General features: G+C 40.7%; 2 long non-coding RNA genes across 3 annotated transcripts; both read right to left on the bottom strand.

Annotated features, from left to right (window-relative positions):
- Positions 1-35,741: 35,741 nt before the first annotated feature.
- LOC149917094 (uncharacterized) lies at positions 35,742-53,256 on the bottom strand. 2 transcript variants are annotated; one of them, XR_016468848.1, is made up of 10 exons: positions 53,170-53,256; positions 46,963-47,118; positions 45,391-45,886; positions 44,494-45,081; positions 44,180-44,396; positions 41,385-41,498; positions 40,823-40,970; positions 36,698-36,770; positions 36,193-36,234; positions 35,742-35,923 (listed from the first exon to the last, which is right to left on the bottom strand). It is a non-coding gene; the product is annotated as an uncharacterized LOC149917094 (long non-coding RNA). The 2 variants fall into 2 exon arrangements; XR_016468847.1 differs by lacking the exon at positions 35,742-35,923 and having other exon boundaries at positions 36,069-36,234.
- Positions 53,257-53,974: 718 nt separating this feature from the next.
- LOC149917093 (uncharacterized) lies at positions 53,975-56,359 on the bottom strand. Its single transcript, XR_016468849.1, has 3 exons — positions 55,998-56,359; positions 55,642-55,908; positions 53,975-55,546 (listed from the first exon to the last, which is right to left on the bottom strand). It is a non-coding gene; the product is annotated as an uncharacterized LOC149917093 (long non-coding RNA).
- Positions 56,360-72,089: the final 15,730 nt, after the last annotated feature.

Genomic DNA, 72,089 nt, shown 5'->3' with positions numbered 1-72,089 from the left:
AACACCACTGCTTCCTGCTCCAGATCTGTTCTTTCTGAGTTCATTTTTTCCTCCCTTAAGTTGCAAATGATACCCACTGAGCTCTGCGAAGAAAAGCATAATGGACCGCTGTTAGGCTTCGTTCTAGAGATAAACAGAAATGGAGAATATGCCAAAAGGAACAACCTTGAATTGGCTGAATTGGCCACATTACGAAAGAGTCATTTTCAGGAAAGTCTGTCCTTCAGGGCCTGGCTGAGTTCACACGCTGCAATTCACAGAACTAGTGCCATTAAGGGAAAGCATTCCTGCTCTGCCTGCACTCAGGAGTCAGCAGCAGATTGCTGTCCTCACAAGGCTCCCAGGGGATAGGCTTCAAGCCTCTACTTCGGGTGGTTTATCAGACTTCTGCTCTGAGATAAAATGACAGAGTGAAAAAGAGCGTGCTGTTATTTCATGTTCCTTCTGGATCACTGGAATCATTTCTTTTCCTGTACCTTACACACAATTAAATGCTATTTCCAAAATCTGTTGTAGTTGCCATAGGACACTAACAATAACGCAAACTTAATTTGTTCAAAGAAAAAATAAATTCCAGTATGTGACCTCCAGAAATACTGTATAAAGATTTCCCTTCCAGCTTTTATGGCTTCTATTTAACTCTAGATTTCAGGGTGTTCATTTATAATTCACAATCATTTCTTATCTGATTAGTTTAGCCCCACCAAGCAAAACTGCAATTTTAGAGGACACAAACAAAAGTAAAGAGTTGGAATTTTTAAAACTCCTTTTCTTTCTCTATCAGAATTCATACTTTTAAGATGTAAGGAGTTGGTTTTCCTTTTTTTTTTCCTCTTTTTTCTTTTTCTTTCTTTTTTTTTTTTTTCTCTTTTTTTTTTGTTTGTTAAAGGACTTAGTCGTGATTTTGTAAAACTCCAAATTCAGGGAATAATTCAGGTTAGATCTTTGACGACACATGGCATGTTAGAAAACAAATGCTCACTGAAGCTCAGTCTTCTGCCAAAATGCTGCCGCATGACAAATGCACCGTCTTCCAACATCATTAATCTCGCTTGTATAAAAATATTCTATAACACTTCTTTACAGGCTCAGACACTCACTTCAGTGTTATTTTGTGGGAGAACGTTTAGAAACTGCAAGGAAGCCATAAAAGAATGCAACCAGGATCCAACTTCTGAAAGCTAGAAAAATGACTAGATTGTTTTCAAGACTAGAAAGCTTCTAAAGTAATGGAGAAAAAGTGGCTAAGAGAAAGTGCTCCGGGGGCAAAAAGGCAAAGGATGAAAAAGTAGGGGCTCCTTCACCATGATCTGCTCACTCTTCTTGGTCTCCTGAAGGGATATCACTTGAATGAGGCCAAGGGACAGATTGGGATCCATTGCTGCCACAGAGCTGGGGTGAGGATGGCCACCCAGTAAGCCCAGTTGCTGTTCTCCTGCTGCTGAGCCTGGTGAGATCACACCCTGTAGCTGAAGGAGGCATAAACCACTGTATTTTACTTCCTATTTGCTGTGAAAATTTTCCTGCCACAGGTTTACTGAAGGCAGTAACTCACTAAGCCACAGACTCAGTCACGCGTTTAATTCTGAAGTGTGGTCGGATTTGATCTCAGTCCATATGAAGACATTAAACAACACCCACTGGCAAACCCATCATCTGCAACCTGGAACAGGTCCTGCACAGCAGCTTCCTCCTCATGCGTGGAGGTGATTCCTCCATCCAGCACATGCTTGGAGGCACATCTTAAGTATGATGTACGGTTTCCATGCTAACAGTCCTGTCTCTGAAAGAAAGTTGCTTTGGAAAAGGTATCTCTGAGGGAATTGTGAGGAGATGGTGATCCTAAGCTGTGCCTTAGCAAAATACAAATGCTAGAGCACAGCCCTGATCAGACCTCATCTTGCAAACATATGACTTTGAGCAGCTTTGCAAATGACTCGGCTACCCTGAGCAAGTCTATTTTAATGTCAAGAGGAGACTAGCCATGCACTCACTCATGCTACACCTCCAGGTACGTGACTTCAAGAACTTCATCTTCCAGATAAAATAAAAGTGTCTGCTCTGAATCAGACACTATCCTCTACATCACTGCTAATAGTGGATTGCTCATTTAATCTACCTCTGATTTCCCCACCACTGATAGCAATAGATCCCAGAAAATTAGGTGTGATTTAGGCAGTCAGCCAGCTCTAGAAATTGCAGATCTTCAATTGCTTCAGCTGCTGAGCCTTTTGGAACAGCTCGAGCTGTAAATAAGCGTTCAATGCTTTTGCATTTTTTATGATATGCTGATGCAGTTTTTCTGTGTCCTCGCTAATTTGCCAATAAAACATTGCACACAGAATTCATGTGTTGTGCTGGGGACAAAGTGTTTAGAAGACAGTATCAGAAAACTACAGATTAAAATGTTTCCAGGTGGAAAAAGCGTAACAATTGGAAGCAAGATGACTCGATAATCTGTTGTCCTGAGGGGCTCTTCTGATTTAAAAACAAAACAAAACAAAACAAAAACAAAACAAAAAAAAAGTTTGCTTTTATCGTTTCCAAAGCCATTTAAAGGAAAACTGTTCATTACTTTATAATCTCATGTTTAAGGGTAATTTGCATATTTCAGAAAGAAACTTGACTCTCCATAAATTCAGATTGTTGGATTGGGGCTTCAACAATAGAACAGCAAATTGGTCATTGCTTTTGGTACACCATCTGTTAGTATGGATTTTTTTCAAAAACAGCTTGTCCTGGATTTCACCCTTCATCTGTTCTTCTTTAGTGCTGCTCACCTTCAGTCCAAGAACTTCAGAGCACTGAATACACACTACTTAAGCTTCCCCATTAGCAGTACTCAAGAAAGAATGCAACAGGCATATGAGGAGCAGTTAACCCGCCCAGGTCTGCCCTGGCTGACCTTTAGAGTTCCTCCCAGTTGTTATCTCAACCAGCTCCATCTTTTCTTCTCAGTCACAGTACAAAATGCCATTCTTGCCAGGCAGTGGAAGTGCATGGTCAATACTCCTCTTTCCCCACTCCAATGAAGAAATTTTACTTGTAACAAATGAAAAACTTTTTGTGTCTTTTTTTCTTTTCCCTGACACGATATGATGTAACTGCGTTCAGACAACCGCTGTTGGTTCTTGTTGGACATTTCCCCAGCAGCCCCATGTCAGGTCCCTAAGTGCCTCAGAGCAGGCATTAATATTCTCCCATTTCTTCGACAAACAGCAGTCACAAGTCATTGAACAAATCTTCCCGGACAGTTGACCAAACTGAGGGAACAGAAAACAACTCATTCCTTGACTCCACAGAGTCAAGAACTTTTCCTGAAAGGGTTTTGATTTTGGCTTTAAAAATGTAACAAGAAATCTTTGTTTTTACTTTTTCCAGGGCAAGGATATTCACTCTAATAAAAATAGACAGGAAAGTAGAACACAGCTGATGTCCTTAAGAAATCAACAGTCACATCAAAACGTATGGCTATCTCTGCTCTTGATTAATGCCATGTGAAACGCTTCATACCTATGAGCTCTGGGCAAAAGCTGAAAACTTTCTTGAGGTGTTGCCTGTTGTTTTGTAAAAGCCAGAAAGAGTGCTTTTCACAGAGGAGGCTGCAGTATGTTTGCTAGTCACACAAGTGCTTACGATTCAGCAGCATCTATTTATGCTGCCTTGTGACTAACTGTGTTATATGTACCTTACAGGGACCAGGCAGCAGCTCCAAGCCATCATCTCTCTGGTAAATCACAATGATCAGAAATGAACAGCCCTATTCCTACCATTTCTTTCTTTAACTGAAGTTGTTTTTTTGATGCAAGAACAAAATACAAAGTGAGAGAGAGCTGAAGTAAAGATGTAAAGGTCTGGAGACACAGATTCAGCCAAGCTTACAGCAAAACCGAGCTGCTGACTCTAGAGGAAAAAATGCCAGTCTGCTCAGGCTAAAGAGTCTGTTTCACTAAGGCCACCCAAGCCAGGTGATGTTCCAGTACCATCAAGTATCCTTGTGCTAACGGCAATGAAAGCCCCCACTCAAAGTCGAGGTTTAGAACACCCATTCTGGCACTCTCTCTGCATCACCTGCACCTGCTGGAGGCTTCAGCCACTGCACTTTTACAAACTACTACAATTTTAGAAAAGGACCAGAAAGACAATAAGGATAACTGTAGAAGAGGGAGAAAAACAAAGAAAAAAAAGAAGAAAACAAAAAAAAAAGTAGAATTTCCTTTTTTCTTTTTTTTTGCAGGCTATCCATTTGCAGAACTATGACAGGGTTGTGGGATTACACAGGGCTCCATGTGTGAATGCCTTCTGTGGGCTCTGTCCTAGAAGCCTCTTTTTTCCTGAAAATGGGCCAATGGGCCTCTTTCTGCTTTGCACAGCACGGGGAGGATTGTGACCAGGCCACACCAGCCCCCAGGTGAGTCTGTGAGCATTTCCCTCAAGGAGAACTGATGTAGTTCAGCTGCAGCAGTGAGCTCTGTGAGCACACTTCCACCAGCACCTAACTATTTCAATTGATTCACAACCTGACACCTCTGACCCCAGCTTGCAGGCACTGCGAGTGCTTCAGATAACAGATGAAAAATTATCAGAGTACAGGGAGAGACTGCTGCATTATTTCTTATACTGAAAACCCATGGCTAGATTTGGCATGAAGAAAAAGTGGCTGCTTCCTCCCAGATGTCCTACCCCATTTTTCTGTGTTTGTGGTCCTTCATTTTTTCCCCCTATGGGTAAAAAGGACCTTATTTCTTTGCACTAAACATTAATGATTCATGTCTCCAAGGGCTGAACTGGAAAATTTCCTAGATTATACACCTGCCTGTTCTAGGAGTACTAAATGTACCAGCAGTGGGTGGACTTACTCAGGCTCCTATTAAGCAACATCTGTGGGTGGATTTTTAGTCCAGCTGTTAACACGTGATTTATTCTGCAGTCAGATCAACCATGCCAATGGAAAAAGTAGGCTTCAAGCCTGCTACTGAAGGGACTGATTACAGTAATTACTGTCACCATGAAACATCTTGTAAATGTTGGCAGATAGGCTCATAGTCTCACATGCCAGCTGAATAAATGAGATCTTGCTACTTGTAGGTTGTCAAGTCAAATGATGCAAAGCAGTTTAGGGCAGGCATTCACAGCCTGGAGATACCTACCAAGATACTGGTCACAGTCACAGTGACCACATCCTGCTACTTCTCTGGAGTGTCACCACTCTACAGAACCAGAATCATAGAATCATAGAATGATTACAGTTCAAAAAGGTCTCTAGGATCATCTAGTCTAACCGTCCACCTACCACCAATATTGCCCACTAAAGCACATCCCTAAATACCACATCTCCACATTTCTTGAACACCTCCAGGGACAGCAGCCCATTTTGGTGCATGACCACTCTTTCTGAGAAGTAAGTATGCAGCCAGGAGTCCATGTTACCTGTCCATGTTACAGGAGGATCTAGGAAAGTCATGCTCTGTGGCTGGAGATTGGTCTGTACCATAGGATACAAAACTTGTTTCCATTTTATGATAGAATCATAGACTATCCCAAGTTGGAAGGGTCCCATAAGGAACATCAAGTCCAACTCCTGGCTCCACACAGGGCATGGAATTGGAATGCATAAATTAAAGAGTCCAGGGCTAATTTGTCACTGACAAAACAGGTTGGGGGGATGTAGGCAGTACTGACCTCCATGATAAGAGGTAGCAGCACTGTGCTTCTGGTTTCATTCTGACCCCAGCACCCCACGAGGGCAGGGGCAGGCAGATGGCTGTGGTCACCTCTGCACTTGGAGGTCACACAGCACAGCTGGCAGAGCCATCACACACTGAGTCAGGCTGAGCACATGCTCCTCTCTAGACAGGAACAAGAACAAATCAGATAAGTATGGCCATGAATCAATTTAGCCAGAATTTTAGGAAAGTTTGCAGTTATCAGGCAAAAGAGAGGAACCAGAAAAATACATAAATCAGTGAGACTGAACTCACCAACCAGACCTAAAGTTTAATACATTTTAATAGGTACTACTTCTAATTAATCAATTAATGTAATTAAAGTGATTATAAATTATGTAACCAATTCTTAATCAATTAATCTTTAATTAACTTGCTTTTAAGTACTCCCATTTTAATTAATTGATCTGTACTTTGTTTGTGTATCTCAGCACTGTACTCCATGATCCGGGAGATCCCTTTTATCACTCTCTTCCAATCTCGTTTTTCCTGCCCTGCTTGCCATTAATTTCCCATTAACTTCTTTCCTACCCCTCCTCACCTCCTCCCCACAGCATGGAGTAGCCAAGGATGAGGATGTCATGCTTCCTTCGAGGCAGGGAGATGATGGACTGAGGTGATGGGCCCAGTCTACTCAGGGCCAACTTCAGAGCAGAAGAACTGCTACTCAAAAATGCACTCAGAAATGCTAATTCTCCCTCTCAGACCTCTCAAATGCAGAGCAAACAAGGCTCAGATTGGCACAGCCAAAGCAAAACCTTTCCTCTTCTCTTTGCTTTCTCTCAGCCCCTTGAGCTGAAGCCATTCTGATTCTCACACTGATGCTGTGCTAACTGCTTTCCTGTGGCTTCCCTGCTCATCAGCCACAGAACTTACCTGCTGCTCAGGAGGCAGCTGCAGCTTTGGGGACAGCTCTTGTCACACTCGCTGATTTTTGCTTTTTCAAAACAAAGTATTGTGCTCTGAAAGGATGTTGCCCTCACTCCCCAGACTCCTGGCTGGTTTTTGTGTGAAAAGACCAGCATAAAGGCTTGACTAGCAAGAAAAAGCAGTTGAAAAAATTGATTTGCTAGGAAGCAAGTCTGAAGATGAGTCCTTGAGATGCAACACCTTGTATTCAAGGATCATAGAATCATAGAATCATTAAGGGTGGAAAAAGCCTCTAAGACCAATCTAGGCCAACCATCCACCCACCACCAATACTGCCCACTAACCATAGATGCCTCAAAAAGTCACATTGTTCTAGAAAGTAGAAGTATTTTCCAAACTATACAAATTCTATTCTATCTATATGTTACTTTTGCAATCAATACTCTTACTTTTGTATTTTAATTGCAGACATTGCAATGTATGGACAGTCAGAAGCACCAATTTGAATAACTATTTTAAGTTATGTTAGTACAATGCCAACTGGATACTGCTACTAAGAAACAATCATTGAATTTCATTTTAACCTACTTTACATAAAAAGTATTTTGTTTGGGGGAGCGGAGCTGTTCCACTGCACATGCTCCAAAAAGGAGTCATAGTGTTAATACTTGGATTTGTTCACTGTATCTGAGTATCACAGTTTACCTCTGAGTAAAAATTAATTGGAGCCTAGTCTAGGAAAGGGAGAAGTGATGATCTGTTCCTATGTCCAGCACAATAGATGAGGGCTCACATTTGTCCTGCCAGGCAAAGCTACAGGCACTTCTTGTCCTCAGTGACAGGTTTTCTCCTCAAATCCCACTAGGATAAATGAATTTAACCTCTTTGCTGTTGAGTGGCAAGAGAGAAACAGCTCACTGCCATATGGCCCAGAGGGTGACAGTGTTATAGCCAAAGACATACCAAGATTTCCATGAATGCATTTTTTTCTGAATGGAGGAATTCAATTCCACACCTTTTCCTCATCCACACACTTCCATGCCAGATGCCATTCTGCCAGATCGCTCCTCTGCTGCCATCTGTCACACAATAACAAAAAGTAACGGAATATTGGTGGGAAGGTTCAACCTCTGCTGCCATTGCACCGACATCAGCCTCTGTTGTTGTCAGTCAACATAACACGACAGGAGGCATTACTTTTGGAGCAGCTGTAGTTTTATTTGGATTTAAAAATTCCTGACAGAAACTGAATATGTAATAACAGTCTTGCTATAGTCATTCTTGTTCTCATAACAATCACTCCTTCCAGAAGCACTAAAGAAAATTAAGTACTGCAGCAAATGAACCATGCAAAATTATTTTACTACCATCAGTGATGACGGAAAGCATTTACAATGGTTTTAAATGGTTTATTGCATGGGTGTAATTGTACATGGGGCAGTAGTTCCAGACTGAGTGCACATTGTGGCACTATTATTTATTATTATTTAAAGATTTGGGGAGTATCTCTTGCTGCAGCAGTTAGTTGCTTATTTACTCATTAAAGTTGGTAAATTACATGCACACAGAAATACCTACCCACAATGACTGCAATTATGAACACTGTAATTTCGTCAAATTGGATAGAAAAGCGCAGAAAGGCAATTATCAGACAAAGCCTAAACCTCAGCGTCTTATCCACAGCTTAAAACCCTGATGGCCTCAGACAGTGGCAGAGAACTCCAGTGACCTCAGTTCACTGGAAGCTGCACTCAGCTACCAGCCTTGGAGCTGAACAGGTAGAAATTTCAGTGTCCTAAATAACAAGAGGTCCAGTCACAGAGGCTTTTCCTTACACTACAACTTGCTAGTGATTACAGGGAACTCTACTGGGTCTAACACGGTTATGGGCAGAAAGCCAGCTGTTCTCCCACCGCCCAGTGAAGCTCATAGTTCGATATGGTTTACATAAACTCATAGGACACCCATAACTTCTGCTATCTCCAGCCCTAAAGGTCTCAGTGAGGATGCTGGGACCCTTCTGAGAACACTTTGAGCCATTCTACCCACGCACCAGAAATGCAGATTTAAGACATAGGGAACACTGGGTCAAGTATAGAGTTGCTCGGTCACTTCCATGAGACAGATAAAGGCTCCTTTGAGAACATCATAAAGAAGAACATATATTCAAAGTATTTCACTGTGGAAAAGCAACTGAGCAGCTCCAGAACCAACCCAGAAGGCCACACAGCAGACAGGTGATGAATTTGGCCTCAAGCCACACAGCCACCCTTACATGACAGGCTGTGCAGAAATGTTACCTCTTCCTTTCCTTTCGAACTGGATCCACTCAGAAGAAAATCTCTTAAAGATTCATTAAGCTACAAAGTACACAGAAGAGACAGGCTAATGATCAGGAAGCTCACCTGGGACTGAAAAATCCTTGGTAGCACACCATTCTTCACGGTCTTTGGAAAGCAATGTGTCCTTAAGCAACTCAGTCCGAAGCTATCCAGGATCTTGGGTCTACAAAAGATTTATTAATGCTAAAGCTGTCAAAACATGATGATGAAAATGAACACTAAGTAAATAATTCAGTGCATATATTTTACGGCTAATTAAAGATTATAATCAAAAGTGGTAATGATTTTTGCAATCATGAGTTAAGTGTGTGGAAGGGAAAAGAAGCCGCAAAGGGATTTTTTTAGAATCAGTTCTGGGTTGTTGAAACAAGCCTGAAAGAACCAGCATATAAACAAGTGTTAATTAATCAGGCATGCTGATATGCTCGGTATCTGCATTTTCATAAACTTCCAGACAACTCTGTCATACTCTGTATAAGGCCTCCCTCACACACTTTGCCCCCCACCAGTAAACACTGTCTCATTTAATGAAAATTTCTTAAGCTGGGTAAGGTTCTGTTCATAAATAAGATGTTCAAAGCCAGTGATTTTTTTCCACAGCAATGCAGTTGAACATCAAGATAAATAAAAGATTTCTTTGATTGCCTGGACTGGTTGTCTAGCTATAAAAGCAAAGCGCTTCTCTTTTGTTTTAGTTAGACATACCACCACCCTTCAAATGGCTTTGTAAAGGAGGGGTGGGTTCGGAGGAAGTCTGAAAAGAAAAAAACATGTCAAAGGAATCCTGGTGCACTTTACAGGTTATGATCCTTAGTAATTTTTGGTTTCAAAAAATGAGTGAAAAGTATTTTATCTACCCATACTTCTAGACTCCATCCAACGTAAAAAGGTCGTAGAAGAGAATATGTACACAGGGATATCAGAATTCTCCCAAGGGATACAAACTCCTCTCGCTCAAGCTTTTTGGTTCCTTAATCTACCCACGTAATAAAACGTCCCAGAGTCCTGCACATTCAACCACTGCACAGAATTCCTTACACATGTAGATACCAACCAGTGAAAGGCAATTTGCAAATGATAGTTCTCCAAAATACCTATACCTACAGATGAGAGGAAATTATACATATCCAGAGTGCTACCCAATTGATCTTTGGAGTACAATCCCAAACAGTGGTTTCAACTACCTGTACCTGCACCTTCACACTTCAGATAATAAATCCATATGTCTCTATACAGTTGCACCAGTCTCCATTCTCAACAGTAGAGTTTCATATACACAGACCCAGACCTACAGCTCAATTAATCCATTCTTGGGAAACTCTTTCCTGTTATTTAATTCTTCTTCAAAAATCTAGCAGCTTGTCTTCAGGTCACTGATCCCATTTACAAAAACACTTTCTAACAAATCTGAAGAACACTTCTTACTCCACATGAGTGTTATGAACAGTTCTAGGGTCATACCACTTATTCCATCTTGGCTGCATTATGAATTTTTGTAGTCAAGGCTCATGATAGAAATGCCAAGAGCCTGCAAACAAAGAAGAAAAATGCCACATAAAGAAAAACAAAAACTAGATAGTTTGCTTGTTCTGAGTCATTACTGCTGTTTGATATCATTCTGTACTAATTTTTTCTACTTCTCACAAGTGGAAATGTTTTAAAGAATTTTTAAGGTCAGCTCGTTAACAGATTAACAGCTTATGAGGAATTTGTATACAATTTGATCTTTTTTCTGTTTATGTAAAATGCTAATGAAAGTTAATCCTAAAATATCACTTGGTCAGACAGAATATGGGAAAAGATATCACAGATCTTCAGTGGATTTTGCTGGGTTTGTGTTTGTTTAAGAGAAAAATCACTTTACACAAAGGAACTGATGATTTGCTCTTCTGCAAAAGTATTTCTTCTTAGTTATTCAAGATTAACTTTAATTGAAATGCTATGAAAAATGGAGGAAGAAAGAATTTAAATGGGAAGAATAAAAATAACATTGAGCTATATGAAGAATATTTTAGTGAATGTTTTCAGCTTACTCATCAACTAGTTTCTAGATCCAGAATATATTAAATATGAGGTTTACTCATTAAAAATCTGCAAAGCAGTATGCATAACATCAAAGTCAGATGATTTCAGGTATTTGAATATCTTGAGTCCTAGTAGCTAAAAATGAGACTGATCTGAATCCAACATGGTCTGACTTCTATTGCAAGAAGATGGTGTATTCATTTCCACCCGTGCAAAAGGAATGCAAATTACTGCTGATCCAAGAGAACAGCTTTTCAGAGTGTTTTAGGAGAAAAGTTATTTTGGAAGGGATCTCAAGACATCACCTGGTCTTTCTTTCTACCCTAAGACAAGATCAACTCTACTGGAATTGCTTCTTGCTGGCGTTTGCCCCATTTAAAAAAGCTTCTTAATAACACTGCTGTGAGGGAGTCACGCAGTCATAATGGCAAAAGAATACAGAAAGGTTAAAAATGATAACTTATTTGTTTTGAAATGTTAACAATTTCGTCTTTTCCTCCTTTTTTTTCAGTCTACACATACAGCACTTTGTCAACAAGTTAACAACCTGTAATTGTGAAGAATAAGATGCACCTGGAGAATTTCTAGAGGACATTAACTGTGTTTTCATTGCACTGTTGCACTGGCCTGCAGTCCCACATCTACAACACTGAAAACTCAATATATTTTGTCCTTACTCGTGATCCTCCTGCTGATATTAAAGGCACAGCATTGTGGTTGACCAAGGAACAGTCACTCTTGCAATCAGTCTCAATTCAAAGTAGAGACAGGGGAACCACTATCACCCACAAAAGCTTGAGACATAAGAACCTGTAACCATGACAGCTGCATCCTACAAATGCTACAGAAGACAGTAACACGAATTCCTCCCTGCAAAGCCTGTGTTGACTCAGTTTCTTTTGTATGCACTGGCAGCCCCATTTAAGTACAGTATCAGTACCACCACAGAACAGTTTCTAAGGTATCCTGTCATCACAACAACATTGTTGTCCCTTCCCTCTTTCTATGGGTAATACAGCAAGTATTTTCATTGATGTGGATCCCTGAGGCACTGAATGTGTGTACTTTCCATTACTGGGTTATTTTATCTCAACTAAGGGTCAGTATTTGCAAGTAAAAAAGGGTATGATTTAGTGTCAGCTAGTAAGAATGGAGGATTGAAAAAGATTGACATGGAAGATGGTTGTCCTGGTTTAGTTGACAATTACACACTGCTGTAGTGGAAATGTCATGGCCTGAAACAGTGATTGAGCACCTGGTGGGAAGGCAGGGCCAATCCAGGGGAGCTCAGGTGCAAGCAGTGTACCTAAGTGACCAGAAGGTGTGGAGCCAGGATCCACCCCTTCCCAGACCTTATTTAAGAGTTGGCAATGGGGGTAAGGGTATCTCTTGTTGGAGGTCCCTCTCTACTGAAGATCTTCTACAGGTAAGCAGTTTTTCTTCCTTTGTTTCTGTATATATGGCCATTGCTTTTGAGCTTGTTTTGATTTGCTCTAGCTTAGGATTGTGCTATCCTGCTATTATTGCTGTACTTTCCATTACATCATAGTATTGATTGCGTACAAAGATCTACTATGATGTTTGCTTCTTCTGGGGTTTCATGAGTTCCTTATGCTTCATATGCAACTAACAAAGCATACGGTGAAGACAAATAATTACTGGTGGTAGAGTGAAATGATACGTTTCAAAGTCACTCATCTAGTTAAGATGTGCTATAGGATGGTAAAGAATCTGTAGTATAAAACTAACTGCAAGGGTCAAAGCTGAATGCTGTAAATGAAGTTAGTACTGGTAATGTTCACTTCAACTGAATTATAAACCCACTGTTTATGGACAAATGTTGGGTGAGCAAGACGTACTCAGAATTTCTATAGGGAGTTTAGTTAGACACTCCCCATGTGCTTTAATAATACTATGGTGGTTGGGTTGTTGCTCTGATGTGTGCACAGATACAGTTATGCTACTATTTATCTTCACTTTGGTAAATATACTTAAAGTGGTTTTGGATATTTTAAATTGCTTTTTTTCTGAGAAATTGCTTTTAGGATCTTATAAAAGGCACATTTCCTTGACTGAATAGCAGATGTTGCTCTCACTTCAATTCAGAGAAGAAATTTACTACCTGCTCTGTTGCTATCACAGAAGCACTGTCCATTAAATTGTTAGGACATATTCTTTGAAGCTGGTAATATTTCTGTTTTCTCAAAAGCAAGGTGCTAATCAAATTCTTTATCAAAGGCACTCCTGGTTGAATCTTGTTCACACTCTCTGTGTCAGACCTTTTAGCCAGGGTAATCCACTTTCTTCAGACATAAGTCATTATCTGTAGAACATAGTTTTAGATTTTTTTCCCCACTGTTCTGCTAGAAGAAAATTCAGGGCAGGTGTTTCAGGACAGCATGGAAGGATTGGGTGAGGAAAAACTGTAGCTTCCAATCAGTAATTTTGTTGGAGAGGACAGTGCAGGGAAATCTTATTGTTGGAAACATCCAAATAATTTTTGTCAGGACGGTATCTCTGATAAAGCAGATTTTATTCGCGATTGCAATGGCGGGTGTCCCGCAAGCAGGAGCGCACCTATGGACACAAGATGACAGTCTTTATACCCTGTTTTTCCCTTTATCCATCCCCCTGCCCTGTTTCCCCATTGGCTGGGTACTCCAGGTTCACAATCTTATCAGTTGACGTTTGTTGATTCGTGTGTTATCTGGTGTAGCCATCCTGTTGTTTCCAAGATGTCTCGGTGCTCTTCTTGTATTGATATGGTGATTGTCTCCGAAGTCTTCGTTAAACAAAGAGCACCGGGGGGGGGGGGGGGATGATGCCAGGCCTTCAGATGTCTCTTCAGGGCTTCCTCGGCATACCATGCTTTGTTCTCTGGTTTGATCTCGTGCAGGATCTTCTTGCAATGTGTGTGACAAAATATACATATATACACCTATATACAGAGCGTGCATTCCTGGGAAGGTTTGTCTAGAAGATAAGCGATGTAAACTATCAGAGTTCTTCCCCAAGTTAAGTAGAAGGACTCCCAAAAGGAACTATGACAACAGAGTTCATGAAATAAAAATATTATCCAATTCTAATGCAGAAACAACATTTGATTCCCACAATTCCCCCCTTTTTCTTTTTTTCATACACTGTTGATTTCTGCAAAATTTTTTTTTTTTTAAGTTTCACTTTTATAGACATCTCCCTCTTCTCCACTTTATCTTAGGAGATCCTATTTTTCCAGGCCATCCTACTTATGGCATCTAACTGTTCTGCAATTCCCTTTATTGCACTCTTTTGTATAATTTGTAAATCTCCACTGGTTATAACAAATGTAGTTAATCCAATCTACATTCTTGTTGATCATCACCCATCAGGACAGTGACTCAAACCCTGCAACAATTTGATTTCTCGCCTTAAAATCATCAGGACAACAAAAAGTGAAAAGTTTAAATCCTTAGCTTGCCCACATACCAAACAATTACTGATATAAGTATACTTTGCAATGATGTTTTTCACAAGAGATATAAAAGCATTTATATCAAATGCTGCACTTAATCAAATTAACATTTCTAACAATTATAAGAGCCCATATTACTGTCTTTGGATTCACAATTTTAAGGGTCCAGCTGACTTCAGTTCCCATTGTATTTGACGGACCTTTTTAACTCTAGTATGATGTATACACAATGCTTGTTCTTTAATTTTTACTGCTGTGCGGGATGTTAGCAGCACCTGGAACAGACTTATCCACCTTGATTCCAGGGGCGAATGTGAAAGACATCTGCTATATACATATAATCTCTTGTTAAAATATTATGTATCAAGCCGTCAAGGCCTTGGGCTCTAGTTCCTGGAACCAGTTTCTCTATTTCCTGAAGCTGTTCTTGTAAACTTACCACATTCAGTATTTCATCCCTACCTGGGTAGAGGTCCTGTTTGTACAACATAAGGCCTTTTGTACAATATTTTGAAAGACTTAACCCCACTTTGGCTCTAGGTTTCATTCTGCTCCTAAGGAGAGCCAAAGGCCACAACTTTGGCCAGGACAGTCCAGCTTCCTGGCCCAGTTTTACAACCTGTGATTTAATTAGATAGTTCATCTTTTTCACTTGACCACTTGCCTGTGGTCTGTGTGATATGTGCAATTGCCAATTTATTCCCAATACTTACTGATCTGTTGGACAATCTCTGCAATAAAGTGAGTTCCCTTGTTGAAGGGTATTGCTGCAGGACCCCCAAACCTTGGTATAATCTCCTGCAGCAATACCGTGGTTATTTCTTTGGCTTGATTGGTCCTGCAAGGGAATGCTTCTGGCCACCCTGAAAAGGGTATTTGTTAGAACTAGCATATACCAAAACCCTCCTTTTTCCAGGCAGTTCTGAAAAAAAATCAATTTGCAATTGTTGTCCTAAAAGATTCCCTTTCCCAACAAGCCCCACTTGTACCCTGTTCCTGGTACTAGGATTGTACAGTTACTTTCTGATGTCTGTACCCCCATATGTTTTATTATGTTCTCTTAGAACCAATTTCTGTAAAGTAATAAAGGGCACAACAATGTGTCCATCTGGGTATGTACCCACCTGTCAGCTTGCTCTCTTCCCTTTTAAATCACCAAATTCCTATCCTCCCTACAATATCTTAGGTTCTGATTAAGGTTCAGATATTTTAAGTTTACCATCTGGAATTAAAGCCAGTTCACCAATATCTTTTCCTTCAGCTGCCTGTTTTGCCACCTGATCCACCATCATATTCCCAGTTTCCTGTACAGTGTCACTCTTCTGATGTCTTTTACAATGTACAACAGCCATGCTGCTCTTTGGTAGATTTACATCATGTGAATTTGTTCTCCATGTGTGTAAGAAAACCTCGCTCTTTCCAGATGGTACCATGAGTGGGTACCACCCCAAAAGCATATTTAGCATCTGTCCATATATTTAAGGTTCTTGTCAAGGCAGTTCTTTCAGCCTTCTGAGCAGAAGTCCCCACAGGTAATGGTTTGGCTTCATTTACCTTGTCAGTAGCAGTTACTGCATATCCTGCCTTACAGTTTCCTTGTCTCACAAAGCTGCTTCTGTCAGTGAATCCAGGAATCCTCAGCGTTGTCCAATGGTTCCTCCTGTAGGTCCGACCAACTGGCACAAACAGTCTCCATGCAGTGCACACTGCTGACTTGGAGGTAGCTCTGCGTTGGTGTTCTGGGTGTTCAGCAAACTGCTTCCTTCTCTTTGATCAGTTCTGCTTTCTGTTGAGAAACTTGATAGCCATTTAAATCAAGAAATTCAGCAAACTCACAGTCCACTGTACACAGTCCTCCTTGGTTACTGTAGTATCCATATACTGCAGTAAAGTTGCACTGTGAGATGGAGGAACCCAAATCTCAGGCTCACAAGTTGACCAGTTCTCAAAAATCACTGGGCTGTTCTCACAACCCTGTGTAACACTGTCCGGGTTAGCTGAGGTTTTGTTTTGTTTTTTTTTTTTTTTTTTCCTTATTTATTTACTATTATTTTGTTTTAATTATTATTATTTTTTTTTTCCTTCTTCCCTTATTGGAGTTTTCCTATTCAAAGGCAAATAATTTTAGACTTTCTTTGGCAAAACCAGGCAGAAAAAAAAAAGAGGTGTACTTCAAATCCAGAACGGTAAACCCCACCTACTTATTCCTTAACTTGGTTAATAAAGATATACACCATGGGCTGTATATATTCAACATTTCTAACAATTGCCCTCAAATCTTGTACCAAACTATAGTTCTTGCCATCCAATTTTTCATTTTCAAGATCAGGGTGTTCTATTTAGGTTTCTATCCAATTAATAATCCAAAATTCAAAAAGTTATTTATTTCTTTTATCCTCCTACAGTCTTGTGTCCTTAAAGGGCACTGCTTTACCCTGGTTGGGCTGGCTCCCATCTTTAACTTAACTTTTATAGGGCTGCATTTTTGGCTCTGCCAGGCATTCCCAATGCCTGCAATCCTGTGTATACCTGATTTAGGATTTATCTAACTGCTGGGGGTACAACATTGCTTTTCCCAGTTTGTGTTAAAGCCAGACTTAAAATTTTCTGTCAATTGGTCTTGCTTGACACTTAGCTCCAATTTTCTCTACTGAATTTAATCTCTACATTCAACTGTTCTAATACATCATGCCCGAGTAACGGTTTTGGAGAACCTGGCATGTACAAGAGTTTATATATTCCTACTTGTTCTCCTAACTTGTATTTAATTGGTCCCCAAAAAGTAAACTTCTCTTGCCAGAGTTCCTACAACTATTACAAAAATCATCTACAGGTAATAATTCTTGATGTAGCACAGAGTAAGAGGCACCCGTATCAGAAAATAAACCCTTTACCCTGCTTCCCCAGCTGCTTTCGGTCCAGCGGAGGTGGAACTCTTCCCGAGCCCTTCCAGGCTCCCCCTTACCTCTTCTTCTAGGTAAGGACATCCCTGTTACACCTTGCTCAACTTTGCCTTCCTCAGCCTGTGTTTTCCAAACCCTTTCCACTTTTCATACTTTCATCATTACTGAAATATAATGTTAGTAATTTCTGTTTCACATCCTCCCCTCCCCAGGCTTACAGTGCTTACACTGGGATATCGGGTTTCCCGAGATCTCTGCAGATGACGGCTATTCTCACATTCAATGTCCCGTCCCATCCCCACTCACAAGTCACACACCCTGCAGTTACAGCGGGAGGCTCCGGCCCCCAGCTCTCTCTCTCTCACTCCGAGGTGTTCTTACAAGCCGCGGTGGGGGGAGTAGTGCGGGGGATGTGTTCTCAACGACCCAAACTCTAATATCTCAAACTCACTGTTTTTCCTTAACCTTTTTGCCGTTGTTTTTTTTTGTTTGTTTGCTTGCTTTTCCACAATTCCACTATTTGTACACCCTCAATTGCATATCCATATACCATTACCAATTGCATATCCATATACCATTACCAATTGCACCATTAACAATTGCACTTCCATATATCATCAAGACAGTTTCTCCCACTGCCTTCCAAATCCACAAATCGAACAATACAGTTCTTCAACTTCCACAAACACCCAGCACTTGGTCTTGTGATTAGGGCACTCAATTATAAAATTGGTCCCATTACTCCATTTATGTTCCTGATTTCTTATTCAATATTCCCCCTGGCTCACCAGCAGTGTTTCTCCAGTGAGCAAAAAATACAACCCAGGGGGTCTTCCCAGTATCACTTTAGACACCCTTTGTTCCACAACAGCCTCGTATATGACATAGCATAGCACAGCACAACACAACACTTTCACAACATAAACATTTAACAATCACAAAGACAATGACAATAATCAGTACAATTTATCCTCAGGATCCTTCCTCTCTCCGCCTCCTTCCAGGGCCCAACCTGCCCTCTGTATTCATTTTCCACACTTGCATAGGTGCCCACCCAATCATAACTCTTTCCTTTCCAGTAAACAACATACCCAATAATAGACATCATTTCCATCCATGAGTAGAAATTTGGCTCCAGAAATTGATCTAATTGCTCTGCTACTCCTATAAGATCCTCAGTTAAGAATTTCTTTTCCTTCTTAAAAATTCCTTACTTCTCCGCTAGTGAGTGGGGAATTTACATAGCCTATTTCCCCTTGTCCCAGTGGAACCTCCCGTAAAGGATACATGAGGGCATTAGTATGGTTAGTTTTAGGGAAGGGGAAATTTTCAGTATCTCTTTTACATTGTTCTAATTCTTTCCTGAGCCCAGCATGCCTTCCTTCCTGTAGAGTAACCCCATTTGCTTCCCCACTTTCTCCTTCTGAGCCTACAACTATTGCCCCTGGTGCTACATTGGGGTTATATGGGGGAGGTAGATACTTTAAAGGATCCCATTGATTAGTTCTCTTTTCTAGTTCCTCCCCTCCCTGGTCCGGACCTTTCCTTACTAGTAACAGACTGGCTTCTTGAATCCAGCAAGCAGCGTAGTCTGACTCCTCCTTTGAAAAGGGGGTTTTATTCTTTACATATGAATTCAGAATCTGACACACCAAATCTTCGTCAGATCCATATTCTGGCCAGAATATTGATTTTCCCTGTATTGGCTCTCTAGGCTATGTTTGTATACGATATTTAAGCATTTTTATTTATTTATTTATTTATTTTCTCTTATCCATGTCCCTGGTCTTGGGATCATTTTCCAATTCTGAAACATTTTCCCCAAGGGGCTATCTTTAGGCACGACTTTGGAAACCTTTTTCCCCTGTCCTTGGGAGCTCCTATTCCCCATCCCTCCGGAATGCTACTGTGAACTACCCAGCCCACAGGTTACCACACTCCGATTCTCGGATTTAGGGCCAATCCCTCCGGAGCACCTCGCTCCGATTCTCGGATTAATAGGGGTGTACTGCTGCCACTTCGTCAAGTGTCCAGGGTATCGCACACCAACAGCTCCCTCCCGAGACTCTTCCTTTTACCAACACAGCCGCTTCGTCCGTCTCTGGCCCTGCCCCTCGCGGGACAACAGAACCGCAAATCGGGACTCAGCACTCGCTTCGCACTAAAAGTGCGTCTCAGTCACACACACTCACTCGAGTCTCCACCGACCCCCCAAGGTAAGAATCAAACTCCCTTACCTTGGTCCGTGCACGAAGTTACCGGGTCCCCAGGGGTCAATACCCGTGCCTACCTGCCCCTTGGCTTTCACAGAGCCTGTCCTGTATGTAACAGTCTCGGTTTCTTATCGGCCATCCCAAGGAGTCACCTCACTACCCAGACAGGACCGCTGAAATCAGCGGGGTGCACCTATCCTGTCCAGGGCAGTAGGGAGACCTCCAAAGAGGCGATAATAATCCCGGACGAGCCCCCAAATTGTTGGAAACATCCAAATAATTTTTGTCAGGACGGTATCTCTGATAAAGCAGATTTTATTCGCGATTGCAATGGCGGGCGTCCCGCAAGCAGGAGCGCACCTATGGACACAAGATGACAGTCTTTATACCCTGTTTTTCCCTTTATCCATCCCCCTGCCCTGTTTCCCCATTGGCTGGGTACTCCAGGTTCACAATCTTATCAGTTTACGTTTGTTGATTCGTGTGTTATCTGGTGTAGCCATCCTGTTGTTTCCAAGATGTCTCGGTGCTCTTCTTGTATTGATATGGTGATTGTCTCCGAAGTCTTCGTTAAACAAAGAGCACCGGGGGGGGGGGGGGGATGATGCCAGGCCTTCAGATGTCTCTTCAGGGCTTCCTCGGCATACCATGCTTTGTTCTCTGGTTTGATCTCGTGCAGGATCTTCTTGCAATGTGTGTGACAAAATATACATATATACACCTATATACAGAGCGTGCATTCCTGGGAAGGTTTGTCTAGAAGATAAGCGATGTAAACTATCAGAGTTCTTCCCCAAGTTAAGTAGAAGGACTCCCAAAAGGAACTATGACAACAGAGTTCATGAAATAAAAATATTATCCAATTCTAATGCAGAAACAACATTTGATTCCCACATTATCACTTGATCTTTCTACAGCATGTGTGGAAACGTTGTAGTGGGACCTACAGGAAGATGCTGTGCTCCCCACTCAGGAAATGGGCAGCCACAGTGATGCATGCAGTTGGCTTTCATGGCTTCATAATAGTTTCTCTGAAATGCTTTTGCTCTAATGAATAATGTTTTACTTAAGGTAGTTGTCCAGTCTTTAATTACCTCTTTCATTACTTTCAAGGGAACTAAGTACAAGCCAAATCGCGTTCATTGCATTTAAATTGCTTAGGTCTGAGAGGCTTTCTCTCTGGGCTTTTTTGAGGTCTGTTGCTTGCAGTGGAAGGGATCCTGTAAGAACAGAATGGGCTTGCTTCCCAGACAGTGTGTCTTCTGATTAGTGCAGCTCTTCTCCACTTGATGCTTCTGTGAAGAAAACAGAACTGAATTTTGCTTGACTGTGTGTGTAAACAAGGTCTACTTCACTGAGTACAATTTATAGCTTGTAACTAGATGTTCTCTTCTGCTTCTATGAAAACATCTGAATCTTCATTCTCTCCTCAACTACAGTTTCTACTTAAGTTGCTGTTGACTTAAAATGACACTAGTGTGAGCATTCCTCCCCTTCTGAATGGCAAGTGCTTGATCAGCGCTTGGATCTTGGCTTTGTATTCAGTGACTCCCAAAAGTAGAGAGAGCAGAGTTCAAACCCAGGTGCAGAAGCTTGGAAGGCAGATCAATCTCATGGTTCTGAAATGCTGAAACTGAGAATATAGAAATGCATCAGCTCTTTAACCCTTCCAGCACCTTGTGTTAAATGCAGACTACAAGCTCTCTCCAGCAAGGGCTTTTTTAAAACTACTTATCTGTAAAGCAACTAACATGATGGGCCCCTGATGGGGCACCATGATAATCAGCTGGGCTTTTAGCTAAGTAAGCTCTGTGTAGTAATGCTGGTCCCACTACAGTTGTAGGTACTGAGCGTGGCTCAGGGAGAAGGCCCAGCTTCATTCCTTTCTGTTTTGCTCCAATTTCCTTGTACGTGAGTCAAGTATGACCAACTTGTCTTGCTTGGCTGAACAGAACAATTCAGACCTAGCATTGAAGCCAATTAGGCAGCAAACTCTACAAACACAACATTACTGACAGAAATGCATGCTTTCTCAGATGGCAGCTATTGCAATGCACTGCTGGAGGCAGTACTTAGCCAGCCAAAAACTCCAGAGGAGAATGAAATAAAAGATCCAATTCCTTTGTGCAACTTCACCTCTCCTGGACACATTTACATAGGTAATAACACATACATACACAAGCAAACATTCTTCACCTACAAGATGAAGAGATACTTGTAGTAGGCCAACCTCTTCAATTCTATATATTAGATGTATTCTCAAATATTTTTCTACTTCTGCTTTTTGGAGACTAGTTTAGGGCTAACACTGCCCTTACAGAAGGAATAGCATGGTAGGTTCCCACTGCTTTGGTAACAGGTTTTCCTTCTCTGAACTGGGAGAAATGGTGCCTCATTTCAGTGGAAGTTCAGTTCTGGCAAGGAGAAGGACACTGAAGCTGTGTCCCTTCTCTCTTTACTGTGCAGGTGGTGGGAAAAAGTGCCTGAAAAAGGCTTGACTTGGCCTTCAGTGATGTGACTTCAGTATGGGGTGGAGGATTCAGTGGGAGGTACTGACTCTTTCAATAAGTAAAACAAAGCTATGGCTCTTGAGACCTGTGAAAACATCCTTGATGATCTTATTTATTTTTTCACATGCTTTTGTTATAAGTAGAAGTGTTGTGCCTGAGAACCTTTCAGACACTAGCCCCAGCTGCTTAGTCTCATGCCAGGCCATTATCATGGAAAGACTGCAATGTACCCTGTGGCATTCCTCTAGCAGAAAGCAGCTTTCCAGCAGTGGAACTCGTGCAGCCATGGAACACCTCTGTGATGTTGGTGAGCAAGCAAACATCACCAACCCAGCAGGACTCCTTTCTGAAGGAAGGGAGAGCAGCAGGGACTCCAAATTGCAGCAAGGCTAGCATCATATGGAACACTTAATCAGTGGAAGGCTCGTGATCTGTCTGTCGGTGGGCTGAGATGCCTGCTGTTTAGTTTTCTCTATGTCAGTGAACCAGCAGTGGATTCTGGAGCAGAGCTGATCCTCCTTGCATGAGGTACACAGGTCACCTTTGGTTTGATTTAATTTTTGGAGGTACTTTTCTCACTAGCAGAACTTGCGTGTTAAATCCAGTTCTTGCTCATTTCAGGACTGTATTTCTGGGTGCAGGCAAGGAATAAAAAGAACTTTGGCACATTAACACTGCCACTGATCAGTGGTAAATCATTATAAGAAGCTGACGTGAACCTTGTTCACTGGGTCTGAAACAATGCATTAAACACTACAGTAATCTGCTCCCTTGCTTTAACAACAGCAAATGAGAATGGAGAGGCTGGAAGTTAACAACAGCTTTAATTTTTATTAAGTGATAAAATGTATAGATCCAAATCTGCAGTGAATTAGTCACTTAACGGTGAAAATCCTGTGATAAAAGCACTGATCTGTAGAGTCATGTTAGCATCTCTAACACAGAACCTCACATCTTTCCATGTGTAAACTGAGTGCCATGTTAGGGAACAAGTGGTGAGATTATAGGGTAAAATGGTAGTAAAGGAGATCAGTCCCAAGGCAACCCACGTCCAAATGATTGCTCACTTAAAGTGTGACCTTGTGTAGAAACTGCAGGTCAGAACTTATCTTGAAAGGACTTCAGACTGAATTAGGGCTTATTTTAAAAGTTGAGTTGTGAAATATATTTATTTCCTGTAACCTAAGACTACAGAGATTGCAAACACTGTCACACACTTTCTTAAGAGGACACCGATCTCAAAATCTTCAGGTCTGGTTCCCAAAAGCATGATTTGGTTAGTTTCCCTGAACATAAACCAGGACAGAAATCTGAACTGCCACTGAGAGAAGAAATTTTCAGAGGAATTAGAAGTGTTAGGAGATCTCTTTCTGGCCTTCAAGAACTGTAATGGGAAGCAAAGACAGGAGAGAGAACAGAGCATAGATGTTCCCTGCCACCAAAAGGAAAGTGTCTGACTTCTGGATAATATGCTACCATTGACCCCTAAATAAGGCAAAGGGAAAAGGTGCTACCTACCTGCAGAAAGTTACAGGCAGGTGGTGCTGTGAATATACCTGCCCCCAGATCTCAAGATCTGATCATACCAGTGAGAACCAACCCTGGAGGACACATCCCAAATCAGTAAAGCAATCAACTCTATCTGCAGAGGACACCTACAGCTTTAACATCACACCACTGGAGATAGCAGGGATTTGATTTTTTTTTATTTAAATCTGTTTCAGAGGGAAGACTGCCAACTCTGTGGCCAACTAGATTGTGTTTTCTGACAAACTGAAGTTGTCATTTTTGTTTTTAGCCTCTGAAATGTCAGAGAGAGAGTTAAGGGGAAGGCTGGTTTGTTTACAGACATCTTTAACACAATTCTGGAGAGCAGCCAGTGTAAGAAAGTTCATCTTTTCCATTCATTGTCACATTCTGTGATCAAAATTGGAGTAAACTAGATTCACCTTCAGGTGGATATGCAAAGCTTTCTAAAATAAGAACAGTGTTATTCCATTGCTCATGACAGCAAAAATCATGAAAAGTGTATGTGCTTTGAGCACATCCAACAGAGATGTTGCTTTCAATCTTCATGTCATCTGCGTGCTGTACCCCAATCTTAGATAAAGTAACTGAATAAATATCACATCACCCATCCTGCACTCAGGAAGGATGGCCTGTCCCAGCTCCTAGGGAAAAATAATGAAGTAGGACTCTAACCCAAACTATGCTGTTCTTGAGAAGCAGGAGTGGGAGAGGAGACTGGCAAACAGATTGAGAGCCTCATTAACTCCCTTTTTAGAAATGCACTCCATCTGAACCACTTGGAGGGATAAAAACACCCTCAGAAGTTGCTTTAAGTCACTTAAAGGAAGAAGCTGCAAGGAAAAACCAAGACTGCAAGTGCTGTATTGTTCTGAAGGAATACTGGTTGGTTTTGATGAAAGCGCTTGGTTCATTAGTGCCTTTTATTTTGAAGCACTACTAATCTCTTTAAAAGTGTAACTATCATCTGTGAGCAAGGATCCTTTCACCTGCCAACCAGACACAGAAGTTTAATTGCGCTCTTCTACTGCAAATAAGGCTTCGGGACTGAAAGCAGGGAAAAACTATTAGGCATGATGAAAACTGGAGAAAAAATAGAGGGTATATTGTCACATGTTTCAGATTTAGGAACTGAACTGATCCATCAGAGGAAATTTACTAATTAGCAAGTGTTTTTGACCATTAATTGACATTAGCCACTCAAACACTTTTGCTCCAGGGAAGAGGGGGAGTGCAAATACATCTCCTATGAGCTGCTCTCTGCTGACATCTCCTGAACCGAAACAGATTCCTATATATCTGATATAACAAATACCAGGAAAAAATGTCTGGTACCCATGGACTTCACCCCTCCCTTCCATCCCCCCTCCGTTTGATGTTACAACAAATCGGGGTACCTAGCTGTGAGATATTACTGTTATGTGTTCCAAAATTATTAAGATACTGCTACCAGACAAAAGAGGTGTTGTTTGTTGAACCATAACAGCTCAGGCTGTTTAACTACCATTCTGAACTCCTCCTGGAGGTCTGCCAGCAGCTCTTTATATCACAGTTGCTCAAAACATTTGCACAGAGAAAAAGATACTGGAGCCTGATACAGGAATTTCTTGCTTACAATACTAAATACGTATGTTTTGTAAGCAAGAATGGTTTCCTCATGATGTTTAAACAGTGAGATGTTGCAAATACAAACATTACGTATTTTACAGACTAAGACATTCTGGATTCACTCTATCTCATACGCTCATTTCTGTGACAAGGGTTTCTCTCTGCAACACTCTGATGCACACATTCCTAGCTATAGGTTGAAGTAGCAGTTACCATAGTTCAGGGGTAGTAGATCAGTAGCTGCAGATTACTGCATCATTTCAAACAAAGAGAATCAAAAAACAGACTTTCATGTGGTCTCTCTATCTGGACTGGACTGGACCGGTAGCTACTGAGTTAGGGAAGCTGGAGTAATTTCTCTCAATATATGATATTGTCCTTGTCCTACCTTCCAGCAACACCTCTAGGTGCTATGGTAACTTGATTGTCCTGATACTTACAGTCAGTTTTGTGTGCAACATATTTTTCATTTTTGTAGTTCTACACGTCTGAAAAAAGTTAGGCATTCAAAATCCTTATTGGGCATATTTGCTTGCATCAACTGCATCTTGGGTATTTTGCTATATATCTCAAATATATACACTGGTACCTTTGCAGTCTCAGTCCAGTGAGGTTATTCCCTGGTTCTACTCAATAAGCCTGTCATGGAACAAAATGTACAGCATGGTAAAGCAGCTCTCTGTTCTGCAAGGAGTGCTTAAAAAAAAAAAAAAAGAAGGGTAAATCTGTGTTACCAAGAGTGACATCTTAAATTTGCAGTCTTTCAGCTTTTGACCATTGATACAGTACAGTACCAACCCCTCACATTATCTTGTGCAGACCACAAAGCTAGCTCTGCAACAGACCCATCACAACACAGGCAGAAGGAAGCTTATTTCCTTGATAACTAGCAGTCTGCTTCCAGCACCAAGACAAAGAGTACTGATCTCTGCACAAGAAAACAAGAAACATAGGATTTTGAGGTATTATGGTTTGCTTGATTTTTCTGATTGCACTTTCATTTAAAAAAGAAAAGGGCAAAGTCTGGGACAGCCACAAAACAAGGGCTTGGTTGGTGTTCAGCTTTCTCTCACCCATGTCCACCATGCAAGTTTTTTGAGCATTGCTCAAAAAAAGAGAACCAACTATGAAACCTAAACTAACAGGTCCTCTGGTTAGTGATGTTGTTCACACAGAACCCAGTGGCCTGTTGTCTTGCTGGGTTTGGAATCTGGCCTTAGTAAATCTACCAAGATTCATTGGCAACTCAGTTTATAGAAGGAATGCAGAGCAGCAGCCCCCTTCCCTGGCTCTAGATCCCCTGGGAGGACTTTGGAAACAATGCTGCTGACGTCTGTTGGAGTGGGATCGTGTCTTCTGACCTTACCAAGTTTCACTTGCTCCTCATTCTCTTGACTCGCTTAAAAGCTGCTTATGAGAGTTTATTCAAACTTTCCAAATAATTTTAATTTTGAATGTAGCCAGTCCTGGGAAATTTTCTTTATAATGCAAAGTTTGGGGAAGTTGAATGTGTGTGAAACAAAAATACAAGAGGGCATAATACAAGATCTTATAAGCCTGCACTGTAGTGGTTTCCATTAGCAACTGTTACAAAGACAAAACCAAAACCAAGGATATATTGGAAGGAGTTACTTGGAAGTTTGGAACCAGAACATAATGAGGATGTCATTCACATGGCTTCTTTGAGTTTGTGATTCGCATAGCATGGACTTGTTAGACTACGGTGAAACACTGTGACTGGCTGCAAGAAAAATAGGTATGTACAGAGAATGGCTCGCTGGTAAGAGGTGGAACTGAAGTCAATGGCAAGAGAGGTATCTTGCCTGAATAGGCAGTGCTAGGGCCTGGGGTAACTCATCATTGGTTAGACATGAGTTAAAACTAAGGCCTCACATCTGATTTTAAAATGCAAAGATGCTTAGGTTCTTTGGGTCAACTCTTTTGGATCAACACTGACTAATACAAATAGTCTTGGTGAGAAGAGTCTCGGTGTTTCATCTCTACATGGGGAAGTTCAGTTGTTACTTGAAAAGCCCTTTTTATTTCCCTTTTCTTTAGGGGGAAAGACTTAATCCTGCTGTAGCATTTGTTTAATATAATTCCGAGTAGCTTCTTGCAGTTTTGGGGTTTGCTTGAGACTTTAAAATGATAAAGAAAACAGAGTAGAGTTCTTTATTTTCTTTATTATCACAAGAAAATAATTCATTTTAGAATTCTAAATGAGAAGAAAGGAGAAAACAGGCCCTGAGCACAAAGAAAAGAAATGCTTGTTCTTGGAAGGACTGGAAAAAACTGAAATCATTCTTCATACACAAATGTTTAGGGCATTAGGAACTGCTCTTTAGAAGTTCATCTGAGTTGAATCCAAGCTTTCAAATTCCAACCCAGGGTCACTTGAATTTCTTAGCTAACTGTATCTAAACAAAAAAAAGAACTTTTTTATATACTCTTAAACTAATGAGAATGTGCAATTGCAAATTCTTTTGACCCTGAAGGTCTTCAACTGTTTTTACAAATAATCTAGCAAATCCTTTTCCCCAGAAAGAGGTACAATATGCAGTGAAGAGAATGACAGGATCTCCAGCAACAATAGTTTTAAATAAATAGCAAGAGAAAACTCATAACATCTAACTCAAACTTTATTTTCCACTATGGCTAAATAGAATGAAAGAAACTGGGGTTGTTATTCTGACCCTGCAAGCCTACTTTCTCTATGGTGTCTGTAGAGAAACATGCACACTGACTGCAGAGCACAGCAAATGGAAGGGGACTCGAGGACCCTTCTTGGACTCTCCTGCTCCCCCACTGCAACTGCAGTAAAGCTGAGGTGTGGGGCAGCAAGTACTAATGCCTGCTTTCACATAACATATGTAGGTAGTGCTACTCTGTTGGCAAACAATCCAATTAGGTCCTTTATAGTGGTCTCCTCCATCTGTGCCCTCAAAGCTTCTCCTCTTTACATCTCCAAATAGCTAACACACTTTCACATATTGAAGCATTGTGTCAAACATCTGGAGGCCAGAAAGGGCTTGTTCTCATCTCACTGTGATTGATTCAGTCTAAAATCAGCCTGAACAATTCTCTGCAGGAGGAAAGGTTTAGGATGGGGTTTCCAGAGATGCTATGCTGACTGAATATTGATTACCAGTATCTTCACTGCTTCAGTCCTATAGTTCTTCATAATGCCACTGCCAAAATCAACTACTTGGAAGTCAAGTACGGGGAAAGACAGTGTCTGAAGGAGGTATTCTTGAGTGATGCAGAGCTTCATCTACTGGTGAAAAGCAGAAAACATACAAGCAAAATAATGTTTTGCTGCCACTTTCCTGTACCATTCAGAGCAGTTACATGAATAGACAACTTTTCCCATGGAAGATGCCAACTAAAGCAATGAATTGGGAGTCTGTATTGAGAACATTTCCAGAGGGAGCTGCAAATCAGCACCAGCTGGTTTGGACTCAGAAGGAATGGTGATTTTGATGGGGTTATAGCTGGATTCAATTAAAATGTTTTCTTTGTTATATATATCTGATATTTTCCTAAATACCAAGAGGTCCACTGACTCCCACTAGTCCTAGACCTTTTCAATATGCTTTTGCTCAGATATAGGAAGTGTCAGGCGGTACAAATGCAAGGGAGCTTTTTCAGTACTTTTTCTAGTATGTTGCAACACACAAGACCAGCTGACAAATGAATTATATATAAATGTACAACCTGACATATTCCCTTTTGTTTCAGTAGATGGTATCAATTTTGCATTTATTACCATTGTAATATGCGGTTGCTTAGAGGCTTCTTTGTAGTCCTTTTGTATCTTGTTTCTTAAAAGCTTTCAAAGTACATTTCCAAGAGATGCCTTGAAACAAATTTCATTTTCTCCTTCAAAATATATGAAAAAAGCTTTAAGGATATAACAGATACTTGATCCTTCTTATAGATTTAACTGTATTCTTGTTTGTTTTGTTGATTAAAATTAAATGTTTTCAAAAACAGATATTAATAGTCATACAGGTGTGCTTTAGTTCCATGGAGGTAGAACACTAAAAACTAGCAAACCTGAACTTATTTTAGCTGCTATTTTGTATGTGAATACAAAACATCCTCAGTGAAAGGGTGTGATAAAGTAGACATACCTACTATGATTGTGTCTCTGGCATTTCATCCCCAGAGTTTGGATTGCAGCTCCCTATGGGAATATATGCCAGAGAGATGCATGAATCTCCACTTTAATCTGTCATCCACTGGGAAAGCTTTTCATTAATTTATATTCTCTAAAGGGTTCAGAGAACTGAAAGGAAGGCAACATCCTTGGAGGGATTTTCTCAAAGGCAATGCATAAGTTGCTTCTTCACACCAGGGTCTGCATGCTGACTTATGTTTGAATTGGTATCACTAGGTATCTCTCAGATTGCAGGTTTCATCACACTGATGAATCATAGGCTTTTTGTTGTGTAGTTGTTTGGTTTTTTTTTTTTTTTGCAACTTCATCAACCTTCTGTCAAGTAGAGACCTTTTGCCTCAGTCCTATAAAGGCTGTGATACTACTGTTTCTTCTTAACACAAGACAGTTTTAAAAGAAAATGTAGATGTGCTTGGTTTACAGAAAAATTGATTTTCTTTAAAGCATAAAGCACAAATTGAAATGCAAGTGTTTCAAAACTTAAAAATTCCAAAAATACTACTGAAGAAGTAAGAGCTTCTAGGCAATTAGGAAGAAGCCATACTTTAAAAATACATATTATACGTGAAAGTTCCAGGCAAAACATTAGTCAACAAAATATTAATTCAAGATAGCAAAGCAGTTGCTGTTTAGGTACAAGCTAATATAGTAAGGATTACTGTGACATTTCTTCAGTATAGGGTGGCATAGTTTGATCTGATCTGTATTTATGGATGGCCTAATTAAAGGCACTGAAAGAAACACCTGACATCTAAATAGGAAATAAGAAAGTAGAGCAAGAAAAGTGCCTAAGCACAGGAGATGCTGAATAATTAACTGTCCTGAGATTAACCCAAAATCCTTCTTATTCTGTCAGCTTTATTATTTTTAGCACTTACCATTCAAATTTTCTTAAATCCGCACACAAAGTGTTATGAGGGGAAGTCCACTTCAGGATGGAATGAACAAATTCATGGGGTTGTTATTGTTGAGAGCACAGACAACTAGCTAGAGCCTTTGATACATCCAGTTCCCTATGTCTCCAACTCTAACAGGACTGTAGGTCTTTGCTACTTTGTCAGCTACACCTGGAAAAGCCCAATAATAGCAGATACACATCCTGCACATGCAGGAAATAGGCACAGTAACTGCGAGCAAAGCTGACATCTGGGCAACTCTTGCTGTGCAGGCTTGAGGATGTTACTCATTTGGGTAAGTGTGATGAGGAAGCGCAGGTGCACTTCATGTGCGTGATGCAGATACTTGCAGCACCAGGGATATTATCTCATTACAGTGATGTAGTTACTGCATTTGAGAACAGCTGTTGAATGAAGTGCATGATGTCAGAGGCATGTAAGCACTCAGGACTCTCAAGACATCTCTGAGATGCTGCTAACCGAAAGGTCTCTTTTTCCTGTGTGTTCAAAGGGGTCTCTACTTACACATCTCTCACTGATTTCGCACTTGCAATGTTTTAGAAGAACCAGAAATTATCTGCCTTAGATGGCTTTGGGACAAGAGCTCTGGATTTCATCCAAACCCTGCCTCTAATCACAGCACTTTCCTGTGTTGTTTCTGAGCTAATCGCTGGAGCCAAAAATCTGTGCTTGTCAAGGTCCCCAGGCTGCCTTGTTAAGCCAAGATCCTTGCAAGACATTCAGAGAGAGTTCAAGCAGTGGCCTCAGAATCACATTTTGAGAGCTTTAATTTGTCCTTCATAAAACAGCAGTGCTCAATAACACTTAATGTCCAAGGAAGTTCTCCATGTTGATTTGCACTTTGAAAATCAAGTGTCCTTCAATGGAATTATATTTGAAAATGGAAGCACAGCAAGACCATTTGCCTTAGGAACTAATTTCTTATGTTCATAACTTAGAAGCACCACTACTTCAGTGGCCACTGGGTTAGATAATTGGAAATGAGAATGATTCTTTATTAGAAAACTGATAAAAAGGCTGACTCAGCTTGGATTTCCACTCTGTGCGTTCATTTTCAAACTGGAAAAGAGACTTGAAGCATTTTCAACCCATTAATCAGAGGAAGTAATTCATTGCTGTGTCCAGCCTGAGGAAAAGAAATCTACTCAAAGAGTACAAAGAAGTAGAGGACCATATTTAGTTTGAGTAGCCCTGTTCATAGGCTCCCTTTATGTACTGGAAGGCTGCAATGAGGTCACCCCACAGTCGCCTTTTCTCCAGGCTGAACAAGCCCAGCTCCCTCAGCCTGTCTTTGTAGGGGAGGTGTTCTAGCCTCCATCTTTGTCCCTCTCCTCTGGATCTGCTACAGCAGCTCTCTGTCTTGTACTGGGGTCTCCAGACCTGGACACAGTACTCCAGATGGGGCCTCACAAGAGCAGAGTAGAGAGGGACAATCACCTCCTTGTCCCTGCTGGCCAACCCTCTTCTGGTGGAGCCCAGGATATCATTTGTTTTCTGAGCTGTGAGAACATACTGCTGGCTCATGTTAAGCTTTTCATCTATCAGGACCTCGAGGTCCTTCTCTGCAGGGCTGCTCTCAAGGGCTGTTCATTCCTCTCTGTATGGATGCCTGGGATTCTTCCAGCCCAAGTGCAAAATCTTGCACTTTGCTGTGTTGAACCTCATCAGGTTCATCTGGGGCCACCTTTCTAGCCTCTCAAGGTCCCTCTGAATAGCATCACTTCCTTCCACCAAGTTGACCACACCACTCAGCTTGGTGTCATCAGCAAACTTGCTGAGGGTGCACTCAATTCCATCATCGATGTCATTGATAAAGATGTTAAAGAGCACCAGTCCCAAGACAGACCCCTGGGGGATGCTGCTTGTTACTGTCCTCCACCTGGACATAAAACCATTAATTACTACCTTCTGTCTGCAGCCTTTCAACCAATGCCTTATCCATTGAGTGATCCACCTGTTGAACCCACATCCCTCCAATTTGGAGATAAGGAGACCCACCTGCAGTGAATGCTGCTAAAACAAGCTGAGATCAATAGGATCACTGAGTGACCTCAAGAACTGCAGCACACAGCTTTGAAGCTCACTGAAAAAGATTCCTTTGAAATCAGTGCCTATTGTATGCACAAAACCAAGGCCTGGTCATTCTCAGGGTTACTGTGGGAGAAGTCCAGTCTGGTCTGGCTGTCAGCTCCTATGCAGCCATACAAGTGATTTCTGCTGGTCCTTCCTGCTTTTGCCAATCCATTCACTAGGAGAGGTTGGGTATTTGTAACTGGCAATTGGCACTGTCTTCCTGAAATCCAGCTGCCTCCATCCGTTTTGGAAGTGGATTTAATTGTAGTTCCATAGGGGATAATTTGTTTTGTAATCATCCAGGCATTCCAGCCCTGGGACCTCATATTTCCTGGTTCTTCCCTCTAAGCCATAGATATTCTTCTGGTATCCCAAAGGTTGGGGCCTCTGCTCTAAGCAAGATTCAATCCATGTGCCTTGAAACAATACATTAACCTGCAAGGGTCACAGAATGGGCTGGATTCTCTAGGGAATAATGGAATTAAAAGGTTAAAGCGATCCTGAAGGGAAAATGGCATTATCCAGATTTAAACCAATGTATTCAGTATCATTTGAGCCTTGAAAAAAAGCAGAATTCAGCCTTTTAAGTTGCAAGGAAGTGCTTCAAAAAAGAAGTCACACTTTTATAACCAAAATTTTATATCGGATGCATCATTGTTGCATCTCAATAGAAAAGCTCTCATTAAGTATGAAGAGCCAGATACCCTAATAATAGCTTGTTTTGAAGAGCGAAATGAGTTGAAGTACTCAGCATGCCATCTTCTAATCAGGAATGAAGGTTTTAATGCAAGGCTTCCTGACAATCTCAATTCTGTAGTGCTTATATAAATGAATCTGTAGATATGCGTATGTTTTTTTAATTTATTGTGTGGGTGAAGGAATGCATTTGCTAGTGATACAAAATAAGATCTGACTACAAATGTAACCAGGGCTATCTGCTCAGGTGAAAAACAGTAGGTGATCTCATCACAAAGCTCCTCACTTAGAGAAATAATCTGGGAATGATTTGTCCCTCCCAAGACACAGATGAGGATCTTTGACCTTGAATACTGCATACAGTTATCTATGGATACACCAAGTCAGCATCCAATAAAATAGCCTAGATTCAGTTTGAGGTCTTAGAGAGAGCTCATGTAAATAGCCCTGGATTTGAGGTTCCATTAAGCTTGTCAGTTCTCTCAGTTTCTCTCACCTTTAAACAAGCCCACATCTCACTCCACAATTGACCCCACTGTTCTGTCATCTCTTCTTATTCACTACAATATTTAACTGCCACCGTTTTTATTCACTCATGCAGCTAAATTCTTACCTAGCTTCACCTTAACTGAAAAACTACAGTTTTTCAGTACTTTGGACTGCAAAATTACAGTCTCTGCCCCTGTCTCCATTGAAAGCCATCCAAAAACCTGTTGCAAAGACAACAGGTGAAACAAAGCCTGATCTGTAGTTCTTTTGTCTCACACAGCTGCAATGTCAGGTCAATAAAACTTTCAGTGAAGTAGATATGGAAAAAGTGTTTATTGCTATGTTTGGGCTAATGGAAAAATTCAGTAAGAATGAGGAACATATGGCAGCTATTGCAGCACTCAGAAGTATTTCTAACCTTAGTTCCTGTTAGGCTGAGCCAAGTTCTTTCCAGAAGTCGTATCAGGTTTAGCTGACTAATCTTCTGGAACTCTTCTAAGGGCGAAGGAACACACAGTGTGGTCAGTCTGTTAAAGTAACTCAGGAAAAATCAGCAGCAGCTTCACAATGTTCCTCCTGGTTAATGATTGGTCAGGACGAGGAGGCTGACTGCAGGGTCCTTGATCTATGAATGTATCTGTAATAATTAGGGTCACGGTACTTCCTGTAGTGCATTTTGAAAGTCCAAAGTCAGTAACCCCTGAGTAATTGGAACTATTACTGAGCAAAATGACATGCTTTAAAGCAATAACATTATGTTGATTACCTGGGGAAAAATTGAGGGGTGAAAGTTTGTAGCAACAAAACAGAGCTAGAAATTAAACTTGGGACAATCCATCATGTATTCAGTCCAAAATCCTATGTTTGGTCAGTTTATGGTTCACTGCTAATTTGAGTTCTGGAATGGGTCCCTGGAGAAATCACTTCTGATGTTTCCCAGCCCTGGAGTTGTGGAGTGAAGCCAGGTGGCAGCAATGGAACTACTTCTGCCAAGAGGAGAGGGGGAAGAGAGGGCACATGGCATAAGTTACGCAGATATACCTCCACCTGAAAACTCTTTGGATTACTGGTCAATATACAGGCCAGAAATTCCTACTCTCAGTTCACTAGAAACCATTAGTTAGATGAAAGAGGATCACTGTCTCCCCACTTTCCTTAATTTGAAGGTAGTGAAAAAGAACGTCTGAATACTTAATATTCAGAAGAGGTTTAGTCCTCTTTCAACAACCTTGAATAATTGATAGAGAACAAGATAACACCTTTAGTGGCAGCTTAGTCTAATGATCAAACTGGCCCATCACTGGGGAATAAACGTTCTATCTAAGCAAAAACACTGTTAATCCCTAAAGAAATGCATCACCTAGAAGGAAAGTTTACATAAAATTGTCTATCTTTGTTAAAAATAAAGGCAGTTTGTATTGTTATCACAGGTTTTCTTACTCTTGTGCTATACGTGGCTGAAACAGCTTGAGTGAAAACTGGGAATCGACACTGGTTTCTGCAGTTTGAATATCTGAGGCTTTTTCCCCACACCACAATACAGTGGTGAATAAACTGTGCGAATTCTGCACTGCAAGCTTTTTCACTCTGAAATGACACATAAGAAAAGAACTGACCTTGTTTCAATTTACATAGAAGATTAATCCATCTTCTTCCACTTCGTATCCTTTGTATTTTGATCTTCTAACCCAAATAGATCATTTTTATATTAATCAATCCTTCTAATTCTCCTCTGGCTCTCCAGTGAGGTCACTTCTCACCTTTCTGAGAAGTGAACCACATGAGAGCTATATGAGAGAGCTCACCTTTTGATGCCCACATCTATTTGGGCATCTATTTACCCCATGTCTATTTAGGAGTGGGGTCTGGAAATGCCCCATTTCTCTATTTATGGTTACGATTGCAGCACTTTGCATCAGAGCCACTTCTCCTTCTATCTCACTCTTTGCTTTAGTGAGGCAGTGCACTTTTTTTTTTCCTCATAGCCCCAGTTTTGTGAAGGAAAAGGTTCTGCTACAGAAAAGAAAATCAGGAAAATATTATATATATATATTATTTATTTTATATATATTTAATATATACTTTGTGTGTACAATAAATAATATATCTCTATATAAATAAAATATCTGAGATGCCTGGTGCAGATTCCTAATCACTTGCAAAATCAAAGAAAAAAAAAATAAAGGACAGTTCTGGATTTTAAGCCTTATTTATTGGGACTGAACTAGACACAATTAAGTTTATACAAACTGCAGAATGATGTGCAGATGAGAAATACTTAAAGCTCTGACTTGAGGATGGCCTTAGCCCGAATTTCTTTTATACAGCAAGCGAATGGATGGATAGATGGTTGGTTGAATAGTATCATACAAATACTGTGTTTCTGAAACTGCCTAAAAAAGTAAAAAGGCATGTTCAACTCAGCAGAAGTACAAACTAAAATCCACGCAGCCAGAACTTATTCTTTTGTTCTTGGTCTGTAGAGAACTACCCATAGCAACACACTATAGGCCTGAGTTATCAAGTGAATTAAGGACAAAGTGAAATTATCAGTAGTGCAAATGTACAGAATTTCCATCGTATAGAAGATATAATGCATAGTTCTTCACTACTCATTTTCTAGTCTAACCAAGAAGATGCCATAATATTAATTTGAACTTACCTGATTTATGTTTATTGTTCCTAATGCTGATGCACTGCATTTCTGTAGGAAGAAAAGATAGAAAGAGATGAGCTGATACCCAAGAGAACAAAGATAAAGATAAATTACTGAGAATAAATTATCCAGTTTAATGTATCAAAGTCTATTGGAAGTAATAGAAAGAACATTTATCAGAAGGTTGGGAGAACACGTGATCCTCGATTGTCAGGCTCTATTCATTTAAAGAAGATGTATCATTCTCTGGGGGAGTCACGCATTTTATGGGGACTTGAACGGTTAGTCATTAGTCATCATATATCATTGATCTTAAATAAACCATAAATTTAAGAATAAACCTTAAAGTTATACACATATGGGTTTTGATTCATAGGGCAACTGGGGGACATGCCATAGTTTGTTGATTTAATACAATTGCTTATCTACCCAATTGGCATAATCATCTTTCTGAAAGTCAGCTATATATTTGAATTTTATTGCATAAAGCAAGGTGGATCCAAAGACTCACTGAGCTTAAAGTCCATGTCAGGTGCCTTCAAGCAAGTGGTGATGCCAACCATCTTACAGACTGCTCTGTAGCCCTAGAGAAAGAGCAGAACAGGCTGAGAAGGATGGATGATTATTGTATGTTGAGAAGACAAATGACACAGGGACTGTCCAGCTTGGAAAATAATTAGATCTGACATTGTTAAAGATCCTTCCCTGGCCCAGACAAGATACGGAGCTAGATGCATCCACTGACCCTGGTCTGTACATCTCTACCCAGCCTTCCTGAAGAAAGCCACACATCTCCTACACTGACAAGAATTACCCAAGAAACGTTCTGCTTTTGAGCAGGCTTCTCAACTGGTTTGTAATAAATTTTTAAGAGAAATGGGAAAAAGATGTTGCGCTCTTTATTTATGCGTTTTCAGTATTATTTCTCTATTTCTACATATTCTCAAAATGCAAGGTGTATTTCCTATGAATGTCTGTCATCATACTGTCATTATCTTCCCTGATGCTCACCCTTAGCAAACAGAAAATAAATTAAACTTGTTACAAACATGATATAATCACTGCTGAAGATAAATGAGGAAATCGTTCACTGCTATATGTGAATAAAGGTCCCTACTCTAATTAGTTAGCAGTGCATAAGAGAAGGAAAAAATAGCAAAAATACAGCAGAGGGGCTCAGAAATGAACAAGAGCATGTAATGATGTTTACATGCCAAGGTCTTTGCATAAGGGATTTTTCTGGGCAGAGAGAAGAGAATTGGTGCATCTTGTCTGGGGACGCCTGTGAAAAGTCAATCCATCTGTTCGTTTTCCATTCTTACTGATTTATGAGCAGAAAAATACAGGCTTCATTAGTGTGCATCTCTGTTGGAAGATGCAGCTAGGAAGCCATGCACCCACAAAATTAAACCTGATATAAGCTTCAAGTTTCTACAAGCAGTGTTTTCATGTCAAAGCTAATTCTCAGCCAAGCAGCTTGCAGTTCTCTGAGATTCTGGATTTGGCATACCTGTGCTTTCCAGGTCAATGCAAGTTAGAAACACTTCTCAGAAAACTTCTGATTGCCTGTTTTCCAAACCACACCTGGCAGATCTGCATTCCTGGGCAATAAGGCAACAAAGGGACAGGAATTCAGGAATTCCTCTCCTCTGGAATATTTTCTAAAAATTTAATGCACGTGAACTGAATTGTCTGCAAAAGACAGCTATTATTTGAAATTCTCCCAGTGTGCTCTGGATCCTGTCTGATTAAACGTGGAAAATCCACGGATTTCAATTTTGTACAAGTAACTGTCCTTATTATTTTGAGTGTTATTCAGAGAATCATAGATTTATTGTTATTGTTCTGCTTGATCGTAACTGCAGCAGACGTGCCATGTAGTAGCCTTACTGGCATTACAAATAGCCATTCTTTGGATTGGTTTTTTGATTAATTACATTTACGCTGAAATCTAAAGCTTGTTAAAGATCTTCTAAGAAAACGCATCCTTCTATCAGAAAATGTTCCAAATTACATTATTTTCATGGGAACACATTACTTTCAGTAAAAATGAGCATCGGAAATGGAGCAGAGTAAACTTTCCATAGTAATAAACCAAATGATGCAAAATGTACATTTAGATATAATATTGGAAAAGCTGAGATCTAAAATAATAGATTTTCAAAAATCTATTGGTGAAATCTTGAAATCTGAAAGTCTGCTGTGATTCAAGAATAAAAAAATGCCGATATTTCAGAACTATTCATGAAGTAGATATCTATTCTGTTTTTTTAGTTCTCTTGTCTGTAGAGTTTATCAAGTTTATCAGTGCCAGTAGAGCCCTGTATTCAGTTCCACCTTCACACCACACAGGGCTGTAGGATAAGAACTACTACTGGAGCCCTGGAGTGAGCCACATACATGCACTGGACTCATTTAGCTTCAAGTCAGACATATGGGAAATAAATAGACTAAATTCTGTAAAATATCTCTGCAGTATCTCTCCAGTTATCAGGTCCTCCTTTGGTCCATTTTGAGATTTAGATCCATAATAAATGTTTTTAATAAATATTTAAGCATCTGCTTTACTTAAGCACAATTAATAGCTCAAGGTCATGCATACATTTACTTAATTAACACAGAAAGTCTTGGCTAAGTGGTTGTTTTATAGTGTATTTATAGAGTTCCCAGAATATCCAAGTTCCCATCTCAGTAGGAGGGAAAAGAAAACTACAGGTGATACAGTATGATTTGCTTACAAAATCTCTGCTCTGGGATTTTTTTTTTTTTTTTAACCCTGTAGCATTCCTTCGTGAAGACAAAAAAATGCAGATTCAGTTTTCAGTGTTCTTGTGGGCTTCTGATGTTATTTCAGTTTCTGTTTTTTCCACTAACCTCAGATTAAACAGGAATCATTCTTCCCTATCCAAAGTCCTCCTCGTGACAGCTTTACTGCCTAAGTTTTGTTCCTGTAGTCACTCTCTCTGTGCTAAGCTGCTAAGAGCTACAGGGAAGGAAAAGGCTCAGATCTGCAAAAGACAGCTATTTGAAATTCTTAACAGTCTCTTTCTCATAACCCTATTACACTGCTGTCAATTTTTAGCCAGCCTTTACTATAGTTTATTTCCAAGCAAATGCTATTTTCAAGGAATGTATCCAACTGGCAAATTCAGAAAATAAAACACTCTGTTCAAAGGACAAGGTCAGTGGTGTTAAAAGTTTTAGACATTTGCATCAGCTAGCAATGTGCAGCTAGCCACGGTGGCCTCACCAGCCCAGGACAGGGTGAACCTTTGGAGATTTTCCATTCCTGACTGCCCTGAAAGGAGTGACCAACAATACATTTTCCACTTCTGTCTGGTCCTTCTGCACCTGGGCAGATTTCTGTTCACAGGTAACCAGAATATTGCTAACCTAGTTCCAAAAGCACTCAGACAGTGCTGATTAATGATCCAGTCCTGGTCAGTGAGCTCAAAGGATTTCTGCTGTTAAAGGCAGCATCTCAATAGAGCATTCAGTATCTCCCATGACCGCCATACTGATGCACAGGAACTGAATTCATGCAAGACAGCACTAGGAACATTTATCACATCTATTTTCTTGAGCAAGCCAAGTCCTACATCTTCAATCACTCGAAATATTTAGCAGTTCTTCTCCATAGTATGCTTGACAAAAAGGCCACAATAGCACAAGTCATCCTAACTGTGACTGGTTTGGCCAATAGCGGATCTGCTTCCAATTCAAGATGAAGGAAATTGTAAAAGTCATGAAAAGAAGTACTTGTGCTTAAGAAATAACAAAATGTAAGCAGCACTTCTCCAACTTCATAAGAAAGTTGGTTTTTAGTGGAATTGTATCTTTTGTCTTTTTTTTAATCTGCAAATTTTAAGACTCTTTTTTTTTTTTCCTGATCAAATTGTATAGTTGCTGCATGTCCAGCTTCATTTATAACACCTCTGCAGTATTTTCTACTATACACAACTTGATACTTCTTCCCACATAATCAGTTAGGCCTTCATACATTTAGGAGAAGAAGGAGCTGGCTTTTGGGAGTGTAAAGTAGTCTGCACAACAACTTTATTTCCACTTAAGTTATTTCTTCCGGTCAAAGTTTAAGTACAAGTGGAAAGTTCTACCTGCAACCGACAGGCTGCTGTTGTATTTTTGCATTGCTAAAACTATCTAGCACATACTACCCACGTGCAATAAAATATTGTGACACCTGAACTTTTAGCACAGACGCACACAAAATATAAACGGGTTAGAAGAGGACAGGTAACATCTCTGATCTGTCCCCTAGGCACTGGGGATTTTCCTAGGAGCAATGCCTTTCCACTGCCAGCTAACCTAAGGGCACAGATAAGCCAACCTTATGGCTTTTGTGCCAGCCAGAAGCTATTCTTTTTCCCTCCTTCCCTCCTTCAAACAAAGCAGCTCTAGTTCTGGTGCACATTTGGACTTGTTGACCTTGGCCTACAACTACTGAGAAGAGGCAACCCAGAGGTTAAGTAATAAGCTATCTGCTCTCATAGCTATAGCTGGCATGCTATGGACCAAGGTAATCTCCAACAGAGTTTGAATATTGAACATTAATACACAGCCATCTTTTGAGATGGATGACTGTTGTTAAAAGCAACATAAAACTCTTTTGACATACCTCCTCCATACAGAGCAGCTGCTCCCATTCCTGTTTGGTTCTTCATCAGAGGCGAGGAGTTCACAGAGGGAAATGTGAGAACTCAGATGAAGTGCCAATATGCAAACATATTCTTCCTCATAATAATGACTTGAAAAAAATCAAACACCTTGAGGAAATACAGAACCATCAGCAGTCACAATACACAGCAGACAGTACCTTACAAATACTACTACTTGCTAAAAGTCATCCCCGCTCCAGACAGATTTGAGTTTCCCTGTTTTGAATGAGGAAAGCCAACAGGAAGGGACTGAAGCAGCCTCGACCCTTTCCTGTTTCATCATAGGATTTCATCCATCTGGGATCCAACTGTTCACCCACCCAGACAGAGGGATGTACAGCTCAGTTGTTAACTCTGCAGCCTTTCAGCAGGGAGAAGACTGTACACGTTTGCATCATGAGGGGAAGCTGAGCATGGGATGGGAGATAGAAGACAGAAAACGTTTCTGGAAAAAACTGTCCATTGCTTTTTCATTCTTTGTACATTCTAGTTGTTTTGGGAATAATACACCAAAAATCTTACCAGCCAGAAAACAGCAATAAAAGAGTCTTCAACTTTTTGATCTTTCCCCTTATTTTTCGGTTTTCCACTCTGGATTCGTTGGTTAGAGCGGCAAAGTCCTTCATCATACAGCCTCTGCAGGTCATAAAGGGTAAGGGACAGATTATGAGTAGCAGAAAGGGACTTCCAAATGCTCGTTTTGAAAGTTTACCGTAGATAAAAATGTAGTAGGTTCCTGAGCTGTCATACCTCAATATGGTCTGACAGCGAGATGGACAGCAGCTTTTGCCTTTGAGGTCTCCAGTGTCTCTTGGCCTCTCCACACAGTCACCCTCGAGCCGCTGGGATGTGGCTCCAATTCCAGCCCATCTTGCTTAAGAGGACATGGCCTCCAGCAGCTGCTCATGCATGCCCCTACAGCCATCTGTTGGGAAGGTCTTACTAACCCTGCTTAATAAGAGAGACTGCACTCGGGGATCTCTCAATATCCCTTTAAAAGTCCAGCCTTGGCTGATCTTTTGTATTTGAGACAATGCTGCCTAAATCTGATAGGTTTTGAGGGGCAACTTTTTCTACGAACATAACAGAAAGACACTTCAGCAGCAGACAGAAAATGCCTAAGGCTGCAGTGGTGGTATTGCTACTGGGGATGTGCTTGTGGAGCTGCAGAAAGCAGAATGTCCTTTTCCGTAGTCAGGTAAGGATATGCAAGGAAAAAAAAACAGAATTCATGGGTTCTATGTACAAAGAAAGAAAAGACAGGAAAAAAATATAATAGTAATAATAATATAATGTATAAAATACATATACAAAACTAGTGATGCACAAGGAATTGCTCACCACCCACCAACCGATGCCCAGCCAGTCCCCAAGCAGCAGCTGCCACCTGGCAACTCCCTACCATTTTTCAATCTTTTTTCTAGCGTTTTCATCCCTCTTTCTTCTACAAATGCTGTTTGGGTATTAATTTGCATGTGACAGAATGTGCTACTGTTTTTCTCATGCAAGTCTAGGGGTTTGCCCCCTAAGAAACACAAACCATAGGGACACACTGGCTGCATATATCCTTTGGTTGATCTTACAATCACAACTCAGCAAAGATCTTCAAAGTAAAATTTTCTTCATGCTTTATAAATTCCTGTATCTTAAAACACGCACGATTGTGCTGTCTCTGAGGTTTATTTCACCTGTCCTACAAGAAGTTAAGAGATCAACAATGAAAGCTAAGAAGTGGGAAGAACTTACTAGGCAAGTAAAGCCTAATCCACAGGATGTGACTTGAGATCATTTTAAGTTTTCTTGGCCTTGTATAAGTCCCTTTCTTACCAGTATCTTTGCCATTCAACCTATTCTGTGTAGCAAAATATCAACCTTTCATCAAATACCTCTGCAGAAAAAACGCTCTGTGCTCTTTCTACCAAACCTGTTCATTTAATTACAGAGAACAGCCCTAGTTTCAAAACAGGATCTCACATACTGTTCAGCCACCAGAGACGGGTACTATATTTTGAGTCTATTTTGGCTGCAGTTTTTGTGTGCTTTTGCGTATTCAAGGGTATAATCCTTAGCCAAAACATTTCATCAGATATCTTAAAGATCTAATCCTTCCCTTGCTGAATGGTGGCAGAACTCCCACTGACACCATGAAAACAGGATCAAGATCTTAATCTTTTATGCAAAGCATAAATGTATGTTTTTCAACTCTTGAACCCCAAACGCCACCCGTATCACTGCATTTTTCTGTTGTATATTGTTTAGTATTTGCCCAATGTTGAGTTTGCTACAGCTTGCATTTAACTCCCTGAGAAAGAAACAGAAAAAACAGAGGGAGAGGATCTGTAGAATGCAGATTTAAAAAAGTCTGCCAAGAAATTTGAAGGCCAGCAGGAGAAGTTTCACAGAAAAGAAAGGAGGACAACACTGTGCTAAAGGAAAAGAATGGGTAAACTGACCCAAGTTCAACTGACTTCAGTGAAATTATAACAGTTTTGGCCCATCCACTGAGCGTTCAACCTGTGAGTAGCAATGGGATTTTAACATATTACATTTCACTAGCGTTGTTTACACAAATATTGTCTGGATTTTGAAATCTAATGACAATGTAATTCATACCTAGCCTATCCAAACCGTCAACAAATCAGCATGAATACTAAACTCAGTCTGAAGTAAAAAGCTGAAAAAATACTGCATGCTTTAAAAAGTCTCTTGGAATGACATGTAGCAAATACGCCTTAAAAGAAAATAGAAATTTAGGTTGGATTATGTATTCCATTATAAATCTTGAGTAATATCATTTAAATCATTTTGAAGTTTTAACCTGAAGTCTTTCGCTGGGCTTCCCAATGCATTAGAAGCAAAGCAGCTTTGGTTTCATTTGTTTGTTTGGTGTTTTTTAATCTACATCTATGAAAACATAGGAAATTGAGACTGATAGTAAATAGACAAATTAAGATGATTTTTCTTTCTAAAAGTAGCATATTTCATAACTGATGTTCAAATTACTCACCAAATAGTATTTATTTTCCTAGCTGAATTCTGTTCAGAATTTTCAGTTTAACACATCAAGCACCGATTGACATTTCCTGGCAAAGGATAGAAACCATCACAGCATAAGAAACCCATCCCAGCTGCCTTGGAGTGATATCTGCTTGGTAGCATATGGACCCATCCTATGGCACTTACAGTCTTCTCACATTTATGGCAACAGAGACAGTCAGAAATACCCAAGGAAACAGAATTTGCCAGATTAGTAACTTTAAAAAGTTGTACGAGGACATTTGGAAGAGCAGCCAAATGAGAGACAGGAAAATACCCACCAGATGGCTGCAGCTGGCAGAGCACCGGGAGCGCCCAGATGTCGTGTACCGCACCTCCACATCGCACCGTGCTGGGGCTCAACTTCCCCTGACAGATGAGTTATGAGTTTTCATCCTGTCCTCTGTGAAGTGGGCTTTCCTGTCTTAATTCCACAGCTTGGCTCTGATTTTCAGCTAGGATAACTGCCCATAGATCTCGCGCGCAGTGCTGGCAATGCTGCACAGAGAGAGATATAAAATAAAAATTATGTCTTGTTATCATTCAGGAAGTACTCCATAAAGCCTGAGCACCATGAGCATTGATAACGATTTACCTAGGAAACTAAATCTGTGCAATCCCTCTCCAGCTGTCACAGGCTTATTTCATCCACCATAGAGAAAAGTCACCCCAGGTACACCAGGCGCATCTGTGAGAACTCCTGTCAGATGAACTGACTGCAATTGGTCCTGCATCCTGTCAAGCCCCAGGAGTGGGACACAAGGTCGGTGTCTCCTCCTGCTGTACCAGCTGCCACCTTACCTTTTCAGAGGACCTTTACCTACAGCATTGTGGAAGCCATCACATCTGCTTATTTTCTCAGCGTAAACAAAGCCCTTGTCTGGGAATTGCTCTCTCTTTTCTCTTTCACTATATTTTGTGGATAGGTCATGTCCATGCTGTGGCTTCTGAAATGCCAACTGCTGAGACTTCAATCAAGCACCTGGCTCTATTCAAACTGAAAATCATAAGAACAGTTCTTAGGTCTCTCTTCCGACTCTTAAAAAATGATTCTTTAAGTCTCCGAATACTCTTTCAGAGCTTTTTGCATCCATACAGAAGGAAGATCCCCTGAGTAGGCCACGGATACAGAGTGAAACTTGGGACGTGTTTGTCTGATGTCTGATCATCAAAGTCAGCTCTTCTGAAAAGGAAGCAAAAGAACACAGCTGAAACCATTCTGTATGTGACACCGTGGTCAGTACTTGTTCCTTTTATGTGTAAAATGGCAGTGTTACTGTCTGACTCTGATGATCACAGGGATTTCCCTGAAGTCACCAGTGTTGCCTTGGAATAAAATTATCAGGGAGAGCGAACAAAGCCTGCAGTGTGCTTTGAAAAGGGAAATCACAGCTTTGTTTTTATTTTAGCTGCTATAATAATTCACCCATAGCTCAGTAAATACTCCCCCACCTTAGATTATAGAAAAGCACAGAAGACCCAGGATTTGCACCTGTTCAGCTGCAGACACATCAGGTTGGGTCCAACGAGGCTTCATTGCTCCCTTCCTTGCATGGATCCTCCTGGTGACAGCAGCATAACCTCTGAGAACGAAGACATTGGAAGCACGTGGCTACCCTTGGCAGGACAGCGGGGTTTATTTCTTTCCTTGTTTGTCTTAGTGAGGCTGTTTCCTGAGGCTTGGATTTAATTCTGAGATCCAGTGTCCTTGGGGTATTTTCTTACTTACTGGAAAGGGAAGTTTATGCGTATTTTGGGAAAATGTGTTTTGATTTAATTTGCTTGTTGTTTCTCTTTTAGGGACTATTTTTTTTCCAAGCAGCAGAAAACTAAAATTATGGGCTTCAAAGGGTCCTGCAACTGTAGCAAACATGATCCAGATGCAAGAGTGAAGAAAACATTCAGAATATGATCCAGCTATGGTTCAACCAGCCACAACCACCCCATCAGCCTTCTCAGTTGTCCTCTGTCACAGATGAATAAAGTGCCTGTGGGAAATGATTTGCTGATAAAGTAATAACAATTCTTCTTTCCAAAAGAAGTTTGGCAACACAGAAGGCTATTCTGATCACTGTACTCAGGTTGCTCCCAGCATTAAAAAATAGCTAGAAGCAGAACCTTTAAGAAGGAACTGGCACAGTGCTCACTACAAGCAGAAAACAGCCACAATGGTGAAGGGAACACTGTGAGGCATTACCCTGGCAGCTGCATGGCACAGTGCTCAAGGGTCCTGCCCCAGTCTCCTGCATAGTGATTAAAGAGAGGTCATAAATTCCATCACCCTTAAGCAGAAGCACAAAAACACCTGACAAGCAGAGCGCTTAGGAAAGATACCAAGCAAGTCCCTGAGGCAGGTTGTTGTGCACCCTTCATCTAGAAATGTCCTCGGGTTGTTTTGCATCATTCCATTCCTTCCAAAAAGCTGAGGTCTTGATAGCATCCACTCTGCTTATTTACTGAGATGGAGGGATGAAAAGCAGAATTCACTGTGTACAGCCTTCCCTGCCTCCAGCTGCAAGCTCAGCAACACCAAGTCTTCAAGCTCAACAAAGCCTTGTGCTGCAGCTGTGCCCTGCAAAGTAGGAAAGCACTTCCACTAACTTTTCCTGTCAGCCTCAGCACTTAGACTGCTGCTGCTCCCCTCCCCAGGAGAGCAGAGCTCCCATTTAACCTACTGAAGCCACCTGCTCTCCCCTCAGCAAGCTGCCCATCTTCTGTAATGCATCTCCCTTACAGAGGAGGTTTGGTTCCCCAGCCCTTGCTCACCCATATCAGTTTGCATTGTCAGGACAATGAGCTGCATTTCATGATTGTCTTCCCTCCAGATAGATCCAAAGCATTTTGTAAACAATTATGTAATTATGCAAACCAAACTGAGGAGGGAAGGCAAATTCCTGTACAGCAAATTCTATTTGGATGTTAACAAGAGAGATTTTACCATCAGCCCAGCAGGAGAAATGAGAACTCTTAATAAGGAAACTCAAAGCAGAAAGAAAATATCTGCATGACCCACAGGTACCAAGTCAGATGATTTACAGTTCCATCTAAACAACAAGCAACTTACAAGGCAGGCCAGTTCTCTTTCTCCACTGCTCCCAGGGAGAGGTTGCTGCAGAGTCTCACTGAGCTCCTGGAGATGAATGACCAGTTTCTTGCCTCCATCTGTTTGCCACCACATGAGATCGACCTCACACTACAGTGGTACATCTCTTGTGAACTGCTGCTGAGACAGAATAGCCAACAGGGGATAAATCAAAATAAGTTACTAAAATGGCTTTCTTGTTTTCCAGTTTTTAAATGTTCCTTGCAGCCTGCATTTTTCCCATAGGTTAAAAATTACTTCTTGAGGGTTTCCACCTCTAGATTTTTAGGCATTGGTAGGGGCCAAAAACCTCTAAATCCTACATAAGATTTTGAGACTGGAAAATGAAAATACCAAGAGAGGAGAAAAATTTTGCAAATAAAAAGCATTCTTGCTCTATTGGCTTTTCTCACAGCATGGGAGTCATAGAACAGCTTGTTTTCTTAGATCCTCCTCTGAATAATTCTTTGACTCTACTGGTGGTGAATAAGACCCATGCTCATCAAACAGATCTGTTACCCAGTGTAATCACACAGACAAAGCCTGCCTGGATGCATGTTCTCATTCAGGCAAATCTAGGGACCCACTACATGAAAAAACTGAAGGGCAGCAAGAGTACTGGAAGACAGAGTACAGAGGTCGGCTTCCCTTATAACACTAAGGATGCCCTCAACCAAACTGCCCCGACCCAAAAATTGACAGTGTGGGTGTAGATCAGGAAGAATGGTAGGATTTAGTTCGTTTCATATCCTGACCAGCAAAGGTCAGCTAGAGAAATAACCAAAGATGTTTTACCTGTGGCATGAGGTGAAGGACAAATGGAAATTACTGCAATTTCCCCGTCTGGGGGAGTTACAACACAGACAGTGCCAAAGTGAAACAAGGATCCTTTCAAGCCAGGATAGTGCTTAACTTATCATGCTTGTTTCTGATTGTGTTTCACTTCACGTTTCCAGGCTCACTAAAAATACATGACTAAATAGGTAACTTCAGTGTGGAAATTTCCATTTTAAACTAGCATCCTTCAAAAAAAAAAAAGAAAGAAAGAAAAAAACATGGAAAAATAGACAGCTGCCCAAAGGCTATCTTATTTGCATAATGAGTGCTCCCCATCAAAAAGAAAAATTAAAGCCCTTTTAGTTCAAATTTAACGTTAGCAACATTCTTGAAAACTGCCCCAGGGTGCAGAAATATGCATAAGTGTTTCTACTCTGGTGCCAGAAGTGATTGTACCTTCAGGAAATGCTTTTTAAACCAGTTTCACACTCTCACTCAAACTATTTAAATACCTGCTTGCAGCTCCCATGCTGGTTTTTGTTACAGACTCCATCATAAATGCTGAATCCCAAGCACCTCTCAAGCTACTTCCTTGGGAAAGCATGTGAAGTCACACAGGGACAAGGGATGCTCATTTCCAAAAGGATCTGTCACAATTCATAGACCTCCTACTCATATCTGATGGCTTTCTGAAGTCCCCTCTCACATAATAGTGGCATTGTAAATCAGATGCCTGGGATGCTTGAAGAATGGTTTGAAGCTTTCTTGACTTCTTAAGTTCCATATTTTTCCTTTGCTTTATACAATGCTTTCCTTAAGCTTTGTATAAATATAAAGTAAGAAAGCTATTGTTCAGGTTTTATTATTTTCCCCACTGAGAAGCCACAATAACTTTTCTCTCTCTTCAAGCAACAGCCTACGATACAAATCTAAGTCTGTTATTTCTACATAGTTCCTATTCTTATGGAACGTTTTCAAATGGCTGCATAAGCACCAAATTTTAGAATAAGTCATTATGTTATACAATTAAAAAAAAATCATCTCTCCTGTCTTATTTCACTGCAGCATTATATTTTTTCAAGAAGAAAAATATGCACACACAAGAAAAAAAACACATAGCTCTGATTCCAACAAAGATTAAAATAAAATTAACAAAAAAAACCCCAAACTAGTGGTAAGAATAATGAGCAAAGCGAATGGGTGGGCTGTCTGTTGGTGTTTTCTGGTAAAGGCAGGAGTCAGTCTTGAAGCTCTGTTTCAATAAAGACATGAGCTGCTGGACTCCAAACAGGACAATCAGAAGAAATTCTGTGGTTAATGCTATAAAGAACTTAAAGGTCCATTTTGACCTGAAAATCTGCACTTGATGCCTACACTGCTGTGTTAGCTCAGGACCTGTGCTCAGACTCAAGCTCTGTGGTTCACACGATGACTCCAGTCTGCATTACACCACGCATCTCACCTGATGGTCACACATCTGCATGAAAGGGATTGGACTGAACTGAATTTGCCTTCTAGCTGGGATGCATGCACAGTACAAAGGATTTAGACTTTATGGTGAAGATCACAGTTTAAGAAAAGAAAGACAGAACGAGTTTGCCTGCACTTCATAATCAGCTCTGCTCCAAATAGACTGTATTATTAATTGATATTCCTTATCTCTCACAGTTAACATTTCTGTCTCTTGACAGGAGCACATTTACTATCCTGTGGACTAGGCGACCTGTCACACACCAAGAATAACAGCTGAGAAGTGGGAGCAGTTAAAAGGTTAGCAACTATTTCACATTTATTTCTAGGATATGATTATATAATTATATGCACTAAACAGACATGAAAAACAACAGCCGGAGCACAGAGAATCAGTGGACAGAAAAAATGACTGTATTTACAAGGCGTACTGTTAGCGATGCCTAATGTAATCTGTCAGTGACACTATGAGGGACTAATTAAAGCAAAACCAGAACAGTAACTTGTGCTCAGGAAAAACATTGGGGAAAGAAAGCATGGACAAACTTCAGCAATTTGCAAAGAGCTCATGTCTGCCTGCATGAAGTGTTCTATGGTTGTAAGTTTTACCTCCTGTAAAGCAAAACCTTTTCTAACTCTGTAGCTGAAGGATTTCAAAAGGATTCAAGAAGTATAAATGTACTTTTTTGTTGTTGTTGTTGTTTTTAAATGTACTCTTGAACCCTGCCCAAAATTTCATTTTTTATCACATGTATTTGCATGTTCTGGTAGCACAGGCACAGGGATGCTGACCAGATCAGGCGGGCCACATCAATGGGCCATAAGGGAGAAAGGCAATCCTGCTGCACATCAAGCAGAGAGAGCTCTGCACTGCTGAGGCTGTCACGTGTCAAGCTCTGGGAATTTCAGTAAATTAGATGCATTCTCACCAGAGGCTGTTATTTTGAAGATGCCCTAAAAAGGCCTGATTTAAAATTCACTGGAGTTACAATATTTCAATACTGCTCGTTACAGTAAGAGTTCATCTAGTTACCAGGCTTCTGTCCACAAATCCATTTCTGACCACTGTCATGCCTGTTCCCATTGTTTCTGGCTGGAGACAGGTTCTGTGGAATGACTGTTCAGTGCTCAGAACGGTCTGCAGAGAATATGAATTTGCAATTGCACACTTTCACTGGCTAAAATTACTCTACTTTGGCTATCACCAGTTGGCACGCAGAACCAACAAAGCCAGGCAGCAAACCCAGGATTTAAGACACAGTGCTGCATCCCAACACCCACCACTTTGTTCCACTGATCAACTACTGATCGTCCCCAGCACGGAGTTTGGCCACAGAGCAGTGCAGCAGTGATTATAGCTCCAGCTGGGTAGAGCAATGCCCTGGCAGAGATGGCTCTCTCCTTTTCCGTGGACAGAACACCTGAATGGCACAAAATAGGCCTGATGCACTATGGTTTATGTCAGGCTCTTTTCAGATCTGCCCAGTTTTTATTCATCTTGAGCTGGCTTCCACAGGGGCAGGAGGAAAGCCATCTTTGAAGAATAGTCAGAGGCTACTGGGCAACTGTACAATACCACCCTCAGTCAGATAAATCACTGTTGAGGGAAGAGTTTCATAACAATCCCAGACATGCCTAATGGTTCCTCTGCAAGACTCTGAACAAAGCCTGAGACTGTAAATAAAATGAAATCATTACGCAAAATTATTTGTACTGCTGCAGTGCTTGAGATCCCCAGATGAAATAACACCTTGCTTTCATAGAATGGCTCAGGTTGGACGGGACTTTGAAGATCACTGAGTTCCAACCCCCCCACCATGGGCAAAGTTCCCAACCAACAGATCAGGCAGCCCAGTGCCCTATCCAAGCTGGTCTCGAATGCCTCCACAGTTGGGGCATCCACAACCTGTTTGGGCAGTGTGCTCCAGTGCCTGACCACCATATGAGTAAAAAATGTCTTCCTAACATCTAATCTAGATCTCCCCTTTTTTTGTTTAAAGCTATTCCCCCTCATGCTGAGCAAAGCTCTGCCTGAAGTATTTGTCATTCCAACAGAAAGGACCCTGGGGCTGGAAGAGGTTTGGGGCCAGCTGGGAGAAGAGGTTTTGCAGTACCACATGAAGCAGGTAATTTGCTAAGCCTTATTTTTATCATTGTCATTATTAAATACATTACCAGAGCCCTCTCCAGCACTGTAAAGCATGATAATCTCCTCAAGCTATGCTACAAGATGCATATTATACCCCCCACCAAACTTATTGATTTAAGTAAAGTATGCGTGCTATATTTATTTACGGTTTTCAAGGCTCATGAATGCTATTGTAATTGTTTTCATAACACAGATCAATAAGTACAGTCAAAACAGGCCCTGTCTGCCTCGGGGGACAGCCATTAAGAGTGACTGGGTAACAGTTATTGCAAGAGATCTTTCTGCCCAGCACACAAAAGAAACTTGCTTTAAACTCTCCTTGGGAAAAAGCTTCAATTTGCAACTCAGTCCTTGAACTGTTTTCTAAGCAAAGGTGGCAAGAGCTTTCTCTCAGAATTAAGGAATTGAGTTTACCTGGCAGTATTTTCTTTTTTTAATGTTCTAAATTATTTAAAAACACCCCACTCCATCGTTCTTGGTGAGGTTCATGTATTGCCAGGATGCAGAGATCTGCCAGATAATCCCCAAAGTTTTTCATTCAGGAAAAGCTTGTGAACACTACACTAGTGGACCATTTGAAGTAAAAAAGATACCAAATGCTAATAAAATAAAAGAAAAAATCCTCCTGTCTTGCTATACTAGGGAATTCTTTGATTGTGCTTGTTGATCACTGCAAGATTAAATATGCCTTCCTATTTATGCAGCAAACTAGCATATTTCTAAAGAAATAAATAAAAATATCATGGTAAAATACCGAGTTTATCAGCACAGTTATTAAGAACACTTTCCACTTAGCAACCTAAAGCATACACAGAGTAATTTGTAATCAACACTTCTCAAATTCTGAATAATCCATTCCTTCAGCAACCTCTCCTGCTTCCTTGAAAACATCTTTCATGGCTTCAAACCTTCAACAAGGGAAGCCAAATTCAATAAAAGAACTTCTCAACTGTGTTTTTTTCCTCTCCCCCTCATTCCTTCACATCTCCTGTTCTTCACTGAGTTTTTATTCTAAAAAACCATCAGAGCTACAGAACGCTGTGGCAGGACCAGGCACAGCACTGGGAGAACATCTCACACAGATGGGATACAGCTGGGTAAGGGACCAGCACGGCACAGGGATGTGACCACTGGCACAGCAGCAGAGCTGCCAACACTTGTTCCCTCTTTCTGGTTACACCACTTCCTCTGGCCACGGATCTCCTCCCTTCTCCAGGCATCTCCTCTCTCACCCAGGCTGCACTCCCCATTTCTCTCTGACACTGAATCTCTCACCTCCTCCCCTCTCCTTCTGCTCTGCTAATCACTACAGTACTTGCGAACCTTCTCCCCCATCACTAGTCAGTTCTTTCGTATATTTCAGCTGCTGGCTAGCATTTATATATGATATATATATATGAGATATACTGTGCTCATTCAAGCCTTGCACATGCATCAGCTAGTTTATATTCTCTTAACCACATTGGTGACAGGCTGCAATACATAATTTTAAATCAAACTAGCAACACACAGTTCATCTACAGATATCTCATAGCAAACAAATGGACCTACAATTTTTTGTGATGATCATGCAAGTGAGACACCTTCTGGCAAGGGTACCACGGAACAGAGAGAGACACAAATAACAGGGTTGTGGGGTTTTTTTTGTTGTTTTTTTTTTTTTTTTTTTTTTTTTTTTTTTTTTTTAAGTAATCCATGCAAACATACTTGATACAAAGATGAGTGCTACCACAGAAGCAAAATTCATGTTCAGACAGAAATCCTGAAAATCCATGCCATTTCTACAGACCTACCTTTCCTCTGAAAATCACCACGTGGGCAGTTCAGATTCTTTCTCTGTCCATTGGAATGACTCTTCTCTTTTTCTGCATTTTCCTTAAATTCACCTCAAATTCAAAAGGTAAAGAATATGTAAGCATCTGAAACACCCACGGGAGAGCTTCCACGATGGCTACAACACCATCTGCCACAACAAGATGTTCTGTGACCTCTTCTGTTAGATTTTCGTTTGTTCTTTCTCAGTGTTGTTTCCACTAATCTCAAATAAATAGTATTAGACTGAGAGCATATGGTGAATCTAAGAACCTAACACAGACAACCAATTCAATTACAGTCAGTAGAATGGGTGGCTTTACAAGACAGAGAGGTAATCAGTAAACAATGAGATATTAACAGTAGCTAATATGGGCCAGAGCAAGGATCCATCTCTCACCAAAAGGCACAACTAGATCTATACCAGAGACTGCTCTGGGCTGCACCTTTTTTTTTTTATCTTGACTCAACAATGCAACACAAAAAAGGTCATGCTGCAACACATCACTATTCCCATTGTTTTTCAAACCTGAAGCTTTCCAACTTTTATGAGCATACATTCTGAGAACGAGGAAGAAATGCAAAAGCTTTGTTTTGAAATCAGAACAATTTTCTAAGCCTTATTTCCCAAATTTGCAATGACTAAAAATACATTCATGAATTAAGTTTGATTCTGAAGGAAGATCTTGAAAAATAATAACAATTCCAATCCAAATATTTTGGTAGGGTGCAAATGAAAAAGCTCAGGTTAAAAGTGTCATCACTATAAATTAAAGGGGCTGCTAAAACAGGTCCTCATTTTTGCATTTATATTGCCAGTACAGATCAAATAAGGTCATGCTGACTGCAATATGGGTGCAGGGTGGGGGGAGGAATATTACAAAAATCCAATTCTGAGCAGCCAAAATGCAGAATACATTGTTCCAATAGAAACTGACACAGCACCATCATGAGAATCATTTTACTTCGTTTGACAACATCTTGAATTATTAGAACAGGCTAGTTTGTTCGATAGGAAGTTCCAAAACACACACTTAAGTCCTAACCTCCTCCTAGCCTTCTGAACACATCACATATACTGGAAGATTCCATTTGTCAGGTTATAAATAGGAAAAGAACAGATTCTGACACAGAGATGACATTCACTGACATAACTGAAACAAGAGCTCCCTTGCAGTGTAGTTAGATGATTGAGTCTTATTACCTGTTTGGATTCTGTTCTTGGAGACCACAGGATCTGAATGAAGGAAAGAATGTTACTCCTGTTAAGACAGATCAATGACAATTTAAAGCAGAAAAAGCGAAGGACAACACATTTTTTTATCAGTAGGGGACACCTTCTCAGAAGTATTTTCTCCCATTTTTCCTCCATTGTAGTTTTAAAGCATTCTTAGCTCTGATGACATCTTTTTACCTTGTGGGTGGTACCTGCTGGAGATTAATGCCTACGTAATAGAAGACATTACACATCAGAAAGCAAATCATGATGATTTAATGGTCCGTTCTGGCTTCACATTTTCTGAGACCGTTAAAAAGAGGAAGAAGTATACCTGTGACATAATAAATAAAGTCCTGTAATCTTTTACACCGACCAGGATTCCCAGACACTTTTATACAATGAGTGATGAATGTCAGAAGAAAACTCTGTGTCTGGGGACTCCACAGGAGCAGGACTCCTGGTTCTTCAAACGTCCTCCTGTCTGAGGTGGCTTCCCTTAAGGAGATACTGCAGTGAAGGGGGTTATTTGCAGCCTTAAAGAGATTTAGGTGTTTTGCAGGTGAAGGAGAAAAGCTTAGAGCACTACAGAAGGGAATAAATATGTCTCCTACTTTATGAAAGAAAAAGGTGGTTCGTAAAACCTTCTCTCCTTTCCTCTTCTCTACTCAAAGTTTTTCCTTTTCTAACAAAGATTGCAAACATCAGTACACAAAGCATTGGGTGGAACAGCCCATGGTGGCTCTAATATTGTCCAAAGAAAAGCTGCCTGAACTTTTAGACTACACAGATCTGACAGCTCAGCCAAAGAGTATTTTTTCCTTTCCTTTCACAAAAAAATACGTTTGTTTTCCTCAGGAAAAAAATAACCTCAACAAGATTTCTGTAAGTAAACTGACTCTTCATAGACTTCTTTTGGCTGAAGCAATAAGTTACTGAGGTTTGGACCTCTTCTGGCAAGAAGGCAAAATACGTTCATGGAAGTCAACAAATTAATAACAGATAACGCCAGGGGCAGAGCTTCAGTGCAAATCTCCCAGTGTACAGCTCTCTGGAAGACGAGTTGAGCAAGGGGAACTCGGATCATTCCATTCCTCCCATTCTTGTCTTCTAGGAACACCCACAGGCTGAAAAGCTGAAAACTGCACAGGAAAAGAAAGAAATACATAACAATAAATAAATATATAAATAAATAAAAATAAAATTTTAAAAAAGTAAAAGCTAAGTGATGTTTTACTCTTTGGTCTCGTGAAAGACAGCTCTCGTGGCTGGTCTGCAGCCCCACAGACAACACCAGAGGGCTCTGTGGCTGCACTCAGGCAGCCCCGCCATGCAGCACTGTGCTCAGCAATGGATTGCTCCTGGCCTGCTTCTTCTGTACCCACTTGCTCCTGGCACTCCTTCTACCTGGGCCCAGCCTGGCAATGAGATCTCCCTTCTTCTGCTGCCACTGGCTGCTCTGTTTGTCCACACAGCTTGTCTGGAGAACTGGAGTGCCCCTCTGCTGCAGAAGTGAGGCAAATGAGCTGATGTGGAACTGCAGACATGCCCAGGGGGCTGACGTCTCACAGATGCCACATTTTAAGTACTTGCCTTGTCTTCTGAGTCCTGCTTGCTTCTTTCTAAAGAACTTCAGAGCAGGCAAAGCTCTCCGTTTCATTTTATTTTCTATTTTGAGTTCACTGATGCTTCAGCTGCAGGCAGAGCCTGCTATGTATGGAGTCTGCAGTGTCTGACAAGGAGCTATTCCCACCTGGATCTGATCCTTGTAACTAATTGCCCCTGCTGTTCCCATCCCATCACAATCCCAGGTGTTGTAATCACCACTTCTGCTGCAGGAGCTGCAGCCTGAGCAGGGATGGGGTGTTCTCAATCTTTGCCTTTCTGTCATCAAGGATTAGCTGATTTTTCTCATGTCTTTTCATAGAGCTTGGTTCCCAGAGAGCTTTGTCAAAAAGAAGTTTATAGTAGGATCACTCACACTGTGTCCTGGCCAAGGAGAGGTGCTCTGCCTGAGATCCGAGCACTTCCATGAAGGGGGCTGGGCACACAACTTGCCCTATCTGTCACGTGGAACTGGACATCAGCCAGGGCTTTATTTCACTGTTTCTGTTTCTTGGCTAGTCCACTCTCTTCCTTTTAACCCTTTTTGTGGTTCCAGGAATATGCAAAGAGGGACAATACCACAGTGAGTTCATCCACCCCGTCTCTCTGATTCAGAGTCTCCAGGAGAGCTAGCCACATCTTGAGGTTTGAGTTGATTTTTGACTGGCTGGAAGGTCAGACAGCATGTGCCTGGAGCACATCCTCGTGGGTAAAAAAAAAAAGAGTTTGTCCTCTCCTGGGACAGCACAGGGGTGAATTGGCTCATTTTCCCCCTACACTCACCCCTACTATATTGTGCTTGAGGTGATTTTATTTCTAGGAAAAATAAAAATAAAAATAGAGTAATCCACGGTAAATCACCTCTGCCCATCTCAGTGGGACTTATTCCAGTGAGAACAATCTTTCCTCCTCATTGAGAAGCTCTGACAATCATCAAGGGACACACACAGTCCCAGTTATGTCAGGCACCTACTAGCAGGTCCTGCCTGCCTGCCACTCCTTCCTACCAATGCATGAGCCATTTTCCTGGTCTTTCTCCATAAATTCACTTAAATTTCTGCACTGCGAGTCTTGGAATAGGATTGCTGGAGTCTGCTGCACTGCTTGGACAAGTACATCCTTCTTGTGGTCCACAACACCAACTGTAGGTGAGTCCAGCAGGTTGCTGAGGGGTGGGTCAGAGGTACGTTTTCACCATGTTCAGGGCAGAGATAGGCACAGCCAGAGGAAGCAGAAGTCTGGCCCCTTTTCAGACACACATTCTCAGTTGGCTGAGTCTCCAGGTGGCAGATCAGAGGAGCCAGCTGCAGCGATGTAAATTAGACCTGTTTTCTGCCTCTCACACACAAATACAAGCAACAGATGAAAGAAGACATGCTGGAAGCTGCTATTTATGAGGAACAGTTTAACGCAAGTGATTTATAGACCAAGGTTAGGCTGAGATCCCAGATAAGGGAGGCATGGGGCAGTCATTGATTTCTAGACATACATCTCAATGCATGCTGAGGAGAAAAATGTTGAGGTCAGCTCAGATCTACAAGGAGCAGAGGCAGTACTGAAGTGTCTCCCTCCATGTCTGGAGATAGCCTGCTGTGGAACAACAAGGAGAGATATGAGATTGCAGTGAGGGACTGGGGAATCTCCTGTTGTGAACCTGGTACCAAAAAGTCAAACATTCTGCCATTGCTTTAGCTCCAGCTCAGCCAAAATCCTCACAAGTGCCTGGGAGGGAAAAGAGGTTTGTACAAAGCCAGATGGGCAAAGCAAAGGGAGATTGTCCTCATGAGCATAGTCGAGTGCAGGTCCCTGCCACCCCTGGGCCTCCTCAAGCATGGAAGTGGTCAGCCAGAAAAAGCTGACAAGAAGCAGCAGGTCCTTGTACACATGTGGAGAACAGCAATGGAGTTCCCTTTCCAGAGCAACAACAGATGGGAAATCCGTGCTCCAAGGAGCACAGAGGCCCCCCAGACTGCCCTCCTCGCAGGCACAGCCTCCACAGCTCCTGACATCGCATCCGTGACCGAGCTCTGCCTGCAAGAGACAATTCCATTTCAGTGCAACAGATTCAAACTCTAATTGAGTTTTGTCATTTAAACCAGGGCAGGAGCAGCTCTGCCAGCCTGCAGCCATGAGGGCTATTTTTGAAGAGAATTGTCAAACGGGCCAGGAAGTCAAATATGACATTTTAAAACCATTCTTAAGTGTGCGCCTGCACATGTGTGTGCATTTCTCTCTGCAAGCAAGAAACAATCACTCCCTGTGCACAGAAGGAGCCCAAGTTGCTTTAATTGTGTGGATGCTGAGATGGCTTCTTTGTGACAGCTGAAAGAGAAAGGAAAAAATGCTCAGCTTCTGTGTGCTTTCTTGCTTTACATGACTCACTGCAATGGAAAAAACCCTCTTGCTGCTTCTCTTCACCCCATCTCATCCCAGACACCATCTATCTTCATGCCAGTCCACTGCTGCTTGCACAGTGCAGTCCACTCCTTTATGTTCCTTAATTCAAGTGCATAGTGCAGAGGTAATTTGGAATATAGCTTTTCCCCTTCCCTTTATAAAACAGGGAAAGACTGTTTTAGCATGAAGACATCAGATTAGGACTCAGATCCAGCTTTCAAATTCAGTACTGATTCAGATTTCTGGTGTGACTCAGTTATTCATCTTCTCTTTAGGCAAAAGTGCAATAAAGCTCTACCTTTCATCCTGTTCTCTCTCCAGGCAGAGTCCAAGGCTTTAGTACGAGCCCCCAATTACACTTCCATTACAAATTACATTGTAAATCTCTATTTACTATCATTTTCTTGTGTCTTCTAAGTACCATATGCTTTTATAGAGCTAAGTGAGCAGCTTGGTAGATGCTTTGATCTCTATTTTACCAGTCCTTTGCAGTTAAATCAGTGTTAGGAATGAAAGTCAATACACACATACTTACATAGTTACAATTTCATCAACTTTTTTTATTAAGGAAATATAGTCATGAGTATATTTTGCTGGTTTTTACTGTCCTACAGATAGAGTAACTGGTATGTTTTGAAGATCCAAATACTCTAACAAGTATTTCCTCAAAAAATATTGTTTGTGTAAAAGCTTGAATTTTAGTGGAGAAAAATTAACATATGCCAGGATTTATCAGTTCCTAATGACCTCTACAGAATATCCAACATTACATAATATACTTCCAGGCCTTCTGTTCAGCCCGTTTTTCTTCATACCACTTTTCACTTACCTGTCTCATCCTTCGTCAGTTTGCCCATGAGGAAATAACAGTGGACAGTGTTGAAAGTCACCTCTTAAAGTCACAATGAACAAACGCACAGCTCTCTCCTCATGCACAAGACAACCTTCTAATTGCAAAGACTATCACCCCTCTGTACAGTGAGGAGCAGCAAGGTCTCAAGTTCAAGGTTATGGCACAAAAAAGGCCAGTTTTATTTTCCCAGTGCTTGAAATCATTATTTCTGGGATGAGTCAGTTCTGGTGGAAGGAAGGTTGATGTGATTCCTTCATTTCTATTTCATATTAGTAAATCTTCTTTACCCTAGATTTCAGACATTTAAATGCATTGCAATATTCTGAGTTTAAAATTGCACCACGACCTTTAGAAGAGAAAAGGATTCTGAGGCTATAACATGAGTTGTGCCTTTCCAAAGGCAGCTCGTTTCCCCATGCAGAGCTCTTGGTGTTATTAACAAGAAGGGTGGTTTTTATGCTATGCTGCATGAAAACAGAAGTCCAGCTGTGCGGTGCTCTCTCCTTAGGTAGCTGAAATGTGAAATTGGCCCATGTTTTACAACAAATGCAATTGATAGCTTAGTTGAAAATTGGATTGTCTTTAGAACAGAAAGCAAAGTGTGCAAAAGTCAATGGAAATATACTTTTTGGCATCTCTGGCCTTGGAGTAGCTCTTCGAAGATGGATTCTTCATGAGGAGAGCTGTAATGGTGAACTAGGCCCTGAAATTACTTCCTTAGTCTAAACTCTTAAATATTTTACAGTCACATTAAAGAGGAAGACTCTGTCTGCCACACTTAGCCCTTCAAAGCCATTTCTCTGCGGAGATATGAAATAACAGAGTATATTGATAACTGATTTGGAGATCTGGAAGAAAACTATGCATATTCCTGGATCTGGCTAGCACTGCTCGGTTATACCACAGGTTATCACAAATTACCAGACCAGTGTGTGCCACCACAAATGTGTGCACTCATACCTGATGGGACCAACAAGATGCAACATGGTTTGCTGACATTCTGTGGGAGAGCCCAGCCAAAGTCCATCAGCATGGACTGGAGCTGAATGGAGAGAGGCTGAAAGCACTGGGGGTGTTCAGACTAGAGCTGACAAAGCTGATGAAGAATTGGATCGTTCTCTTCTGCTACCTGAAAGGAGATTACAGAAAAGGCAGCCATGCTCCTCCTGTAGAAGCAAAATTAAAGGATGAGGGACATAATCACAAGGACATGAGAAAAAAAGCTCTTCACTAGGATTAAGATCAAAGAACCAGAATGTCTGTGGACTCTGCATACTCAGCCCAAAGCCCTGAGCTACCTGACCTGCACTTGGCATTGATCCCACCTTGGGAGGGAGGTTGAAATGAATAACTCCAGAGGTGCCTTCCAGCCATGGGTCAGTAGCTCAAGAGGGAGTCAGCATAACTTGCATTACTTCAGACCAACACTGTGTACCCAAAAACTTACTGAGGCTTAGAGATGCACAGAAACTCACAAAGCTGAGAAAACAGCCTGAAAATATTCTCTCAGCTGGCACTGAAGTTTCAACAACATTTTTGAACAAACTATGTAACTAATTATCTGCAGTATTCTTATTAATGATATATGAACATTCAGACATTTTTAAACGAGCAGAATTAATGTCTCTGTAGTTAACTTGACAGTTTCTCTGATAGCAAAGCTATGCTTCCTAAATATGCAGGGCTTTCTTCACAGAAGTGTAGATACACTGGTGTATTTTTTTCTTGGGAGATATTTTTAACAGACATGTATATTGGTTAAGGAAATACTTGGAGATGAAATACTAATTTTTTCTCAGTAGTTTGTAGTATCACATGAAGGAACAAACACCAGACAAGCAGCGGATTTATTTCTGAAAAGAGAATATAAAAAGTATACAGATCAGTGCTATTGCAAAGATAACTGTTTGAAAAGCTTCTCAGATACAGAGCACTCATCCTTTGCATCTGCTGCTGCTTTGTCAATAATTTATCTGTAATTAATTATTGAGATACTATTTTTAAAAAATATAAGTAAAATCTTGACAGCACAAAATGTAGAATCTTGAATTCAGTGTTGAACTGCTCAAGCAGAGACTGAGTAGAAAGGAAGATGAATTCTTATTAACATACAAATAGATGAAATAATGTAAAAGGGAATATGATGTTCAGGAAACATTTACAAATGTTATTTTTCAAGTGCTCTGCAGGATGGAAGTCCCCATTTAATAATGACATTTAAAAACTGTAATTAAGGCCTTAATCCTTTAATGTGCCCTATGTGGGTGACTGCTGTCCAGATGCTGACTGAGGTCAGAAAGGAGGTGGGCTTCAGTGAGGAATTGCAGTACCTCTGCTGAGCATCACACTGGTTTACAGGCTTACAAATCTTTCTTGCCCCAAACCCCAGAGACCACAGAGATCTTCAACCAAGTGCAATGTGAGGAATTCAGAAAAATGAATGGGGAAAAAAAATCTCAGTGGCATTTCTTTCAGCAGCAACTCAGATTTCTAAGGATTTTGTAACAGTAGTTAGCAAAGGGAGGGTTGCAGGTACCAAGTAACCAACAAGCATTTTTTTACATCAATATATATTGAATTTATACTAATACATATTTAAAGAACTTACCTACCCTTAGCTGAACTGCAGAAATTGAAAGCTGCCGTGCTTCCAGCATCTTGTAATGCAAAATAAAAAGGGATATCTTAAACAACATTTGCTGGAAATGGTCTGCACAAATGTATGCAGGAAATTGACTCCTCTCACCTGGGAGCTGATAGTTGCAAGCAATGAAATTATCTGACCATAACTTTAAGGAAATCCTTGTGGACTTCAAAAGAAAGCTTGCACTGCACTTTTGTGTCAATGCAGGTGATAGAACTTGAACATGGAAAAACCTCATTAAAATATTCATTAAAAGGAAAATGCTGCAAATTCCACCTGATATCCTATATCCTTGGCCCAGTATAATCAGCATGGCCAGTGTCTTAATCCCAGGAAATATGAGATGTCTGTGGATGAATGTCACATTGGCAATAACATAAAAGAGTTAATCACTTTGCAGGATATTAGTTGGGTTTTTTTGTTTCTCTACATACAAATTAAGTGCTTGAAGTGAAGCACTGAAATGTGTTGTAATGGAGTTCAGCGAGGTTTATTTCAAGCACAAAAAGGTTATATTATAGCTGCTGTGCTCAGCATTAGAAAAAAGATAAAAGTATATCTCAAGGACCTAAGCTCTATATAGCCTTTGGAACAGTAAATTTTTGACAGTATTTCAGAAAGAATTCTTCACGGTGGAAGACCAACAATTGTACTGGTACAAGTCATTAGCAGTTAAATTATCAGATTCCACCTGACACAAAAGTTAAGTCAAGCAAGTAAGCTTCCAAGAGGAGCCATATGCATATGATGCTCAACCTACAAGTAGAGTGATTCGCTCACAAATATCCTGATGTCTGATAATTACCTCTTTCTCCAAAGAGATAATATTTGCAACTAGGACATTCACTGCTGATATTTTGGTTGGAAGATGAAAAGAAAATTGGGACTAATGGAAGGTTTAGCAAAATAAGTATCGTATGTCACTGACCTGATACATAACACTGCTCTACTTCTGTGATGCAGTGAATAAAATGCATAGACTCATGAGTACACAATCCTACCTCTAGTTTTATCATTAACACCCTTACAGTTACCAAGCACCATAACATAGGCGTGTAAGTACCAACAGTTGAAATATTGTGCTGTTTTACGTGCCAGTGCTGCTTAACAGTTGGTATCAATATAAGAAATGCAACCTGATATAAGTAGACCAAACCACCTGAAAAGTGAGAAAGAAAAGGAAGCTGGGAACCTGCTGGAAACCAGAAAGGGAAGTTATTTCTGTGTTGCTGCATGATGTGGGGTGTTCAAAGCCATGTTTCTGTGTACAAAAAAGATCATTGCCATTCCTGCTCCAATTCTCACCTTTATGTTGAAAGATTTCTTGAGCTCAACAACCTCCTGAAATATGGGGAACAAAATCTGAAAAGCTGATATTGAAGTTAGTCATCTGTTCTCCCTCTGTCAATGGAAAGGCATCCTTAGTATGTCTCCCCATGGCAATCTGGAGACAAACTGGCAGCATGATGCTGAAACACTCAGTTTTTCACACATTTTCACCCTCAGCGGTGACAGGAGCTGCGCAGTGGATTCAGGGTTGATAACAAAGGAAGCCACCAGATACACAGCCCTGGTGCCCCACAAAGCAACAGTGCAACAAGACATCCACCAAAACAGCCTGAGACCAGTGCTCGATTGAAAAGAATAAAGCAGGATAAAGTAACAAGGGAAAATTTTTAATTTTTTTTTTTTAAAGGAAGGAGATGGAGAAAGAGAAAAGGAGCTCAGCAGAACTTCTGAGCCTGAGTCATTCTTTTAATAAAACTTTCTGTAAAGTCCAAAAACTCAACTACATTTTTATCTCTGAGCCTGAAAAGATGAAAGCAGCAAGGAGCAGAAGGTTGTAACTTTCATGTTTATACACAAATACTCCGAAAGAACCTGCCTCCGCCAAACACCTTCATTCAGTACTTAGAAGTACAAACACAAATTAAGCAGAGGCTTTGAAGTCCTCAGCAATGCAGAAGCTTCAACAGAACAAAGAGTTCTGAGCTGAGGCAGAGGAAGAAAGGTGCATACGATGTTGGAGAAGGATTATGAGAAGCAAGGAGACACAGACAGCGTGTATTTTGGCCCTCTGAATTTTCATTCTTTGAGGAGCCACATCTAATGTATTGAGGAATTTGGCTTGGAAAGCCATAAAAGTCCCTGTCTTGACTTGGCAGTGTGCCACAAGTCTCTCTGACAGCCACTGTTTACTTCATGCTTAGATCAAACCCACTTGTTGGGGACCAGGGATGAAAGGCTGAGAGTAGATGTGGCAAGTAGCAAGATGCTCATCATCACCAATGCTGCTACTCACAGGAGGAAATGTGGCTGCAGTTTAAGAGCCAGTGGCAGCAGCTGCTCAGCTGAAGGTTCCAGACACTCTCCACAAAAGCTCTCGCTGGGCAAGGCGCCAGAGGCCTAGCAATCATCCTATAAACACGCACCTTCAGCAGCTAGACCCCTTGGTGCCCCCCAGAAGATCTCCAAACAACACAGCTCAAAATACATGGGATTTGATGCACTCTGTCAATTCCTCAACTGTCTCCATGGACCACTGCCCATCCTATCCTTACGTTAGCCCCTCTGGCCATGAAGCGCTGTCTTTCTCAATTAGCAAGTTTGACTTATCAGCTATACTACACTCCAGTCCTGCGTTGTCTAGACAGACATCATGACAGTTGTACTGATCTTTCAGTGAGTGTAAACACAAGAGAACCAGAAGACAAGAAGTTAACCTCTGATCAGTGGAGAAACGCTACGAATAACCAAGTAGGTAGAAAACGTTGAAGAGGAAGTCAAATGCCAGTAGTGCTGCTGTTCATGCAAGAATCAGAACATCATATCCCAGATGGAAAGCTAAAACAAATACCTGCAAAAGGGAGTTTTTGTACTTGTTTTTGGAGCCTGAGGGCTCCTTACTTTGTGTAAAGAAAAGCAATATTGACTTTGGCAATACAGTGTACACCCTGCAGGGCTTTGAGCTTGCTCCTGCTGCCCCTAGTTTGCTTCTTCCATAAATTCCTCTTAGCAGTGACAGACCTTTATTAAAAAAAAAAAAAAAAAAAAAATCTACTTAATGAGTTTTCTCACATATGTCCAAGAGCAAAAAGCAAATGCTTAACCTCTAACATCAAGGCTGAATTACCACATGGTAAGTAATGAGCAGCCACTGCTTACTGTTTGCTTTCAGAAAAGTAACCAAGTCAACATTTCAGAGAACAATTAGTGTTCCAGCTGGTTTCAGCACTGAAGTATTTTTTCTTGGAGGAATCAAATAGTTAAGGTTGTTTTATTTTTCCCCTCAGGTTTACAGAAAAATTCTGCAAATGCAAGTCCACAAACTCTGCTGAGAACCCAGATGTTGCTGTTAAAATATATGGTCATATATATATAACATTTAGCATTTTTTTATATACATATATATATGTGTGTAATATATGTATACATATATATATATACACACACAAAGAATAAAAGTATATCTAAGTGTATATGAAAGAATACATGAATTGTGTTTTTCTACCCAAAAACAATTATTTGTGCTTAAATTGGCTGCCTTCTAATGGTACCCATCTCTGGAGTATATGAACAATTCAGCACCATGTTTATCCAGTTTCTCAGCTCCTAGAAGGAGACGTGCTTTGTATTTTCCCTTTTTTCTTCATGAGGCCTGCCGTGAAAAGCTTGTTGCCTTGCTTCTAATAGGTTAATAAACTTCAGAGAAGAATACTGGGCCCAATGGCAACAGGTAAATACCCCTACAGTCAACATCTCTATGGAGGACTTTAATCTCTGAAATGAAATTCTACCACGTTGTGCAGAATGACAGACTCTGCAGACTTAAATTTTACAAAAAGTTTTTCCTCCTCTCACTGCTTTTTGGTCCTCATAACTGTCTCTAAGTCAAAATTAGATGAAGAGAAAACTTTCCTAAGCTTGGCATGAGAAATGTTGTGTCCCAAGTTACAGAGAAATATTAATGAATCTACTAATGGATAGAATAAGGAGCTTTAATGACTTACATCCAGCTGGCTGGAGCCGTGCAATCTATGAAGGACTGAAGGAAGGCTCCCAGAGGATCTTGTGATGTGCTGATTCTCAGATAAATCCTTGGATGTGTTTCCTGGGAGTGCTCACAAACTTAGTAGATTCAGGCACCAATTCAAGAAAACTGTCTTATTCACTTTTTGCCACAGCCAGATATTCAGAAGTTTTCAGCACCCAGCAGCCAGAAAAACAGAACTTCCGATTTCTAACAGTTTTACAAGGTGCTTAGTTTTAAACAGAGGTTTGAAATCCTTGGAATAGGCTATTTTCTAAGTGCTTTCCAGTGTTACACAGTTGCAATCTAGTATCTTACACTACATTATCAAGTGAAATCCAGATTCTTGCTATTCCAAGCAGGAAAAGACTCTAGGTCCGTGTGAGATCTACAAAGAGCTCTGTCACATAAACTGCGTTTTATGTCTGTGTAAATTCCATTTCAGTTTTAGATGCTTTGTAGATGCCAAATAAGATTAATGGTTGCCTTACTTTGCTATTGACTTCTTTAATTTTATTGCCCTCTGGCAGTTAATGCATCTGCTTAACCACAACAGAAAAGAAAGTTGCCAGAAGTTTTTCAAAGACCTAAATACATAAACAACCCTAGAAGAAATCAAGTTCACTGGACAAATGAAAGCTCTAAGGAAACAGTCATGTTACCACTGCAAGATGGTTCCAGCCATTGCTGGTTTCTTGAAAGTCTCACACTGAATTAGTCATCATATTGCTATAGATCTGTCATTGCATTTTATATCGGCATGCCACAAAATACACTAATTATTTTACTCATAAAATATGCTGCCAGAATATGTGTGATGACATCATTAAATGAAGTCTCCCAGGTTCTTAATTTTGGATAATATTACTGTGGGGTAGGTATCACCTTCCGATGCTCTGAGGCTGTCTGGACAGTAGAGCAGCAGCAAACAGCAGAAAGCCCAGTTCTGTCTCCACCACCTACTCCAAGCAGATGTCTCCAGATGAAGGATGTGTCTGCATCCCTGCTGAGCAGACATGGCCCTCAGCACTGTTGCAGCTACCCGTGCTGCTGGACCAGTGATCATGCATCACTGGAAGCCTACAGACATCCAATACCATGAAGCATGCCTCATTGCACAGCCAGATGTAGCTACTAGAACATGACACCAGCTCAGGACAATGTCACGATGATGTGAGAATACCTCTCAAGGAGCCTCTATAATTTTCCCATGTGATAAATGTGAAAACATACCAAGTATTAGGAGTTCTCAAAGCCTTAGGGTGTACATTAGCTCGTTTTTCTTCGCTGATATGCTGCTTGCCTGCAGCCCATTTGTGCAACTGTGATCTTTCCTTGCTGGTTGGTTGGCTAGTGCAGGCCACTGCAAGATCTAGATGGATCAGCATGGTGGCAAACATTTAAATGCCCCACTGCACATTAGGTCCAAATTTCAATACACACAGAAAAGCTGCACAGAGGTTTCAAACTAAAGCCTTCTCATCATTTTTGTAAATGTTTGGGGGTGTTTTTTTTTCTTTTGTTTTGTTGAGCTGATGCTTAGTTTTGAAAAACCAGAACAGACCCTAAAATATTCCACAGTTTATCTATTTAAATCAGATCAGGCCTGATCCCCTTTAAAGTTGTCTCTCTGATTGTCTATCTGTTATTATCATTTTTTAACTCACACTTCCTGTGCTTACAAGGTATTAAATACAAAGGGAATAGATGTCCTTGGTGATTTTGACCTCTCTGCAATGCACCAAGCAACTTAGATGCCTTAATATTTCTCTGTCCTTGTCTCTAAAACAACAGGTATAAGCAACCTGTTCCTATTACCATGTTAGAGTGAGATGATCCACCTGCACACTGAGAGGCACAATTTCATCTTCCTTAGATCTAGAGCAATGTCCATTAGTGTAGAAGAGGAGTCGCAGTTTTACGTTGTGTTTTTTGAGATTTTTATGCTTCATCTTGGGATCTAAACTGATTTGAATCCTTTCACTGGCCTTCACAATAAATAAATAAATAAAACTAAAATCTCTTGAGTTCCTACGAGAAAGCAAGCCTGATGTGATACTCGAAGGTAGAATGCCAGGTAGTCCCAAATGTGTTCTTGCAGTGAGTGGGAAGAAACAAATTATTCAGCTGAAAGGAAACCAAGATAATCTTCCTGTGGTTTAAAGAATCAGAAGTCTGGCGCCAACTGTAAGAGATCAGTACAATCAATGGCACTATTGGCCTATCCAAATGGAGAGGAGATTTTCATAATGCTACATAATGAGAAAAGACTGGTTGACAGTTGGATTTGTCATAGCTTGTGGTTTCATGTAATGAAGAATATAAGAAATACCTCAACATTTTCAGCAACAGCATTCCAGGTTCTAGCAGACAGCAATTGAGCTAATTATGTGAAAGGTCCAAACGAATGAATTAGTCTCCTCCAAAGCTTTTCTCAGTTAGGAATTCTTGTATCATGAAGTAGGACAAGCAAGCAAATTTTGCTACCTCAAGGCTTTCTGCTGACTAGTACCCCTGTGTCCCTTGAATAGTCTGAGTCTGCAGATCTGTTAGAGGGCCAAGCCAACCTTCAGCTCCACTTCACAGCCTTCCTAAAGCACTTTCTTTAGCAAAATAAAGGCATCACTCACTATGAGAAAACTTCAGCATGCAGCGATTATTGCAGCTTTGCTGCTATTCCAGCACCTGGTTGGTTTGCCCATTTCTGGAGATCAGATTTTCACAGGTTCTGGGAGAGTCAGCAGAAAGCTCAGCCCCAGGGCTCCCCTTATTCCTTCTCTCTACCCACATGGAGATTGGATGAGCTCCCCAAGCTTCACTCTTTGGTTTCTGTTAACCCCTTGGAGACTCTGAAATCAAACCATGCCAGAGAAAGTCTCTCAGCTTGATTTTCAATCAACAGTTGAAACTTCCTTGTGTCTTTCCCCATACCCTGAGGGAGCTGATACTATTTACCAAGAAAGAACCAACTCTGATGTATCGTACTGAGGTGAAAATCTCTCTGAATTATTCTCTCTTGCCTACAATGAGATATTTAATATTTTCCTTTTCTCCCTGGAGGCAGCAGCCTAAAAAATGAGGAAACACTGACAGGTGCAATAAAATAATAATAATAAAAAAAACCTAAACAAACAGCAGAATGTACTTACCTCCACGAGGTGGAATGTTTTTTTTCAGGTTTGCACAGTGCAGACAGCAATGATCTTCAGCTATGACTGAGCTCCTACATGCACAGACTATACAAATAATAATGAGTGCAGAAAGACCGTAGCTGCTCACTGACCAACCCATCTCCCTGGCTGCAGTTTAGGGACTGAGGATATGACTCACTCTGTTAAGGCTGTGCTCCATTTAATTTTAATGCTGCACAGTGGGTTTTGTTCTACCTGTGCTTGGTCTCTGATGTTACATACGTATTTCCAGTGGAGGCAGTTCTCTTGCTTTATTCTGTGTTTGTGATATTTTACCAGGCAGAATGTACGCAGTGTAGAAAAGTTTGGATTAAGTCATCTCAGAAGTAGCACTTCTACACCATCAAAGCACTCTAAAGTGACTTCAGACCATATCAGAAAACTATCGTGGCTCTAAGCCTCCGGCATATCAGCTTAAAAGCATTTCCTGTGGTCTCCTCATTTCTTTTGAGAATATCCTGTAAGTGATGTACAACCAGGGAACAAATACAATTTCTCAGAGTGCTTAGTTTTCACTTTGGCACAATCTGTAGTGGTTATGTTCCAAAATCCTCATGGGAATTGAATTATCCCAAGTCTCACTGTCCTGGACCCCTTCATCTGATTTAGCTATGGCTAGTACACTCAGAAGAACAAGACGCACACACACAGAGGATGTGACTGTACAAACTCTGCTGAACAAAGCAGCTGTAAGTTTTCAAATTCGAGCATGGAAATTGATATTTATATTAGCATGAATTCCCAGTGCTAGCTGTGGTATTTTTCTGCAGGTCCCCTGCACAGATTGTCTCAGTGCCATAACCCTTTTTCATTTTTCTTTCCTTTTCCCTTTCATTTTTTTCTTATCTTTTCACCAGAATGCCCTACATTTTCCTGGAATTTCTTTTTGTGACTAAGATCTACGGCTAGGGAAGTCTGTTATAAAAGAACAGTGTCTCCCTCTGTGCTTCCTTAGTGGTTATCACCGGCATGAGGGGTGAGCAAGCCCATCCTTCGGATCAAGGTGCAGTACAGCCTGAATGTGTCTATTCCAACTCTTAATGCTGTTGATTATTAGAGATTGTTAGTGTGAATCATCTTCATCCCTCTCAACCCTTGCTAATGTGTCACCTCTCATTGGAAGGTCCCTGTATTATCCCTATAGAAACAACCAGGGCATAAAACAATTAATTAAAACAATACACATTCAAAATGGAATAACTATCGGAGAGCTTCTTATGAGGCTAGGAAATGCTTGGGGTTGTTGGAAAAAGGTCTACTACTAAAATGAAGTTCCACCTTTCCCAGACAATCTTTTCCCTTATTTCTCCTGACTCTGGTAATCACCAGGATATTACAAAATATGTCTGAAACAGCTTTGGTTCATCTGCGGGCATCTCACTCTGTGTTTTTGTAAGAAATGGCCAATCTCAATTTGTTTAGCACTCATTCATTCAGCTGAATTCCATTATGGAACTAGAATACAAATTGAGTCTCATGTTTAATACCTGTGAAATTCTAAGAAAGAAGGCAAGACAGAGAAAACTCAATTCCATAAAGCAAAATTTCACAGCTTCCTTGCCCACTAAGCATTTATTCCTCAAAGCTAACAGAAAAAAAAGAAAAAAAAAAAAAAGAAAGAAAAAAAAAAACCAACACTTTGATCTCACCTCATTGTACAGAATTGATCTGAATTACCATAAAGCCTGGACAATACAGCAAATTGGACTGATGAGAAAGTAGTTCAGATTTTAACCCCATAACACATACCTGGTGGCACTCTGTGCACTCCACATAAACACTACTGCCAGTCTTCGTGAACTGATGGTAGGATAAAGGCCTTAAATTTACTTGTAACCATTCTGAAGGCTCAGGGAAGGTGTGGGAGTTTAAAAGACAGATGCTTTTTTGTGAGAAGTACATCATCATCATTCATTTCACCAGCTGCAGGAAAAAGGAAAATTTCATAGAAACACAACAGAGATGATAGTTTAATGATCTGGTAGGGTGTGTACTACAAGAAAACAAAAGCAAAAGGAATATTTAAAAATGGAATGATGAATATGACCTTGACTTACTTGGGAAGAGTCAGTACAGCTGCATCCTGATGCCAAATACAAAGCAAGGTGTGCAGTGAATGGTTTAATTTGGCTTCTCTGGATCCAGATTTGGAAAGTAAAGCAGCGCATGGACTTCAGATGGTGAGGAGGCCTTGACCCATCTTTGAATAAAAAAAAACAAAAAACAAAGACAATAATATTTCTTTCCCAAAACCTTTTTCTCCATGATATCTTTAGATGCACAAAGATTAATAGCTATGTTTTCGTTGCTCTCTTCCTACCACTTAATTTCAGTAGTATCTTTATAGCATTTGTAATAAGTCTGGCTATTCCAAAAGGACCTGCAGATGTTTATCAGAGGAAATTCATATGCATTTACTTGTTTGACAATTTTAAAGAGGTTTTTCTTGCTCTTATTCCTTATATCAAAAAAATACTCAGGATTTGGCTTGCTGGTTTAAGAGTTGTGGGAAATGTTGTGCAGGTGATTGGAGCCATTAAAGTGAGCATTTTGCATCTTTAATATCTAAGGGACAAGTAGAAGCAATCTGATAAAATATCACATCAAAGAAAAATATTCAAAATTCAGCTCAGTTTCCTTCCACTGCTATGCCTGCAGTGTACTCTGTCTGCAGTACTCTATTGAGTACAAACTCAGTAAAGCACAATCACATATACTTGCCTAAACAAAGAAACAAAACATAAAAGTGAATTTGAAGGAAGATATCGCAGAGGAAGAGGAGCTAATGTTCATTTCTGCTAAACTCCAAAAAATGCCCAGCTTCACTCTTCCATCAGCAGGAGGGTATATCAGAAAGGTAGGTCACAAAAGCTCTATGATTGTCAAGTTTAATCTCCCCATAGCTCCATCCACATTACTGCATTACAATTTCTTCAGCATATCCAAAAGTCTGACTGAATAATTT

The sequence above is a fragment of the Phasianus colchicus genome, chromosome 8 (genome assembly GCF_987193195.1).
Source record: "Phasianus colchicus chromosome 8, bPhaCol1.hap1.1, whole genome shotgun sequence".
Classification (NCBI taxonomy): Eukaryota; Metazoa; Chordata; class Aves; order Galliformes; family Phasianidae; genus Phasianus; species Phasianus colchicus.
Note: the sequence above shows the minus strand (reverse complement) of the source record. Positions and strands in the feature narration are given on the sequence as shown.